This window comes from Chamaea fasciata, unplaced genomic scaffold (assembly GCF_029207755.1).
Source record: "Chamaea fasciata isolate MVZ Bird 193981 ecotype frontalis unplaced genomic scaffold, bChaFas1.0.hap1 SCAF_3, whole genome shotgun sequence".
In the NCBI taxonomy this organism is placed as follows: domain Eukaryota; kingdom Metazoa; phylum Chordata; class Aves; order Passeriformes; family Sylviidae; genus Chamaea; species Chamaea fasciata.
In genome coordinates, this window is record NW_027094088.1 from 83,203,714 (window position 1) to 83,275,802 (window position 72,089).

Here is a 72,089-nt window from a genome sequence, read left to right on the forward strand (position 1 = left end):
TGACTGTCCTTCAGTAACTGATCTAGATGAAACATAAACCTCTGAGTCTTATCCATCACTGTAAGGTATTCTTAGGTCCCAAACCAGCACTGTTTGTACTATAAAATGCCTTTCCTGTTCAGTTCATGCACTTTCTTATGAATCATGATCCTCCTTTTCTATGAGCAACTAGGTCTGACTTGACAGGTCCCACAGCTTAACAGCTTTTCTCTAGTATAAAAGTGTTCTCCTCTCCTTCTACTGCATTACTTTCTTTTACATTTGCCTTCTGACATACTGTGTTCTCTGTGTTTTAAGTGCCACCAGTAGAAAGTTCTGCAGATGGGGATTTTTCAGTCCTGAGTACCAGATACATTCAGGATTATGGAACAGAACTTTATCCTAATTATCTCAGCAGCCAATCCCAGATACTGTTCCTGTACCAGCTGGCAGTGAAAACAACACTGTGCCATCACACCTGACTGGGGAGGAGGGCAGGGGAAGTGAGGGTTTCTCCTGTGCCATGGTGGTTCACTCCATACTCACAGCTATGAGGAGATCCATAAGAAAATGTTCTCTTGATATACTGAACTCAAAGACTGCTTCATCCAGAGGTATGTACCCCCAAATCATAGTGAGGTTTCTTGATATGTGTACTGAGGTCCTGTAATTTAACATGGATCAAAGAACTGTAGAGCCTGATTTCTTGCTTGCTTGTGGAGCAGCATGTATCTGCTGGGTTGGCTTCATGCCATGCTGGCACAAAATCAGAGCCCAAGTGCCCTTTGCAAAGCTGGTCTCAGGGTTCTGTCAGAGCTTTACTGCTTGCTGACAAAGACAGAAGACAAGGTGGCAAGGTAATGCTGAAAAATCCCTATTTAAAATCCAAATGACAAATTTACTACTGCTGAAATGAAATGAAATGAAATGAAATGAAATGAAATGAAATGAAATGAAATGAAATGAAATGAAATGAAATGAAATGAAAAGAAATGGTCTCAGGTGAGCCTCACCGCAGCATAGCCATCTACTACAACTGATGCACAGGGGTGAGCAGGGTGAGGGGGGGGTCTGAAAAGGCATCTAGAGGAGGCAGGGAGGTCCAGGTGTGCCAGTGCTTCCAGGGAGGGCTGAGCAGAGCCCCGATGCATGATCTAAGGCCAGCTGTTGATAAAATCAGCACAACCACTCCAGCCACACTGCTCAAGACAGTAAAACTTTTCATTACATTCTCTGGGCAAGAAAGCACAGTTTTTTTCTCAGTATTTCACATAATTATCCACATACACCCCCAGCAAAATAATAACAGGTGTTTCTGGTTTACATGCCATTTGCACTTAGGCACTTCTGGCATGGATATGCCTGCAAAGAGAAGCTGGCAGGATGCCATCACTTTGAGGTGCTGTACACTCCAGCCCTTTGGCCCTCACCCACCTTCCTTGACTGAAAAAATTGCATGGGGATGCCTCTTTGCAAAATCAACTTCGTTAGATATCTTCTACTTCTCAGAGATGCCCAAATAGTGCCTTAAAGGCAGGAAACCTATTCTTGCATCGGAAAGAATTCTCTAGGTCCTCATAGCAGGGTTTTATGAAGCTATATGTAGTAAGTTTGGTTCAAAACCTCCTGTTTAGGACGCATTGTATTTCCAAGGCAGACGAGTCAGTTCAATTTACTTCGGGTTTCAACACTTGCACACTCTTCTTTCCACGCTCTTCTCTTTTTTCTACTTTTTCCCCATCTTTCCGCCCCCCCCCCCTCCCCCCTTTTCTCCCCTCTAGTGTCGTATTAACAAGTTTTATTTATTTATAAGGAAAGAGATTTAGGTCCTTAAGCAGAATCATTTTACATGCTCCACAGTGTCTGAGGCACATCTGCATGGGGCTGGCACATAAAACACAGGAGGTGAAGACAGATGCTTCCTGATGTGGTTCTGGGGTATTTCACATAGCAAGGACTCTCTAAGGCATCTGTGAGGCCAGTAGGAACGGCTGAAATCCTGTCTTTGGTGCCAGGGGTAGGAGACATGAAAACTGAGAGCCTTGACCAGGGAGAATGTGTGGGTTAGATGGCTGTTGTAGCTTCCTTTTCTAGAGGAATATGGAAGAAAAGAAGAGGGCAAGTATAAATATATAAACAAATATGGGTTTGCAAGCTTACCACAGCAAAGACAGTCATTCCTGTGCTGGAGACCACCAAGATTTCCAGCTTACTCTTCTTGTGTTATGCACTTGGCATAAGGGCACGGGGCAGTAAGGACTGTCCATTTTGAATGCCTTATGGACTGCATTCCAGAATCACTGGCAAAAACATTCAGTACAGACATATAAAAGAGCAGTCACAAAAGCTAAAAAAAAAATAGATTTTTTTTTTTCCACTCAGAGTAAAAATAGCTGGAAAGAAGCCTCTCTGGACCCAGAATGCAACATCCTATTCAGGAAAACAAAGGAGTAAGGTTAATGGAAAAAACAACTTACAACTTGTTTACACTTTGTAAAGGCTTTGTAAAGGCATCCTTGGTAAAGGATGCTTCTTCAGAGGCTGAGAGGGTACATAAATAGTATAAAAATAATCAAATATGCTAGTTGTCTCACAGCAACTTCCAACCTGAATTGGAAGGCTCTTTTCTTATCTATATTTACTTACCATCAGCTGGATGTTCCACAAAACACAGAAGCACAGGAAGTAAGGAGTTTGCTGTCAGGAGCTGAGAGACAAAAAATACATGGATATGTGAAGAAGTAGAGTGAAAAATCCAAATGAAAGGGTCATTCCATTAGATGTTCTTAGAAAATTTTGTGTATTGTGTGGTGGTAATTTTTTAATGGGTAGATGCTCTTGGTTTTGGCCGCAAGTTAAAGATAGTGACATGGTCTCCAGGCAGATTGATGCTGCCGTTAGAGTACAAGAGTTGTCATAGCTCAAACATCTAAAGGGTAAGAAATAATCAAACTATCTTTCAGCCTTCAGCTGCTCATTCATTAAGCACCTTCTTTCTAAATCAAACCTTTTAAAGTTCTTGTATATCCTCAAGGTCATGAATAATTATCACCATCTGGGGTGCACCCTGTTGGATGAAAATAATCATAAACTGTGCAGTAGAGCTTTCCCTTTTCAATGATGTACAACGCAGGCCAGTTATATTTCAGCTGCATCCCAAAAAGCAATGGGATCAACTTTTTGCAATTAACGGCAAAGCATTATTTGAAACTAACTGTCCTGCTGGAGCTTGATACTGGCAATTGACTGCTCACTGTCTCCTTGCATGCTGTGTTCTTGATGCAGCACATTTTGCTGCCCTTTTTGCTCCAGTGCAGGTGTCAGAAGCCACCTGAAGCTGATACAACAAGAGGCCTGTCACAGTGCTTTCAAGAGGAAAGAAGGGTCTCTCTAACCTGAAATGCATTGTTATCATTAATTGTTCCTGTAGTGTGGCTTTCTTCCCTTTCAGATTTCATTTTGCTAAAGGCTTCCTTAAAAAGGAATATTTATGACTTTTGCCCTAATCCATAATGGCCTTTCTTCAAGGATCCGGATAAATGCTAGAATCGAGATATTCTTTCTTTACTTCTGAAACCTGAAGTTAACCTGTTGAAAAATCTGTATGTACCATCTATCTCTTGCCATTATTTGGATATGAAGATTAATCAGACTCTCAACATATCTTTTTATCCTTGTAAGCTGACGCAGTGCCAGATTGTCCCCAGCCAGCTCCCAGCACCAGGTCAAGAGTGGGCTGTTTCCACAAAGCAGCACAGTCTGGGATTCAGCTGTAGGGCTTTTTGCTCTATGGCACAGGCTGTCAAGCACTGAGGGCAGGAGCAAGAATGAGGTAGACGTCTTCTGCGTGGTTTCCAAAGAGATTTATTGCAAGGAAGGGCCAGGTATGAAAGACCAGGAATTGGCGTGTGCAAGAGCTTATAAAGAGGCGAGGTTCAAGGGGAGGGTACAAATTCTCAGCCAATAGAGAAGGGAGGAGAACAAGGAAGGGTGTACAATACTTTTACCAATAAGGAGGCACAGGGGGGGGAACTGTCTAAGCAATCCAGTGGGGCCTCGAGTAATAGGGTATTTCCAGAGCAGGAGGTTGCCATTAGGGAGTATTGACAGCTGGGTATGGGGAATGACAGGGAATGATCTGGAACAAGGGGTGGGTTTGCGATAAGATTGACAGAATAATAGGAGGGCACAACTTTGGAGCAAACCATTAACACCAAGAGGGGAATAGTTGAACAGGCCATTACAAGCACACCACAACACGAAGCATTCTCTGTGTGTCTTGATTTTTTTGTTTGTTTGGGTGTTTTTTATTGTGGTTTTTTTGTTTTTTTTTTTGTTTTTTTTTTTTTTTTTTTGTTTTGTTGTTGTTGTTGTTGTTCTGGTGAGAGTTGGTGATTCCTGAGAGGGAATAGGGTGTTAGCAATCTGTAAGTGGGCGTGGAGAATATGCCCTCACGTGCGTGCTGCGTGGGCTGCTGAGCTCAGGATGTGTCAGAAAGACTACTGCCATCTGCATCAGCCGTGCACTTTCTAACTGCAGGGTTTGTGCTGCCTCAGGGCAGTGTCTCCCTCCACAAGCATAATGTATCTGCTGACACCACTTTCAATAAATTAATTTCGACTGGTTTTATCTTTGTGTGATCCTTCGTCTGTCTATTTCCACCACTGTTCCTCTCCTTAAAGAGCAATATCAATGCTGGATTCTTGGGTTTTAGGTGTTTATGAGTGTTTTTAGTAAAGTTTGGTTCATAACAAGATGCTACGGCAACCGCAGTAACAAAAACTAGTTATTTGCTGTGTGAGCAGTTGCTGTGGTTTAACCCCATCTGACAGCTCAGCACCAGGCAATCCCTGCTGTGGGATGGAGGACAGAATTGGAAGGACAAAAGTAAGAAAACTGAAGGGTTGAGAAAAAGACCATTTAATAGGTAAAAATTGAACAAAAAACTCCCACTTCTGAAAAACCCAACATGGAACAATTGATGCAAAACCTCACAGTTGCAGCCCTTGCAAACTTTCTACCCAGTTTTTATTGCTGAGCATGATGCCATATGATATTGAATATTGCTTTGATCAGCTAGGGTCAGCTGTTCTGGCTGTGTCAACTCCCAGCTTCTCATGCACCACCAGATTACTCACTGGTGAGGTGGTGTGATGGGCAGAAAGGCCTTGACTCTGCAAGTCCTGCTCAGCAATAACTAAAACATCCCTGTGTTATCGACTCTGTTTTCATCACATGGCCAAACCAGGTCCACAAAAGCTCCTATGAAATAAATTATCTCAGCCAACTACACTGGAACTACAATCTGCCTCAAAGGTAAAAAGGATAGCCAAATGAAATGTGATAATGGTAGTATTAAACATTTTCTGGCACAGTATGAGGTGTGAACAGATCACGTTTATTTCTTTATCATGACCTTGAACCACAGAGGAATAAGGTGACCAGAGTTTTTAGTTGCATTCTGTTTTGTTAGTTTATCTTCTGAGGTACCTTTGTTGGTATACCTTTAGTCAATATTATATTTATTACATGTTCTCTCTGTAGATGCATATTTAATATAAAATATTGTACATATAGTAGTATGGACTGCAGTTTCATAGCTAGTATGATCACAGTTTGTTTAAGTGCCTGAAATGCTAAATGAGGCACTCTATCAAAGGCGAGTTCAGTGCCTAATTTGTCCACTTAATGATCACTCAGTTCTGCATTTCAGAGTTCCACTGCAAGGAAAAAAATCCTTCAGTAAATGGAAATCGTTTGGTGAGTGAATTGGAGACCACATCAGGGCTTAAACTTCAAATAAGTGTCATTACAGATTTAATTGGGTCCATGTGTTCAGTATCAACAACTTCTAAGTAGGGTTTGTTGCTGATGAAGAGGAACAGACAGCAGGAAACAGTGGCATGATGAATTAAACTTGAACACTCTAATCAAGACAAGGCATGGGTATAAATTCTGTTTCTTTGATGTATCACTCTCCAGTGTTTTTAGCTAAAAACAATTTGTTCACTATATTTCATTAAGGCAACTGATGGTGTTGCCTCATATATTTTCTGTGCTATTGGTAAGCAAGACAAGTAAAGATTTTATACAGTTATTTCAATGAAAGGAATGACTCAAGAAAATTTGCATCGCCACCAAAGGGAAGAAATCCTACTTGCTTATACAGTGTCTTGATTAGTGCTGCTGATTAAACAGTATATTTTACTGTGTCCAAAGAAAGAAAGAAATGCTAAGAATAATATTCCATAGAAAAAATATTTCTATCATAGGAAAAATTAATGCAATGTCTGTGATGCTTAACTTAACTTGTGCCTTACCAAGGGAGCCTTGACTGCTTGGAGACATAACAATATATCAATTTCTCATTGTGTTCACTTATGAGGATAAATGAATGAACTTAATTGTTCATCTATAGCTAATAATTTCTAAGATACAGTTGCTAATTGGTAAGGTAGTGTTAGTTTTTTCCTGCCTTAGCAAAGGGCAAGATTGCCATTCAACTGGTTTAGAGATGATTTTTTCCTTTATGGGAATTTTCAACAGTTAATCAAAACAGTAGAATGATCAAAGCTTCTACTCTTTATAATCTTTTGAAAACTGTTTCATGCATTTTTTATAACTCAGTGAATCTCCTGGTAGCATTAAAAAAAAATTACCTTTTTTGTGAATCTATGATGTCTTAATGACATGAGGTGCCTGATTCAGAGTATCATATGCCTATGTTCATAGGCATAAATTTTAACCCCTGATACTAAAGCAAAACTTTAAAGATGAGATGATGGCCACTAGGTGGTATTTCATCTGGTAGCCCTTGATTGGTTCTAGCCTGTTGGGTGGTCCTATCCATTTCCCATCTTTCTTTTGGAGTGAACTGGAGCAGGTGTTTGAAGAGAAGATCTCTTTGGAGATCTGAATAGCTTTTGTGTGTCTGTGACTCCATGTATACATTCATGCATCAAGGCCAATATCACAAGTGCAAACGCAGAACCAGAGTTCTTTCTCAGGCTGTCACATTTCTTTAGGATATTTGTCACATTTCTTTCCAGATCAAATTAGGAAATGCAGAAGATCTAAGTAATCTTTTCAATAAGTCTGTAGTTTTACTTTGCATTCTGACTTGTTCAAAGTCCCAGGTGATGGCAGCAACTGGCTGGGGAATCTACTAGGGGAATCCGCAGTATACACACATAGGTATTTTTCAGAGGACTGCCCAGGGTTCCTGCTGTCTTTCTCTGCCCTATAAATCGCTCTGGTTACTTTGTTTACTCTCAGAAAAAAGGACTTTGCAAAGTACAAAGATAAACCCACAAAGTGTTCAACTGGAGCTGGAAAAGAAGCTCCTTATCCTAGAATCATAGAATATGCTGAGTTGCAGTGCATTGCTGAGTTGCAATGCACTCATGAGGATCATAGAGTTCAACTCCTGCCCCTACACAGGACAGCCCGAAGAATCTCACCATACACAGGACAGAATTGTCCAAATGCTTTTTGAAGTCTGTCAGGCTTGGTGCTGTGACCACTTCCCTGGATAGCTTGTTCCAACCATCCTCTAGGTGACAATCATTTTTCTAGTATCCAACCTAAACCTCCCCTGACTCACCTTCAGGCATTGCCTTGAGTCCTGTCACTGGGCATGAGAGTGAAGAGATCAATACTTGCTCCTTGATTGCATCAGCTCAGCAAAGCACTTGGGTTAAAACTTGAAATTTCTATGCCTTTAATAATAAATTATACTCTGTTCATTTCAATGTGTACGTCCTGCAAACTCAGTGTAGTATTTCCTAAGGTGTAGTTTTAAAAGGGAATCTGATACAGAATGCATCACTGTGGGACACTGTACCTGAATTCAGCAGACTGAGGCATAAGCGAAAAAGTGAAAATTTTCACAAAAACCCACAAAATACTCCTCAGATGGTAGCAGCGTTTCAGATTCAGAACCAAAATCAAATATTATAGGGTCATCTACAGAATCCTCTAGTCCTCTAAACAGTACTCCAAAATCCAGGTTTTTAGAGCCAAATAACTTAGGGGACCTAAACTTTATGGGAAAAGAAACCGGGTGTGTAAAAAGTTGCACATTATATATGTGTCTGTATCTACCTGTTAAAGGTGATCTTTCTGTGAGATGAGCTGTCCTCCCTATCCATGACTGTGGATACAAAATTTAGATCTCCCTTAATATGATACCTTTCAAATATAAACTGTTTGGCTACTGGGGAGAAACACAGTGATTTAGATTCACAACAATAACAAGAGAGCAATTGTCCAAGAACCCTCTCTGCAAGACAGAACAGTGCCAGGACTATTCCAGTAATACCGGACCAGAATTCAAACCTTTCCAATTGTGAAAACTGTGTTTCCAACAGCAGCAGGTGATTCTGGTGCTACAATCAAGAAAGAGTATCCTTTCTCAGCTATGAGAGACCAAAGATTATCTCAGTTGTAAGGCTGAAATTATCCACTGATTGTGAAACTTCAAATGCTGTGACAGCAGAGGGCCTTAAATCTCAGCCTGAGGTGTTATGGGGAGCTTTCAAGTGTTGACATGTTTATCTGAATCCTCAGAGAACATTATTCAGAAAATCAAACTGGTAATCCTATCAGCTAAACCTTTTGAAAACTTTTTAATACTTATACTCTTTGTTGAAGTAGAAAGCTGTGGGCAGATCCAAAGACCAAAAGCAATAACTGGGAACCAGCATTCATTAATGACTTCAAAGGACTTTGGATCAAACTCATTGTGACAGCAGGCTTTCTCCTGCTATTTTAATACTTCTATCCTCAGCTTTCTCCAAAGCAGGCAGTGAACTGAAAGGTGGAAGTAAAGCAAATGCTTTTCTGATCTTGAAGGGAATCTGAAGAAGAGTGTAATTGACAAAGACAATCAGTTCTGATGTGAGTCAGTAAGTGTGAGAAAAGAGAAGATGTAAAGGAAACTGATGCATGACCAGTGGAAAGTGAAGGATAATAAAACCAAAGTGCCTCTGCTGCAGATCAAGCTCCCAAGGCAGTGTTCACTCCAGATCTGTTCCTTTCTGTGTCTGGAAGTAATTCTTAAGTCTGCACACTTATGGTGCTCTATGTTGTGCAAGCCCAAATGTGCCTAGGGAATGGTTTGGTGTGATTGTCTCCATAGGAAAAAACCAAACAAAAACAAAAATCCAAACAAGCAAACAAAAAAACAACTCCTCAAATCAACATTGCTTATTTTAATCTTTTTTTATAAACCGACCTGTCAGAGATAAAAAATTAACTATTTATATGTAATATATGCAGTGTTCAGACAACTGTGTAGTAGGAAGATCATTTATAGATGCATTTCATGACAATCACGCTGCCAGTTATTCATTTACTTCTGAAGGTACCAAGAAAATAATTCGTTGTTGAAAATCCTTGGAGTGAAATAGAAAACACATAGATAATTATAATGGCATTTTTCAGCAGAAACATTACATATCTTTTCCACAATTCACAAAACTTTTCAAAAACCACATAATGTGTTTCCTTTGCTTTCTAGCTATTCAGCACAAATGTGGTTGTCTATTCCATTCTAGTTAGCTACCCCCTTGGAAACCTACTGTGGAAAGCTAAAAAAGGATGTAATCGATATCCCCACATTCTGAATCCTCGGCCCTTACTGAGAAAGACACAGTTGAAATATTTAAGACGTGTTTTGAACCTGGTTCTCTTTTGGAGTTGCAGTACCCTTTGAGACTTAATTACTGTAAGGACTATCTGTCTTTTCCATTTTCAAATATATGCTTACCAACCACAGTCATGGTTGCTTGTCGGGAAAGGACTATTGCCACGTATCATTATGAAATTAAGGTCCATTTTCAAGGCGCCATTACAGTGGCACAAAAGCACGAGGGTGTGCTGGAATGCAGTGAGATGGTGTTCGCTTCAGACTGTCTGCAACATCTCTCTTCTCTTCTTTGTCCCATTTCTGATGCTACCTGTCTGTTTACATCAGATTGTTCTCTGCTGTTTGTGAGGTGGGAGAAAGGGAGACAGGAGCCTGTGCAGTGCCCACCACAGGCTCTGGAAAATCAGAAATGGAAAAGGTTAAGTCAGCTAGTTACCCACATCGACTGGTTGTTTTGGAATATAAATGGGAAGTTTATTACCAACACGTGTTTAGTCACAAGGGAAGTGGGTTGTACCCCATGCAGGGGCAAGCTGTCATGTGCAAGCATTGCATACCGTCTGACCAAACAGTAGAATCAGTCTGACAGGTTGAGAGGTAGCCCCAGTGTTTTTCCTTGCTGAAGGCAAAGTGCACGCTGACAGACGTAGTAACCAGTGGATATATCAATCAGAAACCACAGAGTGGAGGTAATATGCATGTAATCACAGTGAGGTCTAGGTTTATTGACCCTTCAGCTGATTCACAGGATGGGCCTAATAACACTGAAAGCTACATATGCAAAGGGAAACAGCTAGGACTCTTCTCCTGCTTCCTTTCATACATTTTTAACACTGCTTGTTTGGGGTTTTTTTAAGTAAAAAGGAAGGTGGAGGTCAGAGCCAAAGTTTGACCTCCCACACCCCAATCGGGTATCTGAATGTTAAATGTTGCTCAGTTAAAGTCCCTTTAATCAATTTTCTCCAAGTCACCTGTAAGTAATACACATAACAAAGTCCATAAGTCTCTTAGTTACATCCATGCCTGAGGGCTGGAGGAACCTGTGCTCCAAACCTGCCAAAATTAAATCACTTAAATGTTTTATTTTTCCACTTGTGAAACTACTGTGATAATAGTGTCTCTATGGAAAAAAAAAATGGCTACAGGACTCAATTTTTGCCTCTGTAGATTCTGTAAATTTATTCAGCTTCCGTTCCTCTGAAGTCTCATCAGATTCATCTGGAATTGCAATCTTCACCTCTTGGACCCCCCTCCCCATGCCTCCTCCTTAGCTCTGCTGTGCTTCTCTCCCAGACCCTCTGCCTGTCCAGGATTTCTCATGTCAGCAGTGGGTGTATTTTTTTTTTTTTTTTCTTTTTCCCTTCTTTCTTCCCCAAAATTCTTCATATTTCATTTTACATCCTGATTTCTTTCAAGTACCTTTGGGAACTCCCAGGCTTGTCACTCATGGAAGATAGATTGCACTGAGAATAAAGCACAGACTGGGACAGGGCAACAGAGGAAAGACATCTGATGAGGAAAATGCTGGCCCGCAGTCCTGAGGAAACCACAGAGCAGCATTAACATTTCCAGGCAGCTGGCTCAGCAGTGATGTAGTCTCCTACTGGTTAAGCAGTAGTCACTTTCTGTGCTCTCGGAGCACTGTGTTCTGCAGGAATGAGGGGAGTAACAGGATAGCAGTGCTATGAAAAACATGTGCTTGCTTTACTTGTGGTCAGCACAGGAGAAACAAAGCATGGCTTAAAAAATTTTCACTGCAGCACCTTCTCCTGGTCCATCTGAAGAAAAGCCGCAGCCAGCAGAAGTTCAGAAGAGAATAAGGACCTGGGGTCTCCCCGGAGGCAAGGAACATAATTGTAGCTGTTGAGCCAGCCTTGCCATCAGCATCTTTGTGGTGGTGAATGTTCAATAGTAATTATGACACATGTAACTCTTTAAGCAAGCCACACTGCTGTGAACACCAGCTGAAGGCATACTCACATGCAGCCACTTGAAGTTTATAGCCACGGACAAATAGTGTAGACAACCTGGATCTGATTTTTCTCACTTGATCTGTTGAATTAGCAGTATTGTGCTGCTGTAAAGGAAAGACCTGTAGGTCTTGACAAGTTTAATTGAGGACAGTCTATATTTAAGGGCAACAGGTCAGTCCATGCTTTGGGCTCTGTGCCTGCACAGGGACAAATGGGGATACAAAACACTCCTTTCCTGCACACTGACCTTTCCATGTGCGTTGTCTCTGACCTCGTGTCCAGGCATACAATGAAAAATGGGCAAAGGCAGCTTACCAGTGTCCTGCCTCTCAGTTCAAAGGCCATCAGAACTGGATACAGTCATGATGTTAGTGTGGAACAGACACTCTGTCTTCACAAAACATGCACTCTCCCAGGAAAAGATAACAGGAGTCTGCAACTCATTTGTTCTCTTACTGCCAGCAAGTAAAGTCACTGACCCTTTCTAGGGGAAAGAGCATGGAGGGCAAAAATCTTCCATTGAAGAGTCACGTAGGAAAGAGCAGGGAGTGTTTGGGGATGTCTGTACTGCTGTGAGCCAAAGCTGGATGAGGACAGTGATGGATTTCTTGTTACGTTGAAGCACACACAGAAGCATGACTGATATCATATACTACTTAAAGGCACTGCCTAAATATTGTAGTGTTTAAAAAAAAAATCCAGTGGTTCCATCTCTTGGAAATCTTCTGTTGTAGAATATTTTGTGCTACTTACTACATTTCTTAAAGTTTTGCTCTTATGTTGCAGTATGAGAAGTGACAAAGCACCTTCTGTGCTGCTTCATAATCCTACCAGGAAATTTCAAATGCAGCATCTGTTTAAAGCAGCATCAATACAGGATGAGAACTAACACTCTGGAAGGGAAGAGATTAAGTGTGTTTGAACTTGTTTCATGTTTCTTTTCCTTGTTTGAGCTTTTCCTGCAAGCTTCTATGCTCTCTTTATTTGCAGCCAGCCATAAAACTCTCCAGGTCATCCAAAATCTTTGAAGGTAGGATTTTCAGGGATAGAATTTAATTGCTTATAAAACCTCCATGCACACGTTGAGAGCTCAGGAATCCTCCTGCAGGCTCACCATCAAAAACCTGTTTGATTTGTATTTGCCAGCTTTCCTGGTAATATCACATGCTCACTTTAATTACTTAATTAGAAGACCAAACAAGAACTTACAAGAGAAGTGAATACGTATTATTCTCATGCTGTTTAAATATGAGTCACTGATTGTGACAAAAGACATAGAACAAAATGTGAACTCAGGTATGCAATTAGCTCTCTTATGGAAAACCATCGCTGATGTTTCACAGCTTATATATTCATAATGTTTGTTTCACTTTTCTGTCTTTGAGGGCAGACTATTTTCACACAGCTGTCAGCATCTGTGAAAAGTTTTCTTTAAAGATCTAGTGACTATTATGACAATTTTATTTTTGGTTCCATTTTTTTTTTTCTTTTTTCTTCTAAGAAGCAAACAAACTTACAAAGCAAGTTTATGAACCACACCATACAATGCTGCAGGAAGACATAAGTTCATGATCTAAAGGAATGCTGAGACAAGCCCTTTGGGCCATTTTTCTGACCCAGAGTTCCCAAACATTATGGTCAGATATGCCAGGAATTATCTGCCAGTTGCAAAGGCCAATGAAAAAAATTCCATGAAAATTATTTACTTGTGGTGTAGAGAAAAATACAGACATAAGATGTGCCCATCATCTTTGAATTGAATAGGTTTAAAATTGGGAAAAAATCATTACATGGATGTAGTGGAAGGTATGGAGATCAGGTTTTGTCTTCTGCACAACAACAGTAAATCCTGCTCTATGAGATAGGTAAAACCCAGAATGTATTACTGTCTAATGTTCTCTCAACTTTATTACGAGTTTGTGCAAGTTAAAACTACTTTAAACTACATTTGGAGATCAAACTGTCTTGAGGATTGTTTCTCAAATTCCTTTAGCGAATACTGCTCAAAACCTCATTGTGGGTGATGAGTGAGTACAATACAAAACCTCATCATGCCCAGGTCTGAGGTTAACTTGAGGAAGCCGTCTACAACAAACCATTTTCATTTGGAAGCTTGACTAGATCCACTGTTTTTTTATATATAACACTTACTTATTTCATCCAGCAAATATAAATGCCAGTTTTAATAATATGTAAAGCTGTGGCATAGTATTGTATTCAACTTGTCATAACACTAAAATTTGTGTCCAGATACACCCCTGAATTTCTGGAGTTTCTCATGTCATTTGAATTTTGTGCTGTCTCCAGGCAAGACTGGGTATTGTTGGCATAAAACAAGCAAAGAACAGGAAAAAGAATAGAGGAGGTGCTTTAGAATTTTTTTTTTTCCTATTTAGGGGTTTTACCCACAGTCACCCTTTGATGTGGGCACAGAACTCTGTTCCCAGTCTCACATAGTTTCTCACTTCTTGCTCTGCAACTTTCACCATATATCCATGGTTTATCTGTAGTGATATCTCCAGATAAGTACTTGATGAGTAGGGAGGAGGGATATCTGGCTTATCTTCTGCTCCTGCAAGCCCTGACCTTCTTATGAGAGAGATCTAAGAGTCCTCATAAAGTCATTTACTGTGCCAGCATGCCTGGAAGATGGAACCTTTGGATGAGGGTCATTAAGTAACATCTTAGGGCTTCATGAGCATCTTTGTCCTTCCTTACAGTGCTATGCTGACCTGCACTGCCTAGTCAAGGAGGCTTTCTCTAAGAGACTGCTTCAAATGCTGAGAGAGTTGGGGATTGGCCTGGAGGAGATTCCGGGGACACCTTATGGTGGCTTTTCAGTACCTGAAGGGGGCTTATAAGAAACACTGGTACAGATTTTTAGCAGGGCCTGTTGCCATGGTTTAAAAATGAAAGAGGGAACATTTAGATTACATGCAAGGAAGAAGTTTTTTATTATGAGGGTGGCAAAACACTGGGACAGATTGCCCATAGAGGTGATAGATGCCCCATCCCTGGAAATAATCTGATATCTTTGAGGTTGTCCCTGATCATTGCAGAGGGTTTGGACTGGTTGGCTGTTAAGGGTCCCCTCCAGCCCAAACTATTCAGTGATTCATGATAAATGCACAAGACCTAGGAATTGTTGGTGTTCATTCAATGTGTGATTGGTGTGTGGTTTATAGATTCATTTGTGGTTGAATCCTGAATGATACAAGTGGAAAATGCCTAAGGCACTTTATTAGAGTAAATGGCAATGTGAGAGTGTGGAGAGGAGTGGTTTCAAATAGTGCTTTTATTCAGGGAGACATAATAGATTATTCCAAAGATTGAAAAGAAAGGCTCAAAGCCTTACTCAGGATGATGTTAAAGGTGCAACACAAGAGAAACTTTTAAAAGCCAGGGACAGGAGGTTGTGCTGAAATAATATACAGAAGCAGAGACAGAAAGAAAGGGATTTTAACTCCCATGTCAGTTAGAAAAATGTACTTGTAAAAAGTGTTGTCCCCAAACTGAAAATGGCAGTCCCACTGTTTTTTCCAATAATCCCATTAATTTTCATTGTGAGCATAAACCATCAAACACTGCTCACAGTAAGGGTAGACACCATGATCACAAAAGGGGGAAAGATTTACCAAATGTCAGCACACTCATTTCAAGTGTTTGGAAGCCTGACAGAGGCCCCTATCCAACTTTCCACAATTCCAGTAGAAATTCTCTTTCCCAACTGATTTTATTGGGATCCAGACTGCAGAGCAAAACTGGTGCAACCAAGATGGAAAGTTGGGGTTACAACAAAATTCCTGTAATCTGCAGCTTTTTTGGAAAGCTTGGTTAAAGTTTGTACCCTTCCATTGACATACACACTGAACACCAGCCAGACAGGACACTCAGACTTACCAACTTTCTAAATATTTCTTGAAACCTCTGGAATGTTTTGCGGAAGATCCAGGAACTGGAAAAATATAATCCTGGAGCTTCTTGAGAAAAAAAAAAAAAAAAAAAAAAAAAAAAGGATAATTATTTGAAAAGCCTAAATTTTGAGTGACTGAGGGTACCAAAAAGCTGCTGAATGGGCAGAACTGCCGAGTGAGGTTCCAGGCAGAGGGACTTGCGCTGGAAAACAGAGCCGCACAACCGAGATTGAGGCTGCCAGGCTCAGCTGAACTCTGCTGGTTTCGCAAGTGTTGGTACAGCCATCCACAGTGCCATCTAGTGGGTCTGGCACGGCTTTTAACCATTGTTTGTGCTCCTGGAGCAGCTCTCAAGTCGGCTAACTGAACCTGGCACTGGTGGCTCTGTGAATGAAATATCTGGTACATTGATTTTCTCATTGGCACTGTGAAGCATTGCTGCAGAAATAAATACGAGGCAACACACAAGATGTCAGGAGGATCAGAACTTACTGAGAACTGCATGAGACTGAGAAACAGCAGGGAGAAATACTCGGAACTGTGGGAAATTATCTTGATAGGGCATATGAGGAGGTTTTTTTAACCTCCAAAATGTAGAATAAAGAAGCAAAAGCATCTCTATCACTCACCTCCCACCAGCATGTGGCAGGTAGAAGGACATTTTTTTTTCCTCTCCCTTGCCTTTTATTCCCTGACACTGATCTGGGACAGCTGGGGCTGAAGACATTTCTCTTATGCCTGTCTGCTCTGACTTGCTCTTGTAACCAGAGTTAGACTGATCATCATGATGGGTTCAGGAAAGAATTCTTCCACAGCTCTGACTAGGAAGGATCTTTACATTTTTATTGAAAGTACAAAATTTCTGTTGTGGGAAGATGCCAAGATTATTTTCTACAGTTCTTTTTGTAGTAAAGGTCTGGGAATTATTATAAGATGTTGCAAAATACTCTGAGGGTTTTGCAGTGTGGGAAAGAGTAGAGTTCTTTGATCTGGCAATATGTTACCTTGGTTGTGGACAGGGAATGGACTTGATGATTCATGTAATCTCTTCTAGTCCCTTTTTCCTGCCTGGGAGTGTGTCTGCTCTTCTTTTTCTTCCAAGGAAAGAAGAGTGCAAGATTGCATCCCTTGGGTCAGCTGCAGACTGTTTTCTCACTTTGTTTAGCACTGTGAATTACTGCTGTCCATGAGATAATTTAAACATGTAAACTCACTGGGGGATGCAAAGCCTGGCCTTGCTTGTTGTGCAGAATGTGCTTATAGATGACTTTCAAACCGTCATGAATGTCTTGTTTATGCTGAGCAGTGGTTTTCCACTTGAGACTAGTGGGCTTCAAATGTTCATGTTCCCTGCAATAAAATTGCCTGACGCATTAGGTCAGTTTTCTTAGTGTATGTGCAGAGGATCCTATAAGCAGATGGAACAAGAAACAAAAAAAATGGCACATCAAAGGTACTTGAGGGAGACAAATGGTGAAAGAAACAAGTGGAAACTTCAACTTAGTGAAGGAAATACTTTTTTTAAGTTTTAATATGGCCTCAGCTTTACCTTTCCAGGATTATTGCCTGCATCGGCCATTTCTTTTTTAAGTATTTAAAGGAACTACAGATGGTCATTGTGTAACTTATGCATAGATATTTCTGTTGATTTTCTTCCTTAGTAGGCATACATTTTGTTCTTAATATAGCTGCAAGTAGAGGAACCTATTTTGTCCAAAGAAAGAATACAGACTTATCAAAGTATCTAGTGTGACTTGATTCTCATTCCTCAGGTTTTAGATTCCAATTTTGTTAAAATTACACTGTGAATGCAATTATTTTGAATTAATTTTATGAAGAACATTGAAACAAGGACATAAATTTAAGAGAATGAATAACAGCTCAAGCACTTTTTCTTCTCATGGCAAAGGTTCCCTACATACCTGTAGCAATTCTCTATAACTCCTAAAAGAAGACTAAATCACTCCAGTAAGGTCTTCCATTGCAAATAGTTAAGGAGACATTGCAACCTTATAACAAACCTGAAGTCCAGGGGCAGCTGTGGAAAGAATAAATCCAAGTGGCAAAGGAAGGTTAATAGGACATAGGACTAAATATATATAACTCTGCTAGTCAGTATGAAAGTCAATAATTAAATGACACATTGTGGTAAAATAGGAGCACCAATTAGCACTTCGTGTGTGCAGGAAAAAAAATTCTACATAATTCTGAACATATGCCTGGTCCCTTTGAAGTGAATGGAAGGGCTAATTGGGGTCAGAGCCTCAAGATGAGGATTGTCCATTTATTCACTTCATTACCTCCTACATAGAGACAGCTTGTGGCTCTCTTCCAGGTGAAACTCATCAGTGGGATGTTCAGTCCCTTTCATTCTTTTGGGATCTTCCCCTCCCGTTCCTTAGCATGCCTATCTTTGCTGCTCTCACACTCCCCTTTCTAAACCAGGACTGTCCTCATCTCCTTTCACCTCTTCCCTGAATTGTCATTTTGGGTATCACCACACAAGCAAATACCACCCATCCAGTGGCCTGGAGAGCCAATGGCTGAGTGACCCTTACACCTGTCTCCACACAGGAAATTACGGATGATCAGTGTATTGGGTCTGGTTGAAGTCCATTTTCCCACAGCAGCCCTCAAAATGCTGTGCTGTGCCTTGGTACCTGGAAAGGTGTTGATAACCCACCCGTGTTTTGGCTGCTGGTGAGCAGTGCTTGGCACAGCATCAGCAGTTTATCTAACATTCCTCCCCCCACCGTCAAGGGGGTGGGAGTGGGCAAGATCCTGTGAGGGGACACAGACAGAACAGCTGACCCAAATTAACCAAAGGGATATGACATCAGCTCAGATATAAAAGCTACAGTGTTTGCCTTCTGAAGCAACTTCTATATGTGAGGAAGCCCTGCTTCTTGGGGGTTTCTGGCTGTACGTTGCTTGCTGGTGGAAATAGAGATTAATTTTTTTCCCCTTTGCTTATGCAGACTCAAACTTTTGCTTTTTTCTTGCTTTAGTAAACTGCCTTATCTCAACCTCGTATTTTTCTTCCCATCTTATTTTTTGTCTCCCCTGTCACACTGGGAAGGGGAGTGATAGAGCAGCTTGGCAGGTGCCTGGCATCCAGCCAAGGCCAACCCACTGCAGTTTCCACCCCTCACCTATGTGAATCATATAGTTATCATCACTGTGATTAAAATCAACATTCATCACATGACCTTCACTAGGAACAACTAAACCAGCCAAAGCAAACCACACAAAATTTCCCCACAGGAAAACCAAAATAATATTATCACAACAGGGTACAAAAATGGACAATTCACTCAAAATCTACCCCTTGTCACTCCACCACAACTACAACAAAAATTCCCCATGATCATTCTACTCTCTAGTATTGCTTTGTACTTGTTTTGCCTGTTAAGTCTCCCAATTACTATCCTCATCTAAAAATCCTCATAGTTCCCCAGAATTTACACCAAAAAGTCCATAGTGGGTTTCTGCTGGCTGGGTGCCAAAACCCCTCTCTCACTCTCATCAACACCTGGACAAGGGAAACAAAATGTAACAACAAGTTCATGAGTTGAGATAAGGACTGGGAAAGATCACTCACCAAATACTTTAATGGGAAAACCAGGCTAGAAATAGAGATATTAATCAAATTTATTACTAACAAGATTGGAGCACGATGATGAGAAGTAAAAGAAGACCTTAAAAACACCTTCCCTCCACCCCTCCCTCCTTCCCAGCTCTACCTCCCCCTCCAGTGGTGCAGGGAGACAGGGAATGAAGGTTATGGTTGGTTCATCACAGGTTGTTTTCTTTCACTGTTCAGGAGAGGAGTCTTTCCCCTGCTCCACCGTGGGGTCCCTCCCATGGGAGACAATTGTTCACAACTTCTCCAGCACAAGTCCATCTCACAGCCAAGAGCTTTCTGCAGACTGCTGCAGCATGGGTCACTCTTCCACAGGCTGCAGTCCTTCAAGGACAGGCTGCTCCCAGGGGTGCTCCCTTCTCCATGGGCCTCCCATGTGGTCACAGTCTCCTCTCAGGCATCCACATGCTCCAGCGTAGGGCTCCCCCACGGGCTGCAGGTGGATCTTTGCATCTCTGTGGATCTCCACAGGCTGCAGGGGCACAGCTGCAGTGCCTAGGGCACCTTCTGCCCCTCCTTCTCCACTGACCTAGGGGTCTGCAGAGTTACTCCTCCCACAAGTTCATTCTCCTCTCTTCCCTGGCTGCAATTACAACTGTGCATTAACTTTTTTCCCTTTCTTCTTAAATCTGTTATCACAGAGGCGTTACCACCATTTCTAACTGGCCCAGCCTTGACCAGTGGCATGTCCATCTTTGGAACAGTCAGGGATTGGCTCTACTGGACATGGAGGAAACTTCCAGCAGCTCCTCAGAGAAGCTACCCTGTAGCCACCTGCTACCAAAGCTTGGCCATGCAAACCCAATAAAATTAGCTGTTAAATTCTCGTGTCAACATGTTCCCATGGGCAGAAAGGCTCAGTACAGACAGAGGTAGACCCACTCCCCTGGCTATCACCTGCAAACTGTAGTGATTCCATCTAAAGCAGGATTCCCAACTTTAATTGGTTTGGCCATCATTATGTGCAGAACTGGCCTGGAACCATTCCAACACCACTAGGAGTACATACAGCAAAGTCTGGGAACCACTGTCTGGAAAGACACGTATACTTACTGGAGAAAATCACAATCCCTGAAAGTCACGTGCCTTCCCTCATGAGCCATCAGATACATCTTTCATCTAGGCAGGCACAGAATCAATACTTATTCCAGTAACAAATATCTGACTAATAGGATAGAAATGTCTTATGTGAGTCATTCACAATCTTTGCTTCTGTAGCTTGATGGTTCAAAAACCTGCGAAATACCCACCAGAAAGAAAGAAAGAAAGAAAGAAAGAAAGAAGAATGTTAATATTTTTACTGTATGCAGGAAATATTTGGTGAATATACATGTCTGAAAACTTTCAGATCCTTTTTCTACAACACAGGCCCTTTGTATTTCATTGTTTTCAGTCTCGAGCACACTTTTCTGCTTTAGAGCTATACTTGTATTTATACATTTATATATTTATTTAACTTCTTGTTTTCATTTGACTTTTTTCCATGTAATTTCCTTCTTTTTGCATTTGGCTGTGCACAGCTTTTTCTAAAAGAATGTTTTGTACCCAGTCTCTAAGCAGGTTAGTTTCATGAGTGTGGCCACTGAAGGGGCTGGGACTGGCAGCACCAGTTCATGAAATTTGTTGATCCCCTCATGTTGCTTTTTGAAAACTTGGAGGGGTATACTTTTAGACCAAAAAGCAGGAAACCATATCCAATTCCTTTGCATATGAGTCATCTGAACAACTCATACTTGCTTTTCTGGAAATGTATTTGGAAGATAATATTTTATCCTATTGCTAGCAGCAAATATCAAGTAATTACTTTGAATCGTTTGTCTTCCTTTTTTTTCCCCCATTCCCTGATCTCCATGCCACATGCTGAGTTTATTAGTTGTTCAAACAGGTGTCCGGTTCCTTTTTCCTTATTATCAGCAAAGCAACCCCAACCAAACAAGGACCATTGATGGCTGATTTCTGTCACCACATCTCTTGAGTGGATGGACAGCAGGATGGGGATTGGAAGAGCAAAGTTCTTCTCGTTATGAATAAAGTTCAGGTTTGTGACCACCTGAGGAAGCTGAATGTACATAAGCCTATAGGACCTGATTAAATGCATCCCAGAATCCTGATGGAATTGTCTGATGTAATTGCCAAGCTCCTGTCTATGTTATTTAAATAGTCATGGCAATCAGGTGAACAGAAAAAGGGAAACATTGCGCCCATCTTAAAAAAGGGTAAAAAAATAGACCCTGGGAACTACTGACCTGTCAGCCTCCCCTGTGTGCCTGGAAAGGTCATGGAACAGATTCTCCTAGCACCTGTGCTTAGGCACATGGAGGACAGAGAGCTGATTTGGGACAGCCAGCGTGGCTTCACCAAAGACAAGTCCTGCCTGACCAACCCAGTGCCCTTCTATGACGGAGTGACTGCATCAGTGGACAAGGGAGGGGCTACAGATGTAATTTATCCGGGCTTCTGTAAAGCCTTTGACAGGGGTCCCCACCACATCCTTCTCTCTAAATTGGAGACAGAAGGATTTGGAGACTGTTAGGTGGATGAGGAATTAGTTGAACAGTCACATCCAGAGGCTCGTGGTCAATGGCTCTGAATCCCAATGGACCGTAGTGACAAGTGGTGTCCATCAGGTGTGTGTACTGGGACCAGTGTTACTCAATGTCCTCATTAATGACAGAAACAAAGGGATCCAGTGCACCCTCAGCATATTTGCAGGTGACACCAAGCTGAATGGTGTGGCTGACATACCACACAGGACAGGATGGCATCCAGAGGAACTTGGACAAGCTCGAGAACTGGGCCTGCGGGAATCTCACGTGGTTCAACAAGACCAAGTGTGAGGTGCTGCACCTGGGTCGGAGCAATCCTTGGTACCAGTCCAGTCTGGGGGATGAACAGATCTAGGGCAGATCTGCTGAGAAGGACTCAGGGGTGCTGCTGGAAGAGAGGCTGGACCTGACCGAGAAAGTCAGTTGTATCCTGGGCTGCATCCAAAGCAGCGTAGGCAGCAGGGCAAGGGAGGTGATCCTGCCCCTCTTCTCTGCTCTGGTGAGACCCCACCTGCACTGCTGCATCCAGCTCTGGGGTCCCCAGCACAGGAAGAACCTGTTGGAGCAGGTACAGAGGAGGGCCATCAAGATGATTAGAGGGATGGACCACCTCCTATGAGGAAAAGCTGGGAGAAGTGGATTTGTTCAGCCTGGAAAAGAAAAGGCTTCGGGGTAACCAAATTGTTGCCTTCTGGTACCTGAAGAAAGAAACATGGAGAGAGAGAGACTTTTTATAAGGGCATACAGTGATGGGACAAGGGGGAATGGCTTCAAACTGAAAGAGAGCAGGTTTAGATTAGATGCTAGGAAAAGAAATCTTTACTGTGAGATGGTGAGGCACTGGAACAGGTTTCCCAGGGAAGTTGTGTATGGGCCAATTCTGTGGTGTTCAAGGCCAGGTTGGATGGGGCCCTGAGCAACCTGGTCTAGTGGAAAGTGTCCCTGCCCATGGAACGGGGATTGGAGCTTGGTGATCTTTAGCCCAGCCCAGGCCATTCTCTGATTATGTGGTTGTATGAGGAATTCCCTCACTAGAAGGAAAGGTATGTGCATGCCTACACATATAAAAAAGTTCACTTAATCTCTCTCTCTCTCTCTCTCTCTCTCTCTCTCTCTCCTGTCTCTCTTATTCAGAAAAACAATACTTTGATGCTGCCAAGAGCAAGGCAATCAATGTTCAAAATGGTTTTGTCTTAAAACATGCTTGGTTGTTCTGGAAGCTGTCACTCTCTACACTGGAATTTTCCATTCTGGTCATCTCCTCTTGTACAATATTGGCTCTTTTGAGTGTACACTTGGAGAAACATAGAATCATAGAATAGTTTGGGTTGGAAGGGCTCTCTAAAATTCATCTCATCCACCCCACCACAATTGGTAGAGACACCTTCAGATACTAGCGATGGGATTTTCAGAAAGCCTCTCTGGATGCAGAGCATACAGTAAATAAATAACAGCTGAGTTGGGCAACATATAGGACATGTTTCAGAGCTTTCGGAGCAGTCTAAAATTTTGTATAGACAAGAAGAAACAGGAGCAGCATAACTGCATATCCTTAAGTTTAGTCTGCAGGTCATTGGAACTCATGTAGTTCTGCCTAAACCAGACAGCATTGTATCAATTCTCAGGCATGTTGATGATATATGCCAAGTTATCTATGTACATGTGTTGAATGATCGTCAGTCAAAATGGTGGAAATATTCCTTTGAAAATATTTAGAATAGTGTAAAGATGTGTTCTCTTCCACAGACAAGGTCCCTGACCATTTATCTGTGAAAACAAACAAGCAAACAAACAACAAACCTATCAGAGAAATATTCTACCTATTCTTTTATCTTCTGCATCTGGGTCCTTTCTTCATCAAGGGTGTGTTCTTATCATGCTAAACCTTTAAAGTATGTTTGCTTTATTCTCTATTTTCAGAACTCAGATTTGTTGACTTCGGTGGTTTTTACACCTTTTTTTTTCTTCCCCCAGAAGCTCTTTTTAATGATGTGTTATCTATATTGTCAGAGCTCACACTCAGTGCATATCAGAAATTTTGCTTAAATTGACTTTTTAATGTCCTTTTGTCACTTGCACCACATCCAAACAAAAAGGGTAGAACAAATGCTGTGACCTGACTGCATTATTTCTTGGCAGAGGTGGTAGCCTCTTCGACATTAGAACATATGCTAAGGAGGATCCTGAGAGACCTTGCTTTTCTATAAGAATCCAGTCCAGACTCTTCAGCTGCCAGCCCCAGAATATGAAATCAAGGGAAGAATTTGATCTAGAGACTGTTTGCCAAGGATTGCTTCCCTCTGCCTGGGGGATGTTAACGTAAATGACACTGCTAAAACAGGGGGGACAGGCCTGGGGAGGCAAGAAACATATGAAGGAAAAACAGAAACAGCTTCATTTTGTGCCTCATCTTTATTTGGCATCAATTCATTTGTAGAAGTGCTTGGTACTTTAAATCATGTTAAGAAGAATTGTTATGGTTATAAAAAATGCATTTTCTCATTCAATAAAGCAAAAAGAAAGCAAATATCTGATCCCATGTACAAGGGCAAGATTGACTTTTAATGAACTCTGTAGCTCTCTTGTTAGTTTTTATGCTTAGCCTTGTAACTTTTGACCTTTTCCTGGCATGCCAACCATTTCAATGGTTTATAAAGCTATATCCATAAATAGAGGAGCTTTAAAATTTACATTGCTGGATATACTTTTCAAAGAGGAAAAGTATATGAGTTCATATGAGCCTTCACTCATATGAAGCATACTCATATTTGTTCCTTATCATTGACAAATTCACTTAAATTGGATTTGATATGTGGAGGGTGTTTTATTTTCAGAAAATAACCAGTTTTTATGAGATATTTGGGATAATTTATGGCCTTGTCTTGTAATACAAACTGACTGTCAAAGAATATAGTAAAAAAAAAAAATGATTGAAATCAGAAAGTACAATGTAGGATATTATCTATTCTTTATCTTTTCCAGTAAATTGATTTTCTTGGTAGGTGTTTGATGAACACAATCCTTTCCTGATAAGTTTTTCCTGACAAGCTGTGTTTTTGAGCAAAAATTTTTCTGGAACTATTAAAAGAACATCACGGATTAGGCAAATGGAGTATTTATTCTACAGATCTCTCAAAACCTGGGCCTAATTTCTGCCACTATCTTGTTCATTTTTCAGTGTCCTGTTATAATGTTAGTGATATAAGAAATGCAAGAATATCACTAATGTAGCCATCATTTATCACTGAATAAAACCCAAGCTGTGTGTTCATCAATGAATTGTTGTGACTTGCTTGCTAGGTAAGTGGAAATGTTTAACTCAGTCAGGTGTCCAGATCCTCCCTCTTTCTGAATTGCCTCATTGTTTGCTGATGGCTCACAAGTGGAATGATGGCATGAATGGGACTTGGGGAAGCACCACTGCTTGAAGTGAATTGATAGGAAGATAAGAAAGCAGTGCCAGATCATGCTCCCGTGAAAGAACATTTGTGGCAGATATCCAAAGACTGCTGAAAGAAGGGACCTGAGGAAATAAGATTTGTAAACATCCACCAGGTGAACAATGCCTTAGTTGAATTATGAATTCCATGGAAAAGACTGATAATCTCTAGGAAAATAAAGTTAAATTTTTAAATAATTAAAGCTAATCTCCATCTGTCTCCTTACCTGAGTACTTATTTCCTACGTTGAGAAAGTCAAAGGCATTAACGTCATTTAATGAAATATACACATGAACAAGGAATAAATATGCACACTACAATTTAGAAATATTCTACACAGTGGCTTTTTGTCATCATGCCATTTTCTTCTTCTCAAAAGAAAACAATGAGAGAAAATGTTAAGGCAATTCACTCCCTCCTTTATTCCCCCCCCCCCCTTTTTTTTTAAAATTGCCTTTTCTTATCGTAACTTTATTTAGATTTTAAGGTATAAAGAAATTTGTCTAAGGGGCTGCTGATTCAAACTAGTGTAGTGTTTGCCACTTTTTGGAAGATTACCACAATGCATGCAATAAGCAATTAGATGAAAATTTTGTATGCAGAGATTCAAAGCCTAGAGATGTATAATTACCTCATCTGTTTTATGTATGGCACTTGTTAATGATCCTTATATACTTTATTTGCAACTGTATTGCTCATAAATGAATTGTCTTGCTATTTAAGTCACTAATGTAAATACTGAATATTATTTATAACAATACATAATATTATACACAATATAATGAATAATGATACACACTAAATTATATTTATGTAATAAATTGTAATATTTTGTATAACGACAAGATTTGACTTAGGTAAGTAAAACCTGTTTTGAACCACTCTTCCTTATTGTTTTTGATTTGATAGTGAGCCCTTGGTAATCACTCTTCCAATGTAGATTTCAATTACTTATTTATCTATTCTACATTGACTTTGTTTTGTCTAGTGATATGCAAAGTTATTCTGGTTGTGAGAGACTACTCACAGACCAATAATTTTGTGCAACCCAAATACTTGAATAAACAACTGCATTTTTTGCTTGAGCTTGTAGTCTAGTGACAGCTATGACCCTAAGTGTTGTTCATGAAGAAACAGTCTAGACTGTATTTCCATTGCTTGTGTATGAGGATGTCATGTGAGGCACTATCACAAGCTTATTTAAGCCAGGCATATCTTATGTACCGCTTCCTGCCTATAAGCCACTTATGCTGTCAAAGAAAGAAATTTGATTGAGCTGACAAACTCTGTTGGCTAGCACTCTACCAGGTATCAGCGAGACCTGCCAAGATTTGTCTTGGCAGGCTCTCCCATCTCAGCTATGAAAGTTGGCGGGGCACAGAAAAGCAGATGGTGTGCTTAGTCTGAGGAATTATTTATAATGACATTTTTTATGATAAATCTTTGCTGAATGTTTCTTATCACCTTAGGAGTTTCCATATTTGCATTCCTTCACCAGGTGAGACACAAGGCTATGGAGGCATTAATTATTTTCTCTGACAAATTGTGAAAAGAGGCTGAAGTCACGCAAGACTGCAGAAAAGATCTTGTGATGCATTTCTTCAAGAAGGGAGATACTGGAAAAAACCCCAAAGAACTACATAGTAGTCATAATTGTTTTTATTTCTGGGCACTGGTGTTTAGAAGATAAGAAGATTATGAATAGGCAGCACCAGGTCATAGTGAGCCATCCAGAAACCTTGGCCAAATTTTCTGCAGATGGGCAGCGCCAAACCTAACAGGGAATGAAACAGAGTGACTGAGATGCCCTGGAAGGGACTGGCACCCTAAAATCCATGGTTGTCTCTGCCCACAGATGAGGATTGCTGGCACAGGAAGCTACATTCAATTCCCAGATCTGCCAGGCTGGGGCACCTAAGGGACCACACCTCATCTCCCTTCCAGCCAAGATCCTGTCTTGTCTTTCAGTGGAGTCAGGCACAGACAGGCAGGCAAAAAAAGGTGGTGACATGGTGTGCAGAGAGTGGCTGGGGAGACTCCACGGTGGAAACCCTGCGCCATTTGCACTGAAAATGTATAGGATATTGAGGAATAAGTGGTATTTTATTTTCCTGGCGCAGATTAGTAAATGTTAACAATAAGCTTCCAGCTGCAATTCATTTACTGCACTCAAATATCAACATCAACTATCAGTACTGACTCATCTTTTCCTTTTCACCAGCAAATAAAAAATGTCATGGTTTCATTCTTACAAATGATTAGTGTATTTTGGTTCCCTGCAGAAGCTAGTCTATTCAGACCAGTAGTTATCTCCACTTCTGAAGATTCTCACATGTATGAAAAATAGGATTTAATTATTCCTCTGTTAGGAATTTCCTGTATCTCTTTCTCTTGGGCTACCAATTTGGGCTTTTCCTAGACTGACAGTTTCCTGTCTTGACATATCATTTCAGCTCTTATTTCTTACACTCCACCAGGAACTGGGCAGGGAATAGCTTTTAGAGTTCACTCTTCTGATGCCTTCCACACTGGTCTGTCTTCACACTGAAGAACTCAGAGTTGGCCAGTTGAGGGGCATGCCAAAATGCATTTAAAAATCCCAAGAAATGTGTAGACAGCATTTAGATATGGAAGGGCTCTTAAAACTTTTGGCAATATCTGTGCCAGAGTAAGACACCTTGAGATTTCTCATATCAATAAATCTCTGTCTTCTGACTCATGTCTGCCTTGCAGGTATCTAGTGCACACCTCATAAAGCCTGCCTGGCTTCACACATCTGGACATGCAGAGTCCCACATGCCCTAGAGAGATCTTTGCAGGTCAGATGGAGCAAAGGAAATGGATTAATTGGATGATGATTGCAGTTTTGGAGCACCCATAGTAGTCTGATACAGTCACTGAGAATTTTGTGGGTCCAGCAGATGAAGTGGGCTTATTACCAAACAAGGCATCTACTTCCATTTATTCTGTAACTTGGGCTTGGTGGGTTTGAGGTTTTTTTTTTCCTTTTTCCCATGTTGGTTTATTTATTAACTGGAAAATAAATTAATTATTTTTAACTTTTCTGGATGTGTACAGTATTCTTAGTGCTGCTTTTCTAACCACACTGATCTGAAAAAATGCCAAGTGTCTGTACCAATTACAGCCACCACAAAATGGAGTCCTACAGCGAAAAATAGCATTGCCAAGAGTCCATCGTTGGAAGCTAACCTAAATGAGAAGTAGAATAATTGCAACCACAAAAATAAAGCATCTTTTGAGAAGAGAACAAGATACCACCATATTTTTTTCTGATTGTCATAAAGTATTTTGTCAAAAGTGAATTTTGAACCTGTGAGAGCTATTTTTCCAAATGGAAAAGAAATCTATATTCAGTAATAAAAAAACCAACCAAACAAAACCGAAAAAAAAAAAAAAAAAAAACAACCAAAAAAAACCCAAAGAAATTGACACACCTTTAATAAAAAACTATTTTAAAAATGCTATTCATTAGACTTAATTTGTGGCTTAGTCCACAAAACTTCTTGTGTGGCAGCAGTTAATTGGTTTAAAGTGACTTCTTCTGTCTCCTAAATATTTTCCCTGTCAGCTCTATAGTTATAACATCTGTTTAGACATTTTTTATCATAAAAGCTACTATATTCAATAGCTTTATTTCCATCACCCTTTCAAGGATATAACAAATTAAGGATGCAGCTGCAATCATTTATGGAAAAAAATTTCAACCCCTGGGAATAGTGGATTTTCAAATATAACCCAGCTCTGCATAAACTCAACATTGCTGGATTTTTTTTAATCTGTCATTTTTTGTGACTTATTTATTTCTTATAGTGGTATTTTATATTTTAAAATTTGTCAGTATGCATGAGTTCAGCAAACTTTTTCAAAACTCAGTGCTGGGAACAACAAGCGAAATACAGAATCTGCTCTCTGTAAATCTGCCCACTGAGAAATAGTCTGAGCAGCAAAGCACATCCTCAAAAAAGAAGTCCAAAAATATGTCTGTATGTGTAAATTTCTACCAGTTGGAAATGAAAATGTCATTTTCATTTGTTCAGGCAGAGGACAAAGCAGCAAAATCCCTGAGACATCATTGTTGGATTAGGATTCAGAGCTGTGCTGTACCCAAGGGCTGTTTGTGGCACCCCAGGTAAACCACACTGAAATTTTTTTGTCTCTGCTACCCACTGGTTAAGTGATAATGATGGCACCTATGGGTTTTTTCTGATAAAAATTTGAGGCACAGTGTGATATAGTGCCAAACAGGCTCTGTAAAATGCATAAGTATCTCTGAATGAAGATGTTTTCTAAATTACGTGTCATAAACTTGAAACAAGTACCAAACTTTTGGCAATGAGTCCGTATGTATGGGGCAATGTAATACTTTTTGATCACTGATCTTTTCTAGTAAATATGTATCAAAGTGCAAAAAAAATCATGACCATCTAGTCAGTAACAAAGATTTCAGAAATGTTACTGGAAAGACTATTTTGACATTAAAGTCTTGGGGTTTTTTCACTATAAAATTAGAATTTGTACATTTTTAAATTTTAAGCAATGTTTTAGGAAAAACAAACTGTTCATTGGATATGGGATAGCTTGGGAACAGGGGGAAGAAGCATTATGCTTTTCCACTTAAAAATGTAGAATACATTTTAAAAATTGTTTGCACTAAAGAGGCATTAGAGTTTTGGCCAGCAAAGAGAAACAAGTACTTTTCTAAATCTGGATGTCCTGGTTCAGAGCCGTGTATTTAGATTCTAGTATATTCAAATTTCACACAGTATGGATTTTTGTAAGGTTATTTAAATTTTTGTGACTGTTTTTTCAATTAAGGACTGATTTTTGAGTACTTGCTAGTGCAAATAATACACCTTAATCAGAGAAAGGTGTTTTTCCTTTGGCGCTTACTCCCTCAGTTTGTGGAAATAGAACAGATTAAAAGGCCTTGCTACAGAGTGATAAAATTACGGTGTAGGAATTTCGTGATGTGTTATCATGTCACTCAGTGTCATAGTTGAATTGCTGAATAAATGGCAAAAATTAAAGGTCACATGCAACCATAAAATTGAAGTAAAATTCTGTATTATACATATGCCCAAAGAGACATTTTACTTCTCTGTGTTATTTAAATACTTCATTTGATACTCATGTGGCCAGAATGAGAATTAAATAAATATTGTACATGCTTTTCTCCCTCACATTTTATGAATTTTTTTTAAATTTATCCCTCAAATGCCTATAGCAGAAGCTCACCTTCGATGCATTCTATCCTTTACAACATCTTTAACAGTCTGAGATCACTACTGAAGGACATATTCTCTCAAGTGAGAGATTTCTGGTTTTCACATAATTGTTTTTGAATTTCTGAAAGCCAACAACTTCTGGTTTTCACATAAATGTTTTGAATTCCTGACTTTCTTTTTCCAAAACATACTGCTGCCTCCCTTTACTCCTCAGTTTCCTGAAGTGAAACAATAGTCTTATTTTAGAAACTTAGGTTAGAGTACAACGTAGGTGCTTATGGTGAGATATACAGCAGTAGTACCCTCCCTCAAGAGATCTATCTAGCTACTTCTACTGCTTGAACAGGAAACAGGTATTTACTGCCTAGATTAAGACATAAATTAGGTTCTCAGGTTAGGCAGACTGGATGCCCTGTTGTAGCTCTGTAGTATGTTGTAACCAACTTTCTTGCCACCTGTGCTGCATTAAGGGAGATGGAGTTGGAAATGGCAACAGAGGGGTGAGGAGAGGCTTGTGCCAGTCTGCAGTGGAGCTGGTTGCTAGATATGACACTTCTGGAGGTTTAAAATGACATTCAATGCTCACATGGCACAGCTGGATCCTGCTTGCATAGTCTGACATTGAGGATGAAAGTTCCAGCAAGAGGTATTCAATTTTTCAATGACATACATATCTTTGCCTCGTGGGGAATTGAACCATAGACAATAAGGAAAAGAAAAAAATCACTGGATTCTTACTTTCAATACATGGAGACTGATTTATCAAATTTGTCTTAAAGGTAATGACTTAGTTACATGTGAGGGTGTCTGAAGAAAAGCAGTGGTACCCCAGGGAAGGTGTTTTTCAATTTTGGCTGGTATCATAATTTAGAATTTCATCAGATAAGCAGAGATTAACAATAAACAAACAAATAAACAAAAAACAACCATGAAATATTTGTTGAGCTGTATCTAATTAAATAATCGAATAAACTGACTTCAACAGCAAATTCAGCTCAACATCAAAAACTCTAACTTGTGGCCAAAACTTAGGTGAAGTTCATGGTATAAAAAGAATTTGTATCAATTGAGATTTGATCACAAGTACTTAAGTTTGAATGGAGAAAAGTTCCTTTTGTATAGAGAAAGAAAGAGGATTCATAAGCCCATTACTTTGGCTGAAAGTGTAATCAGCTCATATATCTACAAATTTAATTTTGATGAGCTTCCTCCTGACCACAAGTAATAACAAGTTGGAAGAAAATATTTCCTGAATGCTTGCTGAGCAGGGAATTTAATGACCTGGTAAGATAATTACCTTACCTTCAAAGGATAATTTTTGCAGCATACCAAGATGAGTGATTGGCAGGAACCTATAATTATTGAAACCAAATTCTGTTTTACTCGGTTGTGGGGTGAAAAGCACAAACAGCTTAATAAAATCAACTGTCTATCATCTCAGTTGAGATGCAAACAATCACATTTTTTGTGGTGTGGACTTGTCTTTGATCAGGAATTGCTAATTGCCAGTGAAGTAGTAAATGTGATCATCATACCATGGGCACATCACTACCAGCTAAAATAGCAGCTGAAATGTTTATTTTTTTCCACAGACTTTCCTATCTTCCATCTCTGTGTTGCGCTATGGTATTCCTACTTGTACCAGCCCACAGACTAAATTCCTTAATTTAATAATTTTGACAGTAACATTAAGAAATAGAAATGGTATGATGAGCCACAGAGCCAACAGTGGAGTAGAATTTTACAAAAAAAATTACACGTTTCCCAAAATTAACTTAAATTTTTAAAAATTTATTCTGCTTTTTATTCTGCTTTCTACAATAGCATGTGCAAGGGCAGTGATTTATGCTTCTGCAATGTCTATTTCTTAGTTTTGTAATAGTAAGAATCATACAATCAAGTATGGAAACAAATACAGTATCAAAGAGTCAAGTAATAAGTCTGCTAATGGGGGTGATGACTGGAATGCAGAGTTCTATACTTGCCACAGTCACTCTCATCCTCTCATCCAAATCCTCCTCTGTAACATTTGCTATATAATTCGCAGTGTTTCAATTTCATCAATGCCCATTTTGGACAAGCTATTTTATAGATATAATGAGGTAAATTAAAGACACAACAGTCTTTAAAGGACTATCCAGCTGAAGCAGGGGAGATCAGAAGGGTGTTGTGGCTCCAGTTTTTTCTTCAGCTGTGGAACAACAGAAGGACACATGCATGAGTTGCACTCTTGTCAGAAAATTACTTGGAGACTGGACAATCACACTGGGTTAAAGAATCAAGAGAGGAAATGCAATATAAATCCTCAGAAGAAGTGCATTGCAGTGTCATTTACTTGGCTCAAGGAACTGGGCATGTGGCAAAAATTTACATTACAAATATTTGTTTCTTTCATCTGATACCTTGCCAAATCCATATGCAAAATTCTGTTGTCTAGAACCCAGACTAAGACACCTAGGAGAGTTCCTTTGTTTTGCTTTCTCAGCTTAACTTTCTATCCAATGCTTTACCAAGGAAACTCCTCTTCTGTCTTATTTTCTTTCAAGTTCACACAATCATTGCTTGTTTTGAAGCTTCTTCAGTTTCTTCGTGTCCACTGACTGCTTGTCAGTTCCTTCTGACATATTAATACAAATACTAATTAAATCCTGGACCCTGAGTTTCTCTTCAGTTTAGTTTGGGCCATGGCTTTCATTATGTCCTTTATTTTTTTCCCAACAAGGAGCATTTAGTCGTTCTTTCTTTTAGTGTTACTGGAAGGATGTGATTGTAGTCTCCAACAGACTTTTTTATTTGAAACAGTGAAATTCAAACTTGTTACAAGGAAAGATTCTTTTCTGGCCTATTCTTAATTCCCATTTCCAGACATTCTCAAAAGAGAATTGTTGTTATGGATCCAGGAAATTTTTTATGTGTTTCTTTCACTTAGGTGTGGCATCCACATAACCACAGGCACAAAGGATTCTCCTAGGGTCAGAGACTTGCTGAGTGCAAGTGGAAAACAGAGTATGAGAGAGATGGTTGAAAAGTCTGGTTAAAGGAAAATTTGGCTGACATTATCAAGTAACATAACTATTTAATAATTTTTTGTCCTAAGAGATGGAATAGTAATGAGTGATGACATAGTTCATAGAAGAGATGAACCTGTGCAGTTACTTTGTTCACCATGACACATGAATTTGCATTTGAGTATGGTAAAACTTAGCTGTATAACACCTTCTACAGATGACATTGATTCCAAAAACATTAATTTTCGTTTTTCCAGTGGTTATTCTGTTTCTTGAGTATGATTTTATATCAAGATTTTATATGTGTCTGAACAAATCTTTTTTTGATTGAAAGCTGGTGAAAATGGCACGTGGTTTTGCAAGTTGATATTGTTAAGGCATGAAACTTATAACAGGGTGATTATAGTGTTATGCAGAAATTCCTGAAACAAGTAGTGTCCCTGGGTGTGTTTGCTTTTTTTTTTTTCTGCTGCCTGCCATGAATGAGGGGCATAATTCTTACACATGAAGAAATCAGCCTCTTGTATTTTAGTATGTGGCGTCACCAACCCCCAAATCTCAAAATAGGTGTATCCAAACCTCACCTTTTGTATGAACTTTGACAGCCTAGCAAACTATACGTCATTGTGTGAGACTACTTACAGAATTTAGGTGATCAGATTGCAGTATCTAATTAAGAATTTTTGGATACTGGTCTGACAAAGTACTGGTCCAGAAAGCAGGATACCTGTCTTCCAGGCCGGAAATGCATTGATCACCCGATATTTTGTGTAGCAAGTAAGCCTTTCTCTGGGCGATGCTGGGCTATGCTACAACCAGGAGTACTTAAGGAGAGCAGACTGGCTCTGTCACAGTGGTCAGAGAATTCTGCTTTTGGAAAAGCTTGACTCCCAGGCCACGTGCCCAGAACTGTTTGTGCGCTTCGCTTCAGATCATCTCCGGATAAAACCCAGAAGCGCTGAAGAGAACAATGACTGGAACCTCAATTCTCTGCCTTTCCAGCAAAGCTCCTGAGTCATTACAATGTTAAGTCAAGCATCCATTGCCACTGTGGTTTTGACTGTCCATGGCTCCAACATCAACAAGAGGTACAGAGAGTGAATGTTTTCCAGTAGTTCAGACAAAATAGATCACAGATACAAAACATAAGCCTTGTAAGAAGATCAGCTCTCCATGCTGCCTGAAGGGTGGAAATGCTTCATGGATTTTTCAGCTGATCTATGAGAAATATGCTGTGAACACACCTCACATATGGGACAGCAACAAGAGACATAATTGCACTAATGATTTTCTGTTCTGCAAATTCATGTTGGAGAGGGAGTTTAAATCATTGCAAAGGATGATAATACATGATAACTAGATAAGGCTAGAAACTATAGGTGTTAAGGATACCTCAAGTACATAAGTGCTCTACTGAATAGACAGCCTTCCCTAAATTTCTTTTGCTTCATATAATGCTGACTGAAACTTTGCCAGTGAAGAGTTATTTTATGTAACTGCTGTGAATGTTTTTTTCAGGTTTCAGAGGTTCCCCAGTGGATGGGTATAGTCTTTTCTTTTTTTTTTTTTTTAATTTCTTAATCAGTTGTCTGATAAAATTCAGTCTAACTGAGAACAGATCCCATGTCGGTCTGATCTATCAGAGAAGTACTGGAGGAAATTAAATTGTACTAATTTTTCCACCTTTTTTTGATTTTCTTTACTGACCCTAGATGAGCTTTTGCCCCCATTAGAAGCTGACATTCAGCTACATACTTTTTAACTGATATTTTCATGACATTTGAAATGATGATTGCTTCTAGTTGTGTAGCTCCTTGCTTTTGTAGAAGTAGCACAATGGAAAAATACTATTAAAAACATATGAAAGAGGTAAGCATAAGGAAAATAGTGAAAGCATTTTTTTATGTAATAACATTTAACTTGGGATGATTGAACTGCTGGGACAGGTAAATCAAAGAATATTCCCAACTTTTGACATTACATAATGCTACAATAGCTTGTCTTTGGATTATTGCCTGTTCCTAAAAATGAATGCCCTCCAGATCCCAGTGAAGAAAACCTCAATAGCACAACTAGCTTCAGAAAATGGATCCAGTGGCTTCTGTAGCGTGTTCCTGATTTCTTCTGATTCTCTTCTATTTTAATTCTTTATTATCTCTTTAGCTTCTCCTTTTTAAGAAAGTTCTGTATTTTTAACCTTGTCTCTGAGTTACACTTAAAAATTCTGTGTTTAAGGCAGAATTTTATTTCCCTTATTTTTAGGGAATTTTACACTGTATATTGGATAGGAGTCTGTTTACACTCAGCTTCACAATTTGCTCTTTAGAAGAGCTATTCTCCTTTATTATTGATAAAATGAATATATCATATTGTTATAAGGGGACTATATTTAAAAAATTGAAGCATTTCGGAACATGAAAGTATGATTGAAAAAAGCTTAGAGAGGAAAATCCTTTATTTTTGAGTTGTTTCAAAAATCAATTAGATTTCAAGGGGTATGTGTCTAATTATGTTTCTCAAAATTGTTCATTGGGAATTTAACTTCCAAAAAATGAATTACACTATTGACATCTGTTCATATTTATCTAGAGTTTATGAGATAGGCCAAGATTGTTGCCAACACTTGTGATTTTATTACATGTCTTATGAAGTTCTGTTGAGAACTTTTCTTAAGTTCACGTGATCTCAAATGTATGGTTTCAAACCTAATGAAATCTTCAACAACTATAGTGGTTCCTATTACTTTTTGCAGGACTTAAATTAAACTACTTTTATCTATGGTACAATAATTCCTTACAGTCTTTGTCTTTACAGTAAGAATTTACTCATGAGAAGTATGAATGCTATCACCAAATTCTTAAGATCTTGTCAAATATGAGAAATATCTGCATCTGTGCTTATATAGACTCTTTAGCAAACAGTTGAAGAAAAAAAATAACTAAAATATCCATATTTAGGAAGAAGCTGTATTTTGGATAGCAGAATATATTTTGAAAGAAAGGATGAAGGCCACAGGGAAATGGGCTTTAAAGACATATGGATTTACGTGGAACTAAACCAAAAGTGTCTTTGACTTGATAACAAACATTCCAGACACTCCCTTCCAGCTATTAATATAAACTCTCCGGACTTGATTAACACAGATAGTATGACTCCACAAAGATGAATATGGACACTGAGCCAGAGTTTGAAAAAGAAATATCTTCAGGAGAATTCTCAAGGAGTTGTGTTGTCTGGGGGAAAATTAAGCAGTACAGAAATCACAGTGGAGTTCTTAAGAAATCACAGTGGAGTTCTATCTTAAGAAGTTAGATCAGTGATTGATTTCTGCTGATTTTTTCATTGATGTTTTTCTGGGTATCATTACTAATACAAAGAAAATCAAACTTTGGTAGTGAAAGTTAGTGTACCTGGGTAAACTTGAATTCATGTAAAATAGTGGATGGAAATACACTAGTGTAACATAAAAAACCCTGATTTGGGTTTGGTTTTTTGTTGTTTTTTTGGTCTCTTTTGTTGCTGGTTTTGGATTTTTTATTTAAACTAACACCTATGGAGTGTATTTGATCTAAAATAAAGCAAATATCTTTGGAAAGTAAATCCAACCTGTGAGCTATGCAAAGACAACTTTACTGAACTTTTTACTTATCAATCTCTTACTGCAATTAGTCAAAGTGTATTTGAACCTGGAAAAGATACTAGCCCAAGTCAAAAAAACCCAGCAGTATGTAGGAACTTGCTAAGAAAAATACCTTGTTTAAAGGAATCTGTTGCAATAGTCTTAAAAGGTCAGTATGTCTTTTTGTTTTTGTAGATTGCTAAAGGAAAGTATTAGGGAGTGTACTTCAAGGTAAATTCTTTTTTAAGAAGAAAAAGAAGAGAAGTTGGAAACCAGCACAAAACTCTATATAAGCCTGAATAAATTGTCTTCATTTTGTCAACATTAATTGAAATCAGTCATAATATTATAAACAAAGAACAAAAAAGCAACATGCGTTTCACAAAAATGCCTATAGGTAGGCCATGTTTTAGCTATACAGAACCCTTCCATAAAATCTCAACAGCTTAATTGTCTTTCTGTTGACTTCCTGCTATTTCACAACACTGTTCCACTTGGCACAGATATTTTCTGCTAGCAGCTAAATATAATTTATCCCAGGGCAAAAAATCTGCAGGAAACCACTTAGAGTTTCCCTTTGAATTTTCTGGATGTTGACAAGTCAAAGATATAAGAAAGAGGAGCTGCTGTGCCAGTATTTGTGTTAATTAATGCTTCTGCTCTGCTGTATACTAAAGCATAAGAGGTTAGTATGTGCCTTAAGTACAGTAAAACTTTGCAAAGTGACACTCTTCTGGTCTTTTTATTTACTGACTTTGATGCAAAGATCATGCCGCAAAAACTTAAGAATTCCAGGAGAGTATGCTCATCACGGAGTACTCCTCTATTTCCACTTTGTGCCTCTACTTCTTATCTATTTCTGCAGTGCTAACCATTTCTGCAAGGGAGATAGAGAGTCACCTCTAGCTCTTCTACAGAATATTCTGAGGAACACTGCCTCTTCTTAGAAATAAATATAATATAATGATTTCTCATGTCTTTTCCTGCAGGAAACAACCAGGAGGTCAGGCCCAGCCAGCCTGGGTTTAGGAAAGGCAGGTCCTGCTTGACCAACCTGATCTCCTTTAGTGACCAGGTGACCCACTTAGTAGATGAGGGAAAGGCTGTGGATGTAGTCTACCTGGTGTTTGACACCATGGCATTCTCCTGGAGAAACTGGCAGCCCACAGCTTAGACGGGTGCACTCTTTGCTGGGTAAGAAGCTGTCAGAGAGCAGTGGTGAATGGAATCACATCCAGCTGGTCACTAGTGGGGCTCCCCAGGGCTCCTTATTTGGGCCAGTCCTGTTCAATGTCTCTACTGATGCTCTGGATAAAGGGGCTGAATGCACCCTCGGTAAGTTCATGGTGACACCAAGTTGGGTGGGAGTGTTGATCTGCTGGAGGGAAGGAAGGTTATGCAGAGGGATCTGGATAGGCTCTATCCATGGGCCAAGGCCAATTCTACAAGGTTCAATAAGGCCAAGTGCTAGGACCTGCATTTTGGCCACAACAATGCCCTGCAGTGCTACAGCTGGGGGCAGAGTGATTGGAAAGCAGCCTGATGGAAAACACCTGAGAGTGCTGATTGACAGCAGCTGAACATGAGCCAGTGTGTGCCCAGGTGGCCAAGAAGGCCAATGGCTCCTGGGCTGTGTCAGCAATAATGTGGCCAACAGGACCAGGGCAGTGATTTTCCCCCTGTATTCAGCACTGGTGAGGCCATACCTCAAGTGCTGTGTCCAGTTCTGGGCCCCTCACTACAAGGACATTGAGGGGCTGGAGCGAGTCCAGAGAAGGGCAATGGAGCTGGTGAAGGATCTGGAGCACAAGTCCTTTGGGGAGTATCTGAGGGAGCTGGGGGTGTTTAGCCCGGAGAAAAGAAGGGTGGTGAGAAACCTTATCACTCACAACTACCTGGAAGGATGTTGTTGCCAGCTGGGAGCTGGCCTCTTCTCCCAGCCATGTAGTGTCGGAATAAGAGGACCTGCCTCCAAGCTGGGACAAGGGACACTCAGGTTTGAAATAAGGAGGAATTTCTTCACTGATAGTGTGGTTAAGCATTGGAACAGGCTGCCCAAGGAAGTTTTGGAATCACCATCCCTGGAAGTGTTCAAGAAAGAACTGGACGTGGCGCTTAGGGCTATGTTTTATTAGGCAAGGGGATGTTCAGTCAAAGGCTGGACTCAATGATCTTGGAGGTATTTTCCAACCTTAATGATTCTATGATGCTATAAGAGGGGCTTTAGACTGACAATTCCTGGTTCTTGTGTTTCAGCCACAGGAGAATTTCTCAGTCTGAAATATAGTGTCTGGCAGACTGGGCTGGCAGCTAATACTCACTTGAATTTAAATTCAAACTGTGCACTTCATTTTAGATGCAGAATTTCCAAAGTGCTTTATGTAAAGCCCCTCTTTTCTGGTAACCAGCATGTGTGTCTATCACAGGAATCTTGGACCATGTGCTAGGAACCAGTGAATTTGCACAAAAGGTAATGGGTATCATTTCAGAATGTGCTATCTCTTTCTTTCCTGTAAATGTAAAGCAGGCTGAGTTTCAGAATTCTCCATCCAGTCTGTAAAGTTGAATCAAGAGAAGAATTTTCCTTTTTATGTGCTAGCTATCACCTATGGGATTATCCCACCTGTATGAACCTCCTCCAGTAATTCCACTTTTGCCTTCTCTTGTGGAAATTGCTTGGCAGCCATCTCACTTTTAGACTTTCTTCTGAAAAAATTCTCACTTGTCTGACATTTCCTCTCTTCTGCTCATGCTGTTCGAGGCCAATAATATAAATCCACAGCCAGCTCCAGGTTGCTTTGCACTCCTGTGTGGTTCATCTCATTATGAATCCCTTATCATAATAAGTTGAAAACAGTGTAAGGAGTCATTAGTTGTTTAAAAATTTCCTTTCTTTTCTGAATCTTCCAGCACCAGACCCATATGCTGGGAAAAACTCTGGTTACGCTTTTAAGGTCTGGTCAATATCATATGTCTCTTCAATATTCTCACCATGATTTGGTCCACAGCTAGGTTCTGGATGTCTAGTCATTTATACTATTTGCTAATCAGATGCTGGTAAAGCCCTTCTTTCAATAGGATCAACATCTTGGACATTTGGTCTCCCAGGTCATAAAGTTTCAGGTGAAAATTTTAATATTCTGTTTCATCATGAATCAGGTTCTTGCTGTAGTCTGAGCTGCTGATTATGGTTTGGGATTATCCTCTGGTAGTTTGATAGAGAATCCCAGAATCATAAAATGTTACAGATTGGAAGGGACCTTAAAGATCATCTAGTCCCAATCTCCTCTTCCATGTACAGGGACACTTCCCACTATACCAGGTTGCTCAAGACCTTATTCACTGACCTTGAACACTTTCAGGGTTGGGGCATTCAGAATTTCCCTGGGCGACCTGTTCCAGTGTCTCACCACCCTCACAATAAGGAATTTCTTTGTAATACCTAACCTAATTTTTCCCTCTTCCAATGTCTATGTATTACCCCTTGTCCCATCACTCTAGTTCCTGACAAAGAGTCCCTCTTGGGTTCCTTGATAACCCCCGTCAGAGACAGCCCCAACTTTCCCAGCCTGTCATTGTAGGGAAGTGCTCCAGCCCTGCTGTCAATTTCATGGCTCCCCCCTGGACTTGCTCCATCAGTTCCATGTCCTTCTTTTGTTGGGGGTACCAGAACCAGACTTAGCACTCCAGGTGGGGTCTCACCAGAGCAGAGTAGAGGGGCATAATCATCTCCTCCAACCTGCTGGCCACATTCCATTTGATGCAGCCCAGGATTTTGTTGTCTTTCTGGGCTGCGAGCTAACACTGCTGGCTTATCTTGAGTTTTTCACCAACCATCGTCCCCTATTTTTGCATCCTACTTTTGCATCTGTATGTGTTTTTCAGAGAAGCATAAATCGTCACATGAATGCCAGCATCTCACAACACTGGAATTGTCTCTGCTACCATCAGCTGAACAGGTTGGGAATAGCAAATGAGAAACAACAAATTCGTTGCAGTATTGGGAGAAAAGGTATTTACTGTTAGGGTCAAATTGTGACTCATTGACAGAGTGGGAGAAGAAGAGGTGAGGAAGGATTAGGATGAGTAGTAAAGTTTTAGGATGTTGTGAAATATGTAAATGGAAAACAGTGTTATGAAATTTTAACTAATTCAAGGAGAAAAGCTTGTTTGATCTAGATGCCAGAAAGAAACACACAGAAGACACACAGTGTCAATAAACTTGGTAGACATTATTTAAACAAAAGACAGAAGCTTTTGGTTGTATGTTTATACATACACATATATTCACTTCAAAATACTAGAAAAAAAATACAGAGATTGGAAATCTATGCAGTACAGAAAGCAGGATATATATCTGGTGAGATGGCCTATGTCAAATATTTTTACCTGAGCTTTTTGAGATGTATTCTTAGCGAACTGGAAATCACTCTTTCCTGAAAATCCTTCTGGAATTCCTTTGGCCCTGGATTCTTTAAATAGAAAATCCAAAATACTTTTGTAATTTTATAGTGGGTTGTAATGACTGAATAGATGGTATTTTATTTTAGAGAAGAAAAGCTGACCAAATGCAAAGCAGGTTTCTCTGTTTTGATTAGTTTTGAAAGGTAGTTTGATCTCTTGAGCCACAATTTGAAGAAACCTGTGATACTTGTAGGGCAAAATAAACATAGCTGTAGAACAGCTAATATTTTAAAATCCACAACTACTTACCTGGAGTTTAGTCATGTAGAGGTATGCCTCTGTAGAAAAGGAAACAGTGAAAATATTTCCTTAAAACACAATCAGACAAAATGCAGTGTCTGGTCTAGATGTCAGCCGGCCACACAGGCAGTCAGATCTCAGGAATGGAAAAGATGTCCACCTGGCGTGGTATGCAAATCTTGATCATGGGTTTGAGAGAGGTTAAAGTTTTAATTCAGGGCCCTCAGTGCTGAGATATAGTGCCAGTGCTTGGCAAGTGTAAAACAAAAATCCTGGAAATTTTTTATGGTTTGTGCTATAGCATGGTCAATATTTGCAATATTTAACTTATTTTATTCTGGTGATTTATCCTAGACAGAAGGCAGAAGAAGATCACTGTCAGTCCACTCAAATAAAGAAGGAATTTTTGCTCAGTGTCCAGGATGATGCAGTATTTCTGGCATCAGTTAGCATTTTCATTGGTGACATGAACTATCAAAGAAAGAATATCCAAAATTATGTTTGCAGGCAATACCAAGCTGAAAAAATGCAAGAGGACAAGACCAGTATTTAGCCAGGACCCTGACAAACTAGAGAGGAGGTATAAGAAAAAAATAAGATGTGATTCAGTAAGGATAAGCAAAGAGCTCTATATTTAGCCAGGAACATCCGCTACGTAAATGCAAGATATGAAACAACTGGTTGCCTTGTGGTTCTGCAGAGAAGGATCCCAAGGTTGTTGTGGATCATAGCTGGACGTGACACAGCAACACCACTGCATGTAGTAAGAAAGACAAACTGAATCCCACCAAACTGTACAAGAGTTCATGTCTTTTGTAAGACATCTGAAGACATCATTCTTCTGCTTATCTGCTTATTAGCACCACTTTAGCTGGAACACTATCTCCAGATAAAGGACTGTATTTTAAGCAGGTGTATATTGGTCTTAGGGACTATATTTTAATATAGGTGTATATTGGTTTTAAGAGAAGATCAGTGAACATAGGTTGAGGCTGGAAAATACAGTGGATGAGGAAAGATGTGAATATTGTTGTTGATAGGTCTAGAGAAGGAAAGATTGATCTGGGATATGATAACAGAGTTCAAATACTAAAAAAAGCTATTTTCATAATGAAGGGGAAAAGGGAATATATTGCCAGTGGAAGAACATTACTGTGTAAAAAATAATTGCCTTACAATACAGCAAAAGAGACTTAGGCTAGACATTTGGAAAAACTTTCTAAGAATAGTGAAATACCAAGACAGATTGCCTAAAAAGATTGTGTAATACTTGTCTACATTGTTACAGGCTTTTAAAAATTGTTTAAACAGGTATCTGCCAGGAATATTTTAACTAAGCACTTAAAAAATGAAATGTACACGTATATAAAGATGTTCACAATGAAATAAAGTTGCATTAGTGGTACTGAAGCCACCTAGGTTCCTGAAACTGGTATCAGCTACTCAGCCAGTCCGATCTATTGCTGTGTAAGAAAATTTTTTGATGTCTAACAGAGACTTGGAGTATGACTGAGTATCCTTGCGATTCAAGCAGCAATTTGTGCTGTGTGCCAGACAACGCATATCCTGCCTATGGCCCTGCTACAGTTAGTGAACTCTTTTATGACCTTGGGGATACTGTTGAGGATAGACAGATGTTTTGGACCCATTCCTGGTCATCTCATTTCCACAGGATGATGTAATCCTGCCTGGAATACTTCTCTCTCTCTGACAAAAAATTGCAGCCACTATCTGGGTGGGAAGGTGAAATGTTGCTGTTTAGATATCCTTGTCTTTTCTTAGTGTATTTATAGAATCTTAGAATCATTAAGGTTGGAAAAGACCTCTAATTGAGTCCAACAGTTAACCTAACACTGCCGGGTCCACCACTGAACTGTGTCCCTAAGCACCACATCTACGCACTTTTTAAACACTTCCCACGACTGTGATTCTGACACTTCTCTGGACAGCGTGTTTTAATGCTTGGCAGACCTTTCAGTGGAGAATTTTTTTTACTGACATCCAATCTGACTGTGCCCTTGTGCAACCTAAGCCTGCTTCCTCAAAAATGGCTTGATTGCCTGCTTCCCTTGGGTAGAAGTGACCTGGGAGGTGACTGTCCTAGTTTTGCTGGTGAGTGCCAAGTGACCTGGGAAGAGCCTGTATCCATGTGCTAGTGGTTATAGGTTACTATTCTATACCACTAAAATCATCCCTGGTGACATGGCTTCGGGTTGAAGGAAAGGTGCATGCACCCTGGAAGAGGTGACATTTTGTTCTGCTTCTCTCCCGGGGGACCTTGCTCAGACCAATGATGTGGACCTCTCCCACCACTGCCCATCCCTTCGTGTCCTCAGGAATAATTCAACTCCAGCAGCAAACACAGTTGAGCCCAGTGGTGTGTGTGTGTGTGTGTGCGTGTGCAGCACTGTGATGGAAAGAAACTGCAGGGAGTGGGGCAGTGGAGGTGAGCCAGGCTGAATCCTGCCAACCACAGCTGAGCCCAGCGGGTCTGGAAAGCGGGCAATGGAACTCAGACAATTATAGTTTCTCAGGTGTTTGTTCATCACTCTTCTTTGTCTTGGGCTTAAGGGCAGAGAAGGTGGGGAGAGCATCACCATTTTGGCTTTGTCTTAGTGGCCACACAGAACTGAGGTGGTGAACAACTTTTCTGTGTAAACCACCTTCTCTTCTGTGCACTTTTGTTTTTAATATTGTTGCTGTCACTGTCTGCTTGTCATTCCATTGCTGATTGTTTTCACTAAATTTTTTTCTCAACCCATAGTATCTGTCTCTCTGAAGGAGAGCTGAGGGGAAGGAGGAGCGGCTTATTTTAATTCTCAGGCATTTTTTTAACCACCACAGAGAGACAAAGTCCAAGGCTGTTCATGCTCTCCACATGAGCCACCCACAGCAAGTCTCTTCAGATCACATAGTACAGGAGATCAGGATTGCTGCTGAATTTGGTTGAATTTGAATTGTAGTTATATTGTCACTTAAATTGAAATAAAGAGCATTGCAGAGGAGGAAAACCATCTGGAATAGTTATTAAGCGGCTTTGAGGTCTTCTGGGGAGATTGAATGGATGCAGGCCTCCTACCACCAATATCTCGTAGATTCCCAACTGTTAATGTCAGCTAATAGGATCCAGTGTTGGGGCTCCACAGCAGAGTGGAAGCAGACTTAGTTTTCCTCTTACGTGCAGAGAAAGGAACTAAAAATCTGTCAACATTGCTGAACTCTAAATTTTTTGGGGAACTCTGCATGGGTTGCTTGTAGATTGTAGCACAGCACAGAGCACGAAACAACTGAGTTCTTAAAATTAGAATAGAAAAAAAGCTTTGAAACCTGAAGTCTTTTCCGTTTTATCCTAAAAAATACCAAAAATCCAGAATTGCAAAACTTTACTTTGCGTGAGAAGCCATTCTTCTAAAAAGAGACGGAAATCCGAAGAATGAACATCTGAAGAATGAGAGAGAGATATCAAAGAATTTGAATAGAAGGTGAATTTACAGGGTATTTAATGAGGAACATGATGGCTTACTGATGATTGATTGAGCAAAAGATAGTAAAGTGAATCTTAAACATACATTCAGAATAAGATAAAACCTCAATGATTTACAGTGAAATGTAAGTGAATAGGAAGAAATGCACCATCAGTTGCTTATCCATGATTTTGAGATTTAATGGGAGGAATTCAATAGATAAAATTCTGGTGTGAAATATTTCAATGATGGCTCTGAAGCTCTATTTTCTAAGATTAAAAGTTTTCAAATCATTAGGCCTCTGTAGATTGATCATCTAACTTCACAGATAGTTTTAACTAATATAGAATTGCTACTCATGAAAATATTTTTTTTCTAGAAAAAAAATTTTAAGAAATATTTTAAGGTATAATCTATCTAGACTCAGCTAAAAGTATAAGACCAAAAGTCAGAAATTTACACAAATTCACTCCAGCATTGCTTATTGACTTGTAAAAACTGATTTTTTCCTTTCACTTTCAAAAACTTTGTTTACCTGCTGTTTAGTTATCCTGTTCTTCGTTGTCTACTATCTGCTGCAATTCCCCTCCCTGTTACAATTCACTTTATTCACAGCTCATGAGATCTCTGGTTTCTTCTTGACGTTTCCCAGTTCAAGTTTGTTACTCAAATGCAAAATAATATTGCGGAGTTAATAATGAATATTGCTATTTATGTCAAATGATTTTAAGACTGAGGCAAGGATTCCCATTTTTAATGGTCTGTTGGTCATTTCTCAAATGAGGATATGCTTTCACAGAATTAATAAAAAAGCCACCCACTATCATAGTGTAAACAGTATTTTATCACTATTTTTTGGCAAAGCTCTTCTTACAAAACTGTGCTCACTATGACCATCTGTCCTTATTTAAGGGAAAACAAACAGTTTCTTTTTCTGATTTGGATTCCAGTCTTCCAAATATCTTTTTTTTTTGGTGATATCAGAAATAGAACCTATTTTTTCATAAAGATTTTTAATTTTTTCTTCTGATTTTAAGGCTTTTTTATTGTTTTTGTGGATTTTTTCCAAAAATTAATATCAAGAAAAGCTCCTAAGACTCTTAAATGTAATTTCTATACAAACGACATTTGACACAAATGCAGCACTCTTTGGCAACCTTTTGATAGAAATGAACAAAAACTAGAAGAGACCTATATTTCATTAATAATGACAAAAAAGGTGAGACCAATACAAATTATATCAGTGAGTCAGACAAGATTTCAGATTACCAATGAATAGTAAATTAGGCTACAGAAGGAGGATAAAGTTTGCTAAGGAAAAAAGTTCATTCAAAAAAAAAGAGAAGCAGTGATCAATATAAATTTTGTGCAGCATACTTCACTCAGGCACCTGGGAGCCTCCTGTATGCACAGCCGAATATTGATCCAATATTCTCAAGGTTCTCTAGTCCTCAGCTTTAGGATCAGCACTCTGTGATCAATGTCTGATGATGTATAGTGAGATAAAAATTATTAATCAAAATTCTCCTCAATGATATGTCATCTTATGCAATTGCTACTAGCTTTCTGAGCTTCATTCATTAATGCGTATTATTGGGCTCTAAAATCATGAATGCTATATTGCAGAGCTAGGTTGTTCTAGCCAGCTATACCAACTCTGCCTTCCCTAATGCAGACAGAAAACAGACTGCGTATTTTGAAATACTGTGCTTATTTCTCCTCAAAAATTCCAACCAAATGTCCATTCACTAAGACTTTTGGACAACTCTTTCAATGTTTAATCCACATCTGCCATCTGGCTGCTTTAAGCACAACTGGCAAAATATTTTTTACACTTCTGGGTTATTTTTATGCTACTCTTGAAATCCCTGACAAAATCTGTGTGAAAATGTCCTGATAACAATGGGGGAATGGGGGCATGTATGGGGGGGTAACAGTATCTATGATGAGACACCCAGACTGAGAGGGAACAGGACACCCAGAATGACAGGAACACACAAAAATGATTATGTTTAAGAGCAGGATGAAAATAGGCAAATGAGAGAGTGTTCAGTGAGTTCTAGTGACTTTGAAAAGAAGTGAAGGTGCCATGAACCAAATCCACAGTAACATTAAAGCCTGGAAGGGGGTGTTGACAGAGGCTTTGGAGTGGGAGGAAGAGCAGTGATGGTTAGCGTAGCCAGGCATTGTCCCACAGCATCCCCAGTCCTGCCTGTGGCCTGTGGGGCACAGACAGCCTTCAGCCAGCCAAGGAGTCAGCACAGGGGTGGTGACATGGGGGTGGTGTGGAGGAACTCCTCCTTGGGGTGTATATGGGGTACCTACCCACAGTGCTGCCTCAGTGGGTGCTGGCAGCAGAAAGGATTCTGGCACAGCTGGAGCCTGGACACCTCCCTGTAACGCTGAGTGGCTTGTGCTACTCAACTGGCACTGATATATAGTTCACTGATGACTGGTTATTTATGTATGATGAGCAAATTAACAAACTCCCATCCTGATTTATTTGTGGGAGGTGAGCTGAGCTCTTCCCATGCGTTGGTCCCATACATCTGACTTTAAATCATTGTTTCCTGCTCTGAAATCAATGCACCCCACTCCATAGCTCACATGGTATGTTCCCAGAGGTAATACTTTTTGTTTAGTTTTATTGAACACATCTGTTTTCATGCTAACAATTTCACAAAAAGGTTTAGAATGCTTTATCTCAGTTCCTTGTTCTCAGTACTTATTGTCATGAAGTATTTTTTCTAAATTTTTATTTTTACCAGAAAGTTTTTATAAGCTAAAAATATTTGCTAGCACTGGTCCAAGAACTTTTCATATTATTAATCCATTCTCTTTTACATATTAGCTTTTAAAATTGTATGTTGAGCTCTGTCAACAAGACAGTTTTCAAGTAATTTAATTTATATCCTGCTGTTTGTGTGTAATGCAATATTGAAAATGTCATAAAGTAATAAGTACTAACTGAAAACCATTGGAATGTACTGTCTTCCAAATACACTGTGTCAGTTCTTTTGGAAACCAGATTTGTATTTGTCAATAAAGACCACTAATTTATTTCTGACAAGACCTTTTTCTTTGGACAAAGTTGGCTTATTTAAATTCCAGGATTTATCTTTTCTTGTGTGTATCCATGAATCCATTTAAATTTCTTTATTTTAGCCCTTCTGCAAGTTAAGCTAACTGATTTGCAATTCACAGGATTATTCATTTTATTACTTTTAAATCTTGGAACTACATCTGTAGTTATCCAATCACTTGGAATTTCTTGAGTTTCCAGTACAGGGTTCTGAAAGCTCCCAGCTGGTTTTCTTGGGGCTCTTGGGTGTCAGTTATCTGGGCCTGTTGATTTGCAAATGTATAATTTCAACAGATGTTCCTTTACATCTTTTCTTGCTACACATGACAAAGTTTCTGTTACAGCAGCAACAGCATCTGGGATACATACAACCTCATGCCTCTTTCCGCATACAGTGTCAAATGTCTGTCAGACAGTTTTGCACTGTGGGTTTTTTTGGTTGGTTTTTTTTTTTTTCCCAGAGATATCTAGGTGGACGTGTGCCTGTACTCCAGTATATTATCATTATTAGTATATTAGTATATTAGCATTCATTCTCTTTTAAAAGGCTTTCAATATCTCCTTTTCACTACACTGGCCTCCTATCCAGAATAACCTTTATTTCTGCCTTTTTAAAAAACACTCCTCATTAAACACATGTGCTTTGTCAATTATCAAGAGTTACTTCACAATTGCTAAAAGTGACCACTTCAGGGTTCAGGTATGCTGGTAATGGGTTAGTGCTGTGTTCTGTACTCATAATTGAAATCTAACTAAATGAAGAACACTGTCATCTTTTTTAGGTAACTCATTGCTGTATTTCATCCAGGATTAATAATGCTCAGGTATCAAGTTATCTCATGCTGTCTGCTCTTGGCTACTTGACATGTCCAGCAAAGATCCCTTGACTTGAAGTCACTCTTGACAACACTGGTTTTCCTGCCATTGCATCTCAGCTGTGGTTAAGTAATTTTCACTGAGCATGAAAGTTTAAGACTGCAACAGAAAGGTACTCTCCTTAGTTTCATTAAACAGAACTTCTGTCCATAAACTTTCATAGTACAGTATTTGGAACCTTCTGTGACTGCAGTGTTTTATATGTGAATTGTTTCTTCCCCTCCCTCATCCTCTCCTGATTGTTCTATTTTTCTAAAGGCAAATTACAGGATCAGTTGCAATATTTGTGCAGTAAGATTCACTTTGCCACTTTGCAGCACTACCTGCTCTGTAGTTCTTGCACATGACAATCTTCATCCTGCTCACCATGGACACAGCCCAGATTCCCGGTGCTGTTATATGGACATCAAAAAATAAGGTCTTCCTTCTGTGATTAGGCTATAATGAAGTCACAAATTTTGTGTACATACCTTAGTGTGCATGTCCTATAAGAACAATGTTATAATTATTCTTCACTGTTTAGATAGCTGCAAAACCTTTCTGGCTAATCTTTGTTGCAAAGAAATGAAACATCTCACTCATACAGTGTCCTCTTATGGCAAATGATACCATCCTACCCAAGTTATAATTTTTTCCCTCCATTCACATAAAATAAGTTTTTATTTGCAGTAGATATTGCCTTTTTTCCTCAGATTCCTGCCCAGTTTTTTGTCCAGGAGTTAACATAGGTCATTTTCAAATTTGGGTGATGACTCTGGTAAGATGTTGAATTTATGATTCAAAAAGCTTACCACTTAGCTTCTAAAATGTTGGGCTTCTATGATCTCACTTTGCCTGTGTAAGTAAGAAAAGATACTCTAAAGAAACAAGACTATTTCAAGTATAGAACTTGCATAAGTCTGTTAGTTCATTCCAGGACATTGTCCCATATGGAGGAGGGGTCTCTGCATCTCAGCAGGTTCAATGGAGGTGTAGGCAAAAACTCTGCTTTTTATAAATCCCGACACATTAAACTCATTTTAAGCATTATTAGTGCTTCTCATTGCATGACAAATATGAAGAAAGTTATAGTAAAAGTTTGTCTCTTTACAGCCAGGAGTTCACTGTAATTGTGCACACATGAATATCATGAAGAACATGAATTGAATCTACATCCAGGTATCTAACCACTCACAATTTATTTAGCAGAAATGCAAATTCTGTTTGTTTGTTTGTTTGCTTTCCTTCCAACTGAAGCAAAATTTGATTTGGGGTGTAATGGGGAGTGAATTTTTTTAAAAATAATTTTTCAGAAATATGTTATTAATTATAATAATATCCTGAGACTCACATAATGACCTTAGTATGTTGTCTTCACTTTTCCAGAATGGGCAGTTTGACATAATCACAGACATTCCTAGTTACAGATAGTTTTCTGCTGTGTTATGAACACCAGAAAAATTATTAATGATTATTAAAAAAAAGCATTTTATTTAAATTCTGCATGAAATAACTATAGAATTTCCCCCTTGGTTTTCCATATTGAACTTCAAATTTTATTCTCAAAAGAATTGAAAATTATCTTCTTAAAAATGAATTAGCAAAGTACTACCTAGAGAATGAATACAAGATGCTACTTTAACACCTAAATGTTACTTTAAATGGGTCAGAATATAACATTCAAAATAAATGATTATCTAGCAACAATGCATGAGACATCCCCACTGTGAGGTATTTACTCTGTTTTGAATAGTTTTCCAGTTACTGGCACTGAAGGTGGTACTCGTATATCACATCTAACACAAACTAGATCTTTTGGCAGAATAGTTCCCATAATCTAAAGACACAACAGGTGAGAAAGAAGAAATATAGTGGAAAAAAGGAGGAGAGAATTCTATGATCTTTAGACAGGAAGACATGTTACTTACATATGCTGACAAAGGTTGCTCTCCCACTGAGGACTGGAAAGAGAACACAGCTTCAGGAATGAATGATAGACATGAGAGCTAATCTTGGACCTGCCAGACCTCTGTGCCTAGCAGCATATGTGGGGGAAAGAAACAGTACCCATGGTAAAGGTGAGTAGTGCTGGCACAGCTTGAATAAACTGAATATGTGTAAGTCTGTGGGACCAGGTGGAGTGCAGCATTGTGAACTGGCTGAGGTACTTACAAAGCTGGGCTTCATTGCCACAGAACAACAGCAAGGAAAGCAGTGCACCCACCTTCCATCGTGGGTGAATCATCCCCAAAGAAGGAGAAATCAAAGACTGTATCTAGTCAGCCTAACCCTGTAAAAAGTTGTGGAGAAAGTCCTCCAGGAAGTTATGTCCAGGCATGGAAATCCCAACAGAACAAATGGTTTAATCTTTAGGAACTTTGTTTTCAGATCTATAGATAAACTTAAAAATACATCCCCCATTCCTTCTTTAGTTCCAAGCCCTGTTTATGTTTTCATTGTCTGGCTTGTGGCAAACAGAAGGTATGTTATGTTGGAGTATGTCTATTTGTCTACAGGGTAAACCTCACAGAAGTGTTGTGGATGATTCAACTTTCATCTCATCTTCTCTCCACGTATTCCCAACAGCAGACCCCAATCTTGTTATGCTGGCTGAGTTAAACTATTCCATATTAATCATAGAAATCTTGAACTTTCCTGTTACTGATAATGAAACACTGATGTTGAAGGTTCAGTTTATAAGAACATGTTTGTTTACTTAGATACTGTATTTATTGTTGGGAAAATTACTCTATTGGCCTGAGGGCAGCATAGATACTTCATGGCTGGGGAAATGCCAACTGTACATTAGATGATTTTTCTCTTGGAAAGATTAAATGCACACTATTTCGTTTCAGCTTTATTTGTTTCATTTCTGCCATCAGCTTTGGCAGTTGGGTCAACTCTTTAAACATTTGGTAAAATGTTAGTATGATTAATAGTTGGAATGGTTTCAGATTGCTCATTTAACTGTCGTTGCTTTTATTGATTTGATTAATTATTTTTATTTATTTTTTGTTTATTTAATCAATAAATTATTTAATTTATTTTTGTTTATTTTCTGTTGCAGAGGACTTCTATTTCATTGATTATATACTTTTGTTTCGGCACACGAAAAGTGTGCCGAAAAATAGCAAAAATAGCATTTCACTCTGAAAGTTATGACAATTTTATAAAAGATCAGTGAATTTTGTATCACCAATAGAGGATTAGTGTAGAGCTTTAGAAAAAATCATGTTTTTTCATGTATGAGTTTAAAACTTGTTTTAACTTCATCTATACCAGGTCACATTCTTCTATGTGTTGCCTTCTTGCACTCTCTTGACTACACTTAGAGTTTGACTTTGTGCGGTCAGTCCTTGTCTTTGCTGAGAAGTCATTTCTTATTTCCTGAGACACTGGCATTTGAACTGACAAATCCTTGGCTTAACATTTGCAAAGAACCTGAAACTATGATTAGCCATAAGCAGCATTGTTTTTCATGGGACTGATCATATCCTTATAAGAAGCATGTCCTTCCACACTTCTCTCAAGTCTGTCACCAAGAAGGAAGGGTTGGGCTTGGCTCAGGAGGGAATCTGTGCTTTTCCCCTCCGTTAGGTGCTCTGAAATGTCCACATTTTCCAGGAGTGCTCAGACATTTGGGGAGAACCTTGGAAAAGAAAGAAAACAGAAAAGAAATGCTGATTTGCAGTGAGTCATGAATGCTTCAATAGCAGTTAGTTATGCACTTCTGTAAAGTCAGCTGATGATTTTGGTGTGGTAAATTTAGTGAAGATTTATAGCAGTGCACAGAAACTACGTGTAGAAACTTCAGTAAGTTTGAGAGACCAGTATGCTTGATTTACTAGCAAATGGTGCTGTTATGGCTACCTCACAACCCCATTGCAGCCATTATCGTCTCCTAAACCACTTCTGTTACCACCCTGTACTGGTCACCAGCACTGCTGCTAGAAGGCAGACTGCAATTTATAAGCATGCAAAGTTTCTGATGCAAAATTCCGCTAAATGTTGTATCCCTTGTGGATCAAATCCTTCTTGAGAAAAGATTGCATCAGCATGGAAGCAACATAAGCATACATGTCTGAAACTGCAAAATGCAGCTCAGAAGTTATTTTTAGTCTTAAAAGGGACTGTTGCACCTATTCCGAGAATCTGTATCTGTATAATCCCGTCAAATTCCTTGGAATGAAATCCCCAATGAACACTTTTCACCTGAAGATCTCTGCCTTGCCTTGCCTTGCCTTGCCTTGCCTTGCCTTGCCTCAGCTTTGCCTTGTCTTGTCATGTCTTCCTTTTTTTTGTTAACCAACTCCCTGTCTAATGAAGACACATCTGGATTTATCAAAGGAGTTAACGGTCTCTTGCACACCATCACTGAGCTCAGTCTTCTGCATGTTCTGTCCTTTTTTCTGCCCTCTGTCTCTTGTCTATTCAGCAGTTAAAGCCTTGTGGAGAAGGAGCTGCATTTGTACTGAACAAAGCTATTTTTCAGTGAGCTCCTGTGGCTTACTGTAAGACTTATAATACCAAAGAGTTTAATGTGGCAACAGTTCAGTAAGGACAGGAAAAAAAAGGCATTTAGGTCACATTCCTAATTTCTGAGAAAATACGGAGGGGCAGAAGAAGGAAAGGAAATAGACTTATGTCTGGAAAAAGCTAACATACATAGCTTAGTCCCCTAGCATGAAAAAAGAACTGTGTCACAGACATAGCTGAGGTTAAGAATAGACATGTTACATCATCTTTTGCACAATGCAGTAGTGGGAAAAGGGAGGAAATGAGGACTTAGGAGAGGAATAAATAAATTACAGCCAGATTTTATAGAAAAAGGCTAGACTGGACTCTCTTTAGGGAAAATCTGGATTGTGGTCTGTGTTAGAAACAGGTAAGGCAAGAATGGAAAAAACTGCTCTAACACAAAGAAAAGAATAGTTGGGGTTACTGATAGCATAAAAGAAATGGTCAGAATCTGAGAACATTCAGGGTTATTTTTTTCTTTTCTGTTTGTTAAGGGATCCTGTAATAGTTTCTGGCCTGTTAGTGATTGTGGCAAGCTGTGTGGCAACATTTAAAATGCCAGGGTCTTTCTAAGCCCTATGGGGAAAATGTATACAAAACAGTTTCTCTCCCACATTAGAATTTATCCAAGACTATAGTCAAGCTTGTAAAGAGAAAGTTCTCTTGAAAGTGAATTCTACCTTCAGGACTGTACCTCTGGCACCTTGTCTATATCATGTGGAGAGAGAAATAAGAAATTAGTCTTCTGAGAACATAGAACTCCTATAGGATGGGAGTTTGTCTCAGCAGTGAAGACATGCCATCTTTGGAGCAGAGTGGTGCTTAGGCAGAAATCACTAAGATGGAAGAACAGTTGCCAGTTGGGGTGGGCAGAAGGACTCCTAATAAACTTAGCCCACACGTCCGCTGAATGCTGGACTTATTTGCAGGGACCAAGCAACTGGTTCAGAAATTATTTCTTTATTTCTATTTATTTATTTATGGCTTTCACCATAAATAATCAAGAAAGGGATACTAAACCTGTTAAACCATAGGAGCTGAGCTGTATGGCCTGTCACTTTCTAAATTTTCAGGCAGCACTTTGTAGAAAGAATTGGTCTGTGCTTCCATTTCTAGCCAAGAGCAGAGAAATGGAGGGAAGGAGAAAAAAGTTGTGCATGGTGTTTCTTAGTTCATCTAGAAAAAAAAACAATATCCTAGCTCTGAAAACATAGACTGAAAGTCTGAAAGCAATTTCAATACTGTGGACAAATATTTGGAAAAAAAAAACCCCCATTGTGCATATGGTTACTGGGGAAAACTGCTGGATACTAATTTATTAAGTTTGAAAGAGGTGTCAAACAAAGATTGTAAAAGCCAGAGCCTAGGGGTAAAGGCAAACTGGGGATGGTACATTATTTCTACTGGAAACAACTATTAGTTTAATTCTGGAGCACTGCATTAATATGTGGAACAGGATGTAGTCTAATTCTTGGAAGCATTCTTTCTGCTCTGCTCACTAGGAAGATGGAAACATATTCTGGAACATCCTGAGATTTAATAGGTCTTATTACTCTTCATTATTGGAAATTAAAATTATCTTTGAATATTTTTTTAAAACCCTTTATCATGCTGACATAGATTTACTCCAAGCAAGCAGATTCAGGAAATATATGTGCCATAATCCCTAATTGCACTGTCACTTGGAGGCTGTGTGTCTAGGATGGTGTGTGTGTCAGTAAACAGATCAAAGAGCTGTTTCTAATCAGTTTCTAATCAGCTTCTAATCAGCTTTCTAATCAGCATTCACAGCTACATGTAAATCCAAATATAAGCCATTGACAATATAAGATGTGCTCACCTTGTAAAAAGGTCCTTGTGGTTTCTACCCTTCTTTAAGGAGGCAGCTCTTAGATTATAACAGGCAACACAAATGTCTAGGATTGAATGAGAAAGGGACACTATGAATCAGAAAATCTTTTTGCCTCAACCACAACAACCTTTTACAGAGAAACGCTGTCCATGTGCTGGCCTCCAGAAGGGCAGGTGATGGATTCCCTTCATTGCTTCCATCTTCACAGTGGCTTCTTGATCCTGCTGGCTGCCTCTCACAAACTTCCCGCTGAAAAGCTTTTAGGAGACTTTGGGTGAGTTGTTGGTAATGGGGACTAGAGAGATAACACTGCATACATACTTGACAGGAATAAATTAAGGATAATTGAGTAAAATTGACTTTGGCATTTAAAAATTTTTGATGTTCAAATATGCAACTATAGCACTTTCTTTTGAAGAGTGCCTTTCCTGCTTTATAAAATAAAGTGTGGTTTTATGCTAAGCTAAAATTAAAAAATCTGTCTTCAAATCATTGCACAATCAATGAGACACAAAGTTACAGTGGAAATTTGTGTACTTGGATCAATTTTTTTAAGAATAAAGTAATTAATATTTAGGGATTTTTTTTTGTCAATTAAGAGGAAATAGTTTTGAAAGTATGCTTCTTGTAACCATTTCAGATGATCATTTCCTGATTCCAGATAGGTTACTTTTCCTCAGTCCTCCAAAGTAAACCAGTTAAAAATGTCTCCAGAACTGCAGGGGATTAAGCTGTCAGAAATACGAGTCTAAATATAGGTAAAACCTGCTTTCGTTGCTATTTTAATATGAAAAGGTACTGGCTCAGAGTACTCAGAAAATAAAAATAAATTTGAAACAGACACCTAGAAGTCACACATTTTACAGGACTCCTGCCTGGACTGACCTATTGAAGTCAAGGTCACTGTGGCTGAACTCTGAGACTGTTTGGAAGTAAGTGTCAGTTCCAAAGAGAATGGGAATATTCATAGAATCAGAATGGTTTGAGTTGGAAAGGATCTTAAGGATTATCTAGTTCCAACCTGCCATGGGCAGGAACACCTTTCACTAGACCACATTTCTCAAAGTCTTCATTGTTTCCATTATTACCACAGTTTTGCAGAGTTTAAAGCCCTTCTGCAGTATTAAATGTCAATTCTCAACCAAATTCATTGTGGTGTAATAATTGCAGTAAATCCCCTTAAAAAAGAACTAAGTTTTCACTTTGCTTTTGGCAAATGCAATAAAAGAGATAGCGTCATTTGGCCTCTAGTGACCAGGCAGTCCCACAGAAAGCTGTCTTGCCAGCAGAGCAGCTCAGAGTAGCTCTGGCCTCCTCAGCACTGGAAACAAAATTTAAATTCTACCATCATATTTTGGCTGAGACCCTCCTGCTTAGTGGATGGTGAAGGGTAAAAGCCAGTCAAGTGTGAAGGGAGACAGATGCTGTTGCTATTCCAAGATTGCTATATACACTCCAGTCTGCCTACTGGCAGTTGTTGCTGCTGCAGCCAGCAGCCTTGACAGGCTTCCAGCACAGGCAAAAAGACTAAGAAATCCATTTTGATGCTGTTCAGTGTCACTGCCTTTCCACATGTGCCAATATAAATGTCACCAGTCCCACAGGTGTAACCCACAAGGATAAAGTCAGGAATCAGAGTATAGAACCCCGCCTGTGACTGCCTCCTACCCTGATGGGATAACCTTTCTTGGCTACTACCGGCACCAGTGGTCTTGGCCAATTTGCCTTAATTCTCTCATCCATACACCCTTCCACACAAACCTTCATTTTAAACAGAGGGTTGTTAGAGCTTACTGGTCCTTGATTGCTCTGTATGGTAGAAAGTCTACGACCTCGCTAGAATAGGGGAGTGAGAAGGATGGGGGTGTAGTATCGTGAAAGCATGTGTTGCCTCAGGAAAGACCTCAGACATTCTAGCGGTTTTCTGGAACAAAACTCTCTATTGTTTTTACCTAACTTATCTGGGATTTTTTTTCCAGAATACTAAATAGTAATTTTTCAAACTGCATACAAACATCATCTCTTTTTTTAACAACGTTCTTGAGCTACTCTGCTTGTTTATGCTTCTCTTGATTATCTGAATGGAATATTTTAACACTGGGACTCTAAAGGCAACTAATACCATACCAATGGTATGTGATCTAGTTAGTGTTCAGTACAAGTATTTATTTACTTGCAGTTTTACACATTTTTAAATTGTATTTCTTTCTGGAAAGATATGAACACATCAGAGGGAGGAGTGGGAGTGGGAATGATGAGGAGCCATATGAAAAACCTGTACTGACCTGATTTTCCTACTGGCACTTTGCCTTTCAGCCTGGAAGTCTTCTGGAAGGTATTTTGCCTTCCTGTCTGGATTTTAGACACCTAGTAGAAAATAATCTCCATCTTGACATTAATCCTGAACATTTTGGAAGTATATTTGAATTTATGGTTCAAATTTTAAAAAAAAATTCCTAAAAGTACATTTGATAAATTAGTTCAGAACATGCTTGTTATTGCATCAGACTGTAAGTCATACATAATTCAATTAGTTTAACCTTATTTCATTTACCAGTTACTTTATGTCTATGGTGGCTGCAGCAGATTCACTGAGCTTTTGTCTTTTTAACCTTTCCCATCTCCTGCTCACCTACTCACCTCATTGTCGATTTTCTTCCCTTTCACAGTTACTTCAGCAGCACCTCACTTCACCAATCCCTTCTCCCTTTTCTGAAGCTCCATTACACCACACTTCCATGTTAGCTGTTTTGCGCCAGGAGGTACTGATTTGCTATCACTTCAGTGTGAAAGTTGTTCAGACTCAACATCATTTAAAATGCTATTTGTTAGAGATAATACAATGAAGAAATCTTACTTCCCTGTAGATGCTGGGAGCCCAAGTTGTTTAACACTGAACAAGCCCACAATGAGTTAATAGTCTTTAACTATTTGCACAATTACTTTCATTTCAGAACACTAGTTCTCCTCCTTAAACATCATTTGGAGACAGAACCCTGCACAGCACACTGATCTCTTTGTTAAACTGAGGATCTTTGTCACCATGGCACTTGTGTGTGCTTGATTAGAGAATTGCCCTGCTTTAATACAAGCAGAGAAGACTGTTTCTGCTATACCTTGTGGAAAGTTTCTCAGGTTGAGAAGAAGCTAATATCTTATTTGAAGTGCTTCATTTAGCTTAATAACAGAGCAGAAAGAGTTTGATTGTGACCAGAACTAACTTTTCAGACTTCCTAGAGCTCTGTTAGAGAGATACCTAAACTTAGACTGCAGAGACACCCACTCATTTATTCTATAAAACAAAGCTTTCCTGAAGATGAGCAAGATAAGTTTAACCTGGGAGGAAGTGATCTAACCCAGATTAAAAAAAAAATAATAAAGCTGATCTGAGAGGCAAGAAGTACTGTAAAATAGACATCAGGATTCTTTTTTGGGGCATAGCTGAGCATTTAGTGCCTAAATCAAAGAAGTGCTGGCTTTGACTTTTATTTATTAAAAAATGTAGTTGCAGAACTATGTCTTCAGTGTTACTGAAGATTAAAATTCTGTTGCACACAGACCTAATGTCCTCTTTCTACAAACAATATTCCCTTTCCAAACTTTTTCATTGGTGTTCTTGGAATACTTCTATTTTAAATATTCTAGTTTGCCCACTAGTATTGGCCTCCAAGACATAAATCAGGGGGAAAAAAGTCAATAAACAATGCATAATAAAAAGTAGAACTGATGGATCTGTGGCATTCTTAAAGAACAGATGCCCTCCTTGCACATGCATAAACCCTTCTCCTAGAAGATCTGAATTTCAGAGCCTCCTCTGTTGCTTATTTACTTGGTGAAATTTCTTGTTTTCTTCTGTGCTTTGATTATTGCTTCTTGTCCACATCTCAACTTCTTTGTTGAGCACAGCAAATGAAAATAGAACTATCAATTAGTCATTGTTTCTTCCTTCTCATCACTGGAATGTCTTGTTATTAAAATAATATACAAAGCCATATTTCACCTTCTGTTATTAGCATACTTGTGTCACATTCCTTTGTCTCTTAAAGAAAACATGTTGATTTTCTGATGGGAATGCCATGCACAGTCTGCTGGTGTGGTTTAGAGGTTAAGAGAAAACAGATTCAAAGGAGGTTAAACAAATATTTTCATATCACCATGTAATTTTCTCAGGTCATTCCTAAAAGAAGTTTGTTCTATTATTTGAATTCAATTTATCTTACTTCAGTAAAATGTATTAGTTTTTACTTCATTTTCTTAATAAGTCTAAGAAAGAACAGATAGATGAATTTACTCTTCATGTAAGACTGAATGAATCTTGAATCATTCTGGAGATGAGAAGGACTTGCAAAACAGGATATGTTTTTTCATGGTCAGTGCTATTGAAATTTCAAGTTTCATTTTGTATTCTGCTTGAACAGAAAAAAATATTTTCTTCTAAAATGATCTTATGAGATAGATCTGTGGGCTTTTTATGGTATCCAATTTAAAGCAATCCCATTCTCTGGATTGGCAATAACCTATTGATGCTTTAAGATGGAAAAAGGGGTTTCTTGACAATTTTCTTGAATATTGTGCTTTTTATAAGTACACAGTGTCTTCAGTCTTGTCTGGTTTCACATGGAGCAGGAAGTTTTTTATTTAGATAGACATATCTAGCTGACTCTGGGGTATCTTTGTGGTGGTACTGTCTGCATCTGGAAAAAAAATACAAACTTGTCTTTCAGCACATTTTTGTTGATTTGAAAAACCATGTTGTTTCTTAACATCAGCCTTAACAGGAAAGACCCAGGCAGAAAAAAAAGACATTATAGAAAGTAGACCAATTATCCCCCATCAGTCTATGGGTCTTGCTGAAAAGTGTGGTTGAAAGTGGTGTGATGTTCCACTGTCTACTCCTGATAATATGTCTCCACAACCGCTCTGCTCTTCTGATAGGACTGTTTCCAGGAAAATGTTTTTGAATCCCATATGATTTCTGTATTTTCTTTTAAGATACAACACAATTAAGAGAGAGCTTCTCTTGGGAGCACATGCCATGTTTTCTGATACTTTATCCAATGCTGAAATTTTCTTTTTATTTTGCAACTTGTGAAATATTAGAAATATCACTGTCAGAATTAATAGGAAATGTTTTTGTCATCACATTTCTCTAATTGAAATTTTATGATTTTAATGACAAGAGCCATTTGCTGTTTGCAAATTGGGGTCCTCCTCCTTCAACACCTATTACATATCTCATGTTGAGAAGCACAGATCCCAAATATACCAGAAGAAAGGGATGAAGAAACAAATGTGAGAAGGAATTTCAGAGTGTCATCAGCCTCTGAAGGAGACTGGTGATGTTTATGGTTTATATAATTTTGAAGATAAAAAAATAAAATGAAACTCAAAGTTTATTCTTTTAAGAATTGCACAGTTTATTTTTATATGGGGATAGTCATGGGTGTGGTGCATATAAGAAAAAAATATAGTTTTGCTTACAAAAGCTGTCAAGGGGAAGACTTTGAGAAATTTTCTTTTCAGTACGTTTCACACCAATATTGCTGATGTGAAACACATTTACATAGTGAATCACACAGAGTATCACTGTAATATATTAGAAAAATGAAAGCCTTCCACACAAAAGCCTTCTACAGAGAGCATGCTTTATAAAAAAGTGACAGCATTAGAAGCTTACCTTTTGTATGTAGCTTGCTTTTTTTTCAGAATGACGAAACCCAATGTTTAATACTTACTCATGTAAATATTGGGAAATTTTACTGGGTTCCTTTATAATGTTTACTGCACCAAAAAACCTACTAAGCTCCCAAAGGGCCTCATCCTTCTTGTGGAGCTGATTTGGAACCAAGTGTCACAAAATCCTGAGAAAAGACAGAATTTGAATGTAATAGCTGATACACAAAGCCTCCTGACATAATGCATCCTGATGGATCTTTTCCCTGACTTTATGAAACAAAAGTGAGGAATACCTTTATTTTGGAGATTGTAGGTGTGACTTCTCAGACTCATGTGAACATGTGACAGGATATGTAATAAGAATGAGGTAGGACATGCAATGAAAAGGCAAGAGTGTCAAAATCATATATCTTTGAGCCTGGCTATGCTTACCCATTCCTTTTTTAATGTTTTTGGCTGTTTCATCTGAGCTGGTGCTAGGCTTTGTCTCAGCCAAGAGATTTGGCAATCTCAGGCATTTACAAATTTAATTTGAATAAAAATCCAATAAACAGAAATAATACTGGCAAAAATTTAAAAGGAGAAGGACAAGCAGACAAGCAAGTCTTTCTAGAAAAATGAAGAAACTTACTCAGAGCAAGCAGCACAATAATGCAAAGCCTGATTTCAGAACAACTGCCACAAAGAGAAGCACTGCGGAAATTCAGGAGCACAATAACTTTGCAGATATTTGATTAACATAAGGCATAAAGAAACACAGGTTAAGCCCATGGCAGCATTTTTTTGTTTACTTGAAGGGCTATATTTGCCATAAAAACAAGAAAAATCGCATGTGGACTAAGGTAAGGGAAACATCAGAGGCAAAACTGTAGAAATATCTCTGTCTGATTGCGATGGTGTGGTGCTTCTCTCGGGGCGTTCGCCCGCGCTTCCTGGCTAGTTCTGGCACTGGCATTGCAGAAAAGGTACGGTCCTGTATTCTGGAATACAGTTCCACTCCTTTGGGTCCTTGCCTCGGCAGAAGAGTGAACAGTGCGAGAAATAAAAGGATGGAACTCCAATGGGGAACTTCAATTGAGTTTTATTAAATCCACGTGACTTCCTTCCACCCAGGAGTCAGTCTGCTGAAGCAGGCTTACCTCGCTGGGTTTCACCTTAAGTATGGGGGTGAGGAAGTGGGAAGGGGAGAGCCTGGAACCAATACAGGAGGGGAAGGGAGTGACCTAGAACATAAATGACAGACAGTGGAACAAATCAAGGAATAAAGGGGGGAGGAGAACCGGGACTCTACCAACCACTCAACATCCTCACCAGAACTTTCTAGAGACCAGAGTGAGGCTGTGGATTGATGGACAGGCCCATAATTGTGATTGACACCTGGCAATCACTTGGATGAAACCAAGGAGGGTTTAACATAGGGGTACATGGGAAAAACCATGGTGACTTTATATAAAAACAGTGTAAAACAAGGAACAAATACAGAAAACAGGTAAAATCCCAAAACACATGACTACATCTGATCACTCTCAGCAGGGTGTGCTGTCCAGCATCTTTCATGCGGTACAAGCAGATTTCTGGTGAGAGCCTGTAGAGGTAAAAACACTATTAAAAAATCTGTACAATAGATCTTGCGAAGGCATTATCCCCACTTCATTATCTTTCCAGATTAATCACTTCTGTCATGTTAAAAAATAACTACATAGATATGTCAGAAGTCTAGAGTGATTTTGAGGTGACAAAACTGTGCTTAGACAAGCAAGTATGGTAAATAGTATGTGTGACAGAAATAATAACATTTTTTTTCCTCCTAAATGCTTATAGCCATGTATTTTTTTATTGGTACATTGTTGAATCCCTCAAAAAACCAGCCTGAATTCCCCCAACATTGGGCTGTAAATAGGACAAAGTCTGTTACCTCAAATGCTTCATCTCATCCAGGTGATACCAGAAGACACTGACTGATATTTGGGCTAGAAACTTTCAAAACCCATAAAAGATCAGAAATTCTGACTTAGAATGAACTTTATTGTGTCTCATGGTTTAACCTCAGCTATAAATTATTATAGCAATGGATGGGTCTTAAATAAATGCTATCTTTAATGAAAAACAATCATCTGAATTTAAAAATTACTGGTGTTTCTATGAGATTCTCCCTCTCTAGAAGAATGTAAGCTGAAGAAGAGAGCTTCTTGAATTCCGGAAGGATTACATGAGATCTTGCTAATTCGAGAGAGCTGGAAGACTGACTTCTGAGTGTTTAGAAAGGACGTGTTTTTGTTTGGAAAGACAGGTATCTGCTAGGGAAAGCTGGGGCTCCCCTTGGAATGGAGAATGTAAGCCCCCTCCCTCCAAAATTATTATAATTTTGCAAATAGGGTCTTTCAGGCAATGATCAGGGAATAGGAAAACCTGTTTTTTACTAAGAATATTAAAAATACAAATGTAGTATTACAAAAAACACCCAAAAAAATCCCCAAGCAAGCAAACAAACAAAAATCCTAGAAACCCTGACAGAGTCAGAAATACAACCTGACACCCTGTTGATCAGGGTGTTGGAAGCAGTCCAAATAAATCTTCCGGGAGTGACAGATGTGGTTCTCTTTCAGATGTTGGAGTAGCAGAAAGGGTCCAGTGGTGGTGAGATGAGTCCAGTCATCCTCTGGAATCCAGTGGAAAACTGGCTACCTGGTGTTCCTGGGTCTTAGTTTTTATCTAGGTAGCAATGGTTGGCTCCCCCCACTGGGCGGATCATCTCACAATGGGATGATGTAACTGTATCAGTCATGTTGTGAGCCTTAATGGCCCATTAACAGAAAATATTCCGCAGAGGGAGGATGGGTTATGGAAGAGATAAAGAACATTGCTCTACCTGGTTTTAACAGCTGGCCCATTAACAGAGGGCACCTGCCCCCTCACCCCTGGAGTTATGAGGTATGGGTTATAGAAGAGATAAAGAAAACACCTCCCCAATCGACTTCAACAGATAGAAAATAGAATAAACATCTTTGGTTACGTATTGCAACCCAAGACAGGTCAGAATGGGTTTTTGTCAGAGGCAACTCTTCCTACTCTTTACATGACCATTTGTGCTTATTTTGCACTGATACTTTGTCCTGTTATATATTCTTCATTAGTGTATGTCTCAATGCATGTTTTATTATAGCAACCTTTTCAGAACTATAAGATCTGGTGTTCAGTAACCACAACTGAACTCTTTAGCAGGAGGTAAAAAAAATTTGGGGAAAGGAAATAAAATAAGTCTTTTCATAATGCTAGTCACAGTATGTCTGCAATAGCCTGCGTTTTCAGCTCCTGTACTCTTTGCCATCCTAGCAACTGGGAAGAATATTTTTACTTGCAGTGTCCATGTTTGTGCTGGAGGGTGAGTGGGATGCAGCAAATCAGAGCCAAAACAGCCACCTTACAGAGCAAAAATTTACAGCAAAGTCACATTTTAATGTAAATTTTTATATGAAACTGCATTTTACAGAAGTAGAGACATCTCCTAAACCCTGGGAACTCCAGATTATGCTCTTTTTTTTTTTTTTCTTTTGAGGCCAGTTGAAATAAGTGATGCTTATTTCATTCCTATTGTTATGAATTCACTATATTCCTGTTCCTGCTGCAGTAGGAATAAAAGCTGAGAAAACACAAGCAGAATCATGGCCTTAGGCTATGGCTTCATCAGCCTTTGAGAGGGATTAAGTGGTCTAACTGCCTGCAATAATGTGGGGTAGGGAATCTCTCCAACGTTGCATTCTTTAAACACCATAAAGATTAACAGCATATTAACTGGTGTTAATATAATGACTAATTCCTTTATTTTGGTGCACATGAAAAGTTAATACCTCATCTTAATTTCCATCAATGTCTTCTTCAGACTGCTTGCAGAAGACTTCCTATTAGCAAATTTCATACAGAATTTGGCAAATGGCTAATTATTCATGCAGTTAAAATGATACAAACCAGTTTTTATTTGAAAAAAATTGGCAAAGAATAAAATATAAAGTTTGGCAATACTAAATCTCATTATCTCTTTAAATGTGTTAATGAGTGATTCCAAATTGTGTTCCACATCAAAATTAGGACTGTGTGCAAGGGAGCATAACAAAATAGACTAAAAGACATCGTTTTGAAAACACAAATAAAGTGAAAAATAGTACATGTAATTTTGAACTTCACTGTTGTTTTTCTGTAAATTTAGTCCCTTATTTAGAGTACACAGTTAATATCTGAAAATTTTTGTATGAAATTTTCATATGTTACTATGTTAATAAAAAGTGTAATTATTTATAATCAAGTAAATGGTAATGAGTCATGTTGAAATAGATTAGAATTAGGTTAGACCGTGGAGTTGTCCATCTTGCACATTCCTGGTATTCCAGTAATGTTAATTCCAAGCATCCTGGATGTGAAGTTGACTCAGATCTTTGGTACAGTCTGGACCTGAGCAATACAGAAAAACACTAAATGATTCTTCTATTTCTTCAATAAGAAATCTGGAACTGAATATAGTTTCTCAGACTAGCAGAAATAGTGCTAGGCAACTCCCATTCCCAACTAGGTTATCCCAAATAGCTTTATCCAAGCATGGAAAATTAACTAAACCTCTTTTTCCTCAGAGACTAAATGGATGGCTGCAGAAAACACTCTAATGTGCCAGAAGATATAAAATGTTGTTTGTTGTGTCCTGGGTAAAATGAAACTGAAAATCAAATGGAAAAAGAAAAAAATCCACCTTTTTTTTTTTTTTTTTTTTTTACCTTTAGTTTGATTTGTGATCACTATAAAATTATTGTAATAGGTTTTCCTCTTTACAGTGTTCTTATGACAGATATAAGTAAAGCTTACCTTTATGGGGGTTTTTGTCACTTTATATCCACTACTTCAGCTTAAAACAAGTTTAGCTTAATGTGGAGGACAAAAACTTTATGAATTGTATGTTTTATATGTCTTTGAGATAGTATCAACAGAAAGATATTTTTTTCTTAGCATTTATAGGAAAATAAAGCTCAAATAATTCTTGATTCATATTTTAATTTTTGCTTCTCTGAATCTTCCTCTTGGAGGAGATAAGGATGGGAAAAATTTGTTTGAGTATGCTGTTTCTCTTTGCTGTCAGATATTGATGTTAATAATAATAAACTATTCAAAGTTCAAGTTAAATAGAATTCTTATTCAAAAGGAATGATGCATACTGTATCATCTTCTGTTTTGTGCATAATTTTGTTTCCGCTTACAGCACTGACATTGTGCATCTCTTGGTTTATGTTTACTTGAAAATGTTTATGAACCTGAGAAGAATTTCAAACTTTGAACAATTACAGTTTCTATTTTGTGCCATACCATGTGTTTTGTTCCCTGTACTAGTCAAATATCCATCATGTAATCATAAAATATCTAATTAGCATCAGCTGCAGTGATCTTAAAGTCATATTCTTGTCTGATTGACATGCATGGTGAAGCTTTACAGTTTGAAAGTCAGGTAGTGAAAAAGAAATTGGTAGTAAAGGCTTCAAATTTGACTTAAAATAAATAACTCAGCAAGATTTTGTTCTTTTGGAGTCTTGCAAACTTGTGAATAGGGTTGAGGTTCATCTCATTAAAATTGAGCCTTCTAAAAGCTAATGCAGGCCCTCTTGGATAGCTGCCTAAGCTCTGCCTGTTGAGAATGCAGAGACAAGCCTGCCCCAGGATAGCACAGTGTGCAGAATCTTGGCTTCTCTCTCACAACAGGGCATGTTGCCATTTGAAGATGACCGTATCTATCCATTGAAGTGGAATACCAAGCAACCAGTGAAAAAAGAAGGCTGCACTTTAGGGAAGAAGCAAGGATTTAGGCAAGTCCTTGGACCCATCATCTGCTCAGTACGCCGTTCTCTTCTGTAAGCTCCTTGACTTGGCTACAGATTTTTGTACATGCTCGTAAAGATTTTTAAACACGCAAATGGTTATTTATACACTAAGAGGTACTTGCCACCTACTTTTATGAAGGATTTGGGGGAAAAATAACTTTTCCTCATAGTTTGCATTTGTGGTTGTATGCCAGGGATTGATTGTTTAGGATTAATTGATTTCAAGTGTGATTGTATTTTTAGAGTGAACCTTCTCACCACCACTTCCCACATGGTCTTGTCTAGTCTCTGAGGAATTTACCTTCCCAGGAGTACACTAGGGGATGGGAATTTAGAAATTCTTTTCACTCTCTCCGTCTTATTTTAGTCCAGAGAAGGACATTTTTGTTTAGGAACTAGAATCACCATGATCACTGAAGCCAAAAATATTTTTATTTATTAATTTAGTGAGAGAATGATTGCTCTCTAAAACCACTGCTCTTAGCAGTTAGTAGAAAGATTTTATTATGTGTGTGTTGGCATTAGGACTGTTACTGAAATAGGTTTACAGATTTTCTACCTGAAGTATAACATGAAGAATTCAGCTTTCATTCACCAACAGCTATATTTAACAAATGCTTTAAACTCTAAGATTTAAGCAATAATTTTGATTATGACTATCTTGATATAAATCAGGCTTTAAATTTAACAGCAGTATTATCTGGGGAGAATGAGTGTTTGAAATGAAACCCCATGTTTAGTGACGTGTTCCAGCAAAAGTGTGGAGGGCCTTTTGTGACTGAGACCCAATATGTCCCTTTTCACACATTTTTGGATAGGGTTGTGTGTACAAGAAAGGCTAATGGAAGAAGCAGAATCCAGGTATTTGTTTTAGGCTAGCTTGTATGTGAAGCTGGATGTTATTGCATAAATGGGAGCTGTTGGCAATTCTCTGTTGTAATGCCATGTACCATACCTGCTACTGGCTCTGTTCAGTGGTGCAGATGACTTCTTTTCTGAATATCATCAAAGTATTCATTAAGTCATGTACAATTTTCCTTTAAGGCAGTAAAAAAGTGTCTTTGACTTATGGCTGTGTGTAAACTAGACAGACAAATTCAACCTGTTAAACCAAACACAAACAACTGTTTTGCAAAGAAACAGTGTATTTTTGATTAATAACTTGAAAATTATGATTTTAATTTTTACTCCGAAATGTGATTGTGAGCTCCTGATAAAACTAAGCAGATAAGGTAAAGTGCAGGGTGATTTATCAAAGTAATCTGACAAACAATATCAATACAGTTATTTCAGACATGCAGTTCTCATTGAATATTATGAATAGTGTGGCAGGTTTCTTAAAACCCATCCCAAGGAAACATGAATTAATCAAATCATGAAGCTTGTTCATTTTGTAATCTGAATTAGCCTTTCCATCATGAGATGGAAAAACTGTGAAACCAAATGTGTTCAGTTTTCCTTCAAAATAAATCTTACACAGTCTTTCAAAATGTTAAAAAATGATGTGAAGAAATACAATTCAGTTTTCAGTTTCAAGTCAATTTTGATTGGCTGACTGAAAAAGGTTTCTGTAAAGGTAACACAACTTCCTATTTTTTTTCTGATTTCAAACCACAGATATTTGGAATGAACTTGAAAAATGTTCTTAAAGGCAAAAATTTATGACAGTTTGTGTTGCCCCTCCTCCTTTACTAGATAAACTGTATTGTCAGTGAATGAAAAGCACACAAGTTTGAAAGTTTTGTAGTGTTCTGCCCTCCTTGCTTTTCAATTCAGCATTACTTACAGGCCATCCTGCAAGTAACACCCTGATTTGATGTTATCAATGCAGTAATTGACACCTGTATGGAGCTGACTACTCCCATTTACAACCAGAATCACTGTTGCTTAAGCAGCACTAGACCCAACACATAGTAATTTAGTGGACATGGATCACAGGTCTTTGAAAGAAGCATTTACTTTATAAATTTTTCTTTATATCTCATTTGTGTACCCTCTTCCACCTGAACTCCATGACAGACTGGATATTCTATCAGACTCAAAAAAGAAGAAATTTTATCTTCTATTTATGTCCCTAGCAAAAGCTCATGAAGATAACAGGCTGATGAGACTAGAACAGGAGCAGAAGACACAGTACAGAAAGGTGAGGGTGAGGGTGAAAGGGAGTGAGGGCAGCAAGGGGAGGCATTGAATAAAGGCAAAATATAAGGAAGACTGAATTCAGCACAGTCAAAGAATGACAAAAGGAATAAATATTCATGAGGGAGAGCTTGCCAGATGGAAACTGGAGACTAAAACAATAAAGATTGCTTGAACAGGGCCAAAGAGTGGTGAGCAATATCCTTACTGAGATAATATTAACTGAAGTGAACTGATAAGTGTGATTTGCAATTCTGTCAATGAACTCATCATGCCTTCTCAGGCCTACTAAAGGTCCTTAAATTCCTCATGTAATTTCTCCAGTGAAAATCTTTATCTAAACTGGCAAAGAAGTGTATTCCTCCTTAAGTCTTGTTCGTGTCTGCAAATGTCAACTTCACGTTTGTTATAATGTCCAAAATTTTCATGTACCTTTTATTTTCCCCTTTCTAGTAGAGTTTTGGCAAGATTAAATGTGCAACTTTAATCTAAAGAAAATTGATTTAAATAAGGGAAATTTATATTTCACCTGGGGGTAAAGAAATCTTATCTTTAATTTTCACCAGCTGACAAGAGTTCATGGTACAGAATTGGGTTCAGTTCATAGAATCTACCTGAAGCATGTATAAAAGAGAGAATTCTGAGGTGATAACAGCCTAAGAAGTGTAGAGACAAAGCATTTAACATAATTCAATACTGAACTGACTGCAGTTATGTGGCTTTAGAGTCTGAGTTACATTTCTGTTAACTACATGTAAAACTACTTTTTCCTCACAGACATATCAGAGTACTTTTCATTTATATGGAAACATGAAATTAGAATTCAGACAGAAAAGAGATCAAAAAGAAAAAAAAGTATTTGTGTCTTGTAATGTAGAGATAAATTGTTTTTTTGAATTTTCACTGGAATATTCTTGTAAGATCATAAACGGAGATGGTCATGGCCTATTAATTACACAAAACCTCTAACCATATAAAATTTAATTTCCCAAATATCTTTCTAGAACATGAAAGTCTGCACAGCTTATGAAGCTTTGAATTTCATGTAAATGAAACAATATGATTTGGACATATATGTTGAGATGTAAGAGGCAGAAGTTTCCTTTCTCTAACTGCATCTCATAAAGAGATCAAAAAGAATGACATTCTCAACAGTACTGGAAAATTAGTATGACTTGAGAATAAATATTTAGATTATAATTATCTGTTAAATGTGTCCAAACTGTCAATTACGTACTATTTGTTTAGTGTCATGAAGGGTGAGGTAAGTAATGATCTATGCCTTTAAAAAACAATGACGGAGTTAAATCTCAGATATTTCCTTCTTAGATGAACTTCTGAAATTAACTCATGTTTTAAAAGGGTCTTAATCAAATTCTTTTTAGTTTAATTTTTCGTCTGCGTGTCCCCATTCCTGCCATCAGTCTGGTACAAGACAGGCAATTGTGGCATGTCTGTTATTCAAACTGTCACCAGAAATGGTCAGCCTATGGAATTAAATACTGGAAACAGTGCAAAGAGTGAGACTGGTGAATAAACTTTAAAAAACTCCTCCTTGCAGAGCCTGAAACAGTTGCAAAGTCAAGTACCAAAGAAGAAATGTTTGAGGAAACCCACAGAAAACAAATTCTAGACCGGTTACTTGACACTTTTGATGTCAGGATGTGGAAAAAATAACTCCATAGAAAGACACACTTAGATGAAACTTCTGAGCAATAGCTTACCTCTAAGTGCAGTTCATAAGAGAACACTGCATTCATTGATGGGGTTGGCAATCTGAGGGAACAGTTCTCTATATGATTAAGCTTAAAATAACTACAGGAAAAATGACCAACTATGGGCAATTTGACTTTAGGAAAACTATTTGGCAGGTTGTATGTGACAGCTGAAGAGCAGATGGAAGTTGCACTGGGCAGGTGATAAAACAAAGCGGTGTGATCAAGAATTAGGTTGATTGAAGGATTGAATGCAACAGCAAAAGAGCAGCCTTACAGAGCTTTTAAATGGAGGTGTGTAGCTACCTCAGATTTGCAGCTATTAGAAAAGTAAAGTGCCTAGGAGGAGGGAGAATAAGTACAGAGCAGAAAAGTACAGTGCAACTGAGAAATAACTGATATGAGAGCAAAATTCTATTCAACTCTAAAACAGATTAAAGAAAAGGAAAGAAATGCAGCAAGTTTAATAAATTTATAAATTTTCATAAAAATAAAAACTGGCATTAAGATGTAAGAACATAAAACAAAACAGAGGAAGCAAGTTTTCTGTATCATAGCTTTCGCAGTATTTGTGTCAATGGCAGTGTTCAGACTGTGGATGGAATATCTTCCACACACTGCAAAAATGCAATGGCAAATAGAAGGAAAATTACTATTGCACAGAAACCATGTAATAAAACATTGCAGCAGTCTTGAGCATAATCAGCCTCAGATTCAGTTTACCCATGTTCTGGCCCTTGGAACCTCATGGCCCACCTGCTTCACAGACATACTCAAGCAAATGGGTGAGTCTCAACCAAACAGCTCAGGCACACCATTTCATCAGTCCTTGGCTTTGATCTCTAGGTCCCTGCAGTAGCCAAATCCCACATCCTCTGGTCTCTCCAGTATGCAGCACAGACTGGATAGCACAGGCTGCTTCAGTAGCTGTCTCCCAGATCTCATGCATACATGCAGAATACAGAGTCCTTCTATCCAGGAAAACCAACAGAGTTTGATAAAACAGGGTAGGCTGCACTGATCAGCCCTGTCTGTTCAAACATATGGTGAGACAAGTGTTCTGACCACGTCCTGTTTCCATGTGACTGTCCTCAAGTCCCTTATTTATTTTCCCATCCTTGTTTTTTCCTCCAAAAACTACCTGGATCCTTCCCTTTCCCCATCTTTTGTTCTTCCCATAATACATACCACATACCATAATAAGCCTCATAG